We start from the raw sequence: 72,089 nt of genomic DNA on the forward strand, positions 1-72,089 counted from the left end.
TTACATCCCCCAGATCAATGTACATATAACAACAACATCATTCATACTATATCTACATTGGATATAATGTAATATACTGATCCCTTCCCAAAGGTCAATGTACATATAATAGCATAATCGTTATTACTATATCTGCATTAGGTATAATGTAATGTATTAACTACATCCTACAGATCATTGTACATTTAATAACATCATTCATGCTATAGCTAAATTGGATATAATGTAATATACTGATCCTTTCCCACAGATCAAGGTAGCTACATTTAATAACATTATCATTAATACTATATCTACATGAGATATAATGTTATATACTAATCCCTGCCCACAGATCAATGTACCTATACTTAATAACAATATCATTAGTACTATATCCACATCATATATAATGTAATATACCGATTCCTTCCCACAGATCAACGTAGATTTAATAACAACATCATTCATACTATATCAACACTAGGTATAATGTAATATAGTGATTACATCCCACAGATCAAGGTACATTTAATAACAACATCATTCATACTATATCTACATTGGATATAATGTATTATACTGATCCCTTCCCACAGATCGAGGTGCCTACATTTAGTAACAATATCATTATTACTATATCTTCATTAGATATAATGTAATATACTAATCCCTGCCCACAGATCAATGTATATTTAGTAGCGATATCATTATTACTATATCCACATTGGATATAATGTAATATACTGAACCCTCCCCACAGATCAATGTACCTACATTTAACAACAATATCATTAGTACTACGTCCACATTGCATATAATGTAATATACTGATTCCTTGCCACAGATCAGTGTACATTTAATAACAACATCATTCATTACATATCTATTTTGGGTACAATGTAATATAGTGATTACATCCCACAGATCAATGTACATGTAATATCGATATCATTATTACTATATCTACATTAGATATAATGTAATATACTGATCCCTGCCCATAGTTCAATGTACCTATATTTAATAACAATATCCTTAGTACTGTATCCACATTACACATAATGTAATATACTGATTCCTTCCCACAGATCAATGTACATTTAATAACAACATTATTCATACTATATCTACACTAGGGATAATGTAACATAGTGATTACATCCCGCAAATCAATGTACACTTAATAACAACATCATTCATACTATAACTACATTGGATATAATGTAATATACTGATCCCTTCCCACAGATTAAGGTATCTACATTTAATAACAATATCATTATTACTATATCTACACAATATATGATGCAATATACGGATTCCTTCCCACAGATCAATGTACATTTAATAACAACATCATTCATACTATATCTGCATTGGATATAATGTAATATACTGATCCCTTCCCACAGGTCAATGTACATACAATAGCAAAATCGTTATTACTATATCTACATTAGGTATAATGTAATGTATTTACTACATCCTACAGATCATTGTACATTTAATAACATCATTCATGCTATAGCTAAATTGGATATAATGTAATATACTCACCCCTTCCCACAGATCAAGGTACCTACATTTAATAACAATATCATTATTACTACATCTACATTAGATATAAAGTAATATACTGATCCCTGCCCACAGTTCAATGTACCTATATTTAATAATAATATCATTAGTACTATATCCACATCATATATAATGTAATATACTGATTCCTTCCCACAGATCAATGTACATTAACAACAACATCATTCATGCTATAGCTAAATTGGATATAATGTAATATACTGATCCCTGCCTACAGATCAATGTACCTACATTTAATAACAATATCATTAGTACTATATCTACATTAGATATAATGTAATATACTGATCCCTGCCCACAGGTCAATGTACCTACATTTAGTAACAATATCATTATTACTATATCTACATTAGATATAATGTAATATACTGATCCCTGCCCACCGGTCAATGTACATTTAATAACAACATCGTTCATACTATATCCACATTAGGTATAATGTAATATAGTGATTACGTCCCACAGATCAATGTACCTACATTTAATAACAATATCCTTAGTACTATATCCACATTACACATAATGTAATATACTGATTCCTTCCCACAGATCAATGTACATTTAACAACAACATCATTCGTACTATATCTACATTGGATATAACGTAATATACTGATCCCTTCCCACAGATCAATGTACCTACATTTAATAACAATATCCTTAGTACTATATCCACATTACACATAATGTAATATACTGATTCCTTCCCACAGAACAATGTACATTTAATAACCCCATCATTCATACTATATCTACACGAGGTATAATGTAATATAGTGATTACATCCCCCAGATCAATGTACATATAACAACAACATCATTCATACTATATCTACATTGGATATAATGTAATATACTGATCCCTTCCCAAAGGTCAATGTACATATAATAGCATAATCGTTATTACTATATCTACATTAGGTATAATGTAATGTATTAACTACATCCTACAGATCATTGTACATTTAATATCATCATTCATGCTATAGCTAAATTGGATATAATGTAATATACTGATTCCTTCCCACAGATCAATGTACATTTAATAACAACACTATTCATACTATATCTACACTAGGTATAATGTAACGTGGTGATTACATCCCACAGATCAATGTACATTTAATAATATCATTCATACTATAACTACATTGGATATAATGTAATATACTGATCCCTTCCCACAGATCAAGGTATCTACATTTAATAACAATATCATTATTACTATATCTGCACTAGATATAATGCAATATACGGATTCCTTCCCACAGATCAATGTACATTTAATAACAACATCATTCATACTATAACTACATTGGATATAATGTAATATACTGATCCCTTCCCACAGATCAATGTACCTACATTTAATAACAATATCATTAGTACTACGTCCACATTACATATAATGTAGTATACTGATTCCTTCTCTCAGATCAGTGTAGATTTAATAACAACATCCTTCATACTATATCAACACTAGGTATAATGTAATATACTGATCCCTTCCCACAGACCAAGGTGCCTACATTTAATAACAATATCCTTAGTACTATATCCACATTACACATAATGTAATATACTGATTCCTTCCCACAGATCAATGTACATTTAACAACAACATCATTCGTACTATATCTACATTGGATATAATGTAATATACTGATCCCTTCCCACAGATCAATGTACCTACATTTAATAACAATATCCTTAGTACTATATCCACATTACACATAATGTAATATACTGATTCCTTCCCACAGAACAATGTACATTTAATAACCCCATCATTCATACTATATCTACACGAGGTATAATGTAATATAGTGATTACATCCCCCAGATCAATGTACATATAACAACAACATCATTCATACTATATCTACATTGGATATAATGTAATATACTGATCCCTTCCCAAAGGTCAATGTACATATAATAGCATAATCGTTATTACTATATCTACATTAGGTATAATGTAATGTATTAACTACATCCTACAGATCATTGTACATTTAATATCATCATTCATGCTATAGCTAAATTGGATATAATGTAATATACTGATTCCTTCCCACAGATCAATGTACATTTAATAACAACACTATTCATACTATATCTATACTAGGTATAATGTAACGTGGTGATTACATCCCACAGATCAATGTACATTTAATAATATCATTCATACTATAACTACATTGGATATAATGTAATATACTGATCCCTTCCCACAGATCAAGGTATCTACATTTAATAACAATATCATTATTACTATATCTGCACTAGATATAATGCAATATACGGATTCCTTCCCACAGATCAATGTACATTTAATAACAACATCATTCATACTATAACTACATTGGATATAATGTAATATACTGATCCCTTCCCACAGATCAATGTACCTACATTTAATAACAATATCATTAGTACTACGTCCACATTACATATAATGTAGTATACTGATTCCTTCTCTCAGATCAGTGTAGATTTAATAACAACATCCTTCATACTATATCAACACTAGGTATAATGTAATATACTGATCCCTTCCCACAGACCAAGGTGCCTACATTTAGTAACAATACCATTATTACTATATCTACATTAGATATAATGTAATATACTGATCCCTGCCCACCGGTCAATGTACATTTAATAACAACATCGTTCATACTATATCCACATTAGGTATAATGTAATATAGTGATTACGTCCCACAGATCAATGTACCTACATTTAATAACAATATCCTTAGTACTATATCCACATTACACATAATGTAATATACTGATTCCTTCCCACAGATCAATGTACATTTAACAACAACATCATTCGTACTATATCTACATTGGATATAATGTAATATACTGATCCCTTCCCACAGATCAATGTACCTACATTTAATAACAATATCCTTAGTACTATATCCACATTACACATAATGTAATATACTGATTCCTTCCCACAGAACAATGTACATTTAATAACCCCATCATTCATACTATATCTACACGAGGTATAATGTAATATAGTGATTACATCCCCCAGATCAATGTACATATAACAACAACATCATTCATACTATATCTACATTGGATATAATGTAATATACTGATCCCTTCCCAAAGGTCAATGTACATATAATAGCATAATCGTTATTACTATATCTACATTAGGTATAATGTAATGTATTAACTACATCCTACAGATCATTGTACATTTAATATCATCATTCATGCTATAGCTAAATTGGATATAATGTAATATACTGAATCCTTCCCACAGATCAATGTACATTTAATAACAACACTATTCATACTATATCTACACTAGGTATAATGTAACGTGGTGATTACATCCCACAGATCAATGTACATTTAATAATATCATTCATACTATAACTACATTGGATATAATGTAATATACTGATCCCTTCCCACAGATCAAGGTATCTACATTTAATAACAATATCATTATTACTATATCTGCACTAGATATAATGCAATATACGGATTCCTTCCCACAGATCAATGTACATTTAATAACAACATCATTCATACTATATCTGCATTGGATATAACGTAATATACTGATCCCTTCCCACAGGTCAATGTACATACAATAGCAAAATCGTTATTACTATATCCACATTAGGTATAATGTAATGTATTTACTACATCCAACAGATCATTGTACATTTAATAACATCATTCATGCTATAGCTAAATTGGATATAATGTAATATACTCACCCCTTCCCACAGATCAAGGTACCTACATTTAATAACAATATCATTATTACTACTTCTACATTAGATATAAAGTAATATACTGATCCCTGCCCACAGTTCAATGTACCCATATTTAATAATAATATCATTAGTACTATATCCACATCATATATAATGTAATATACTGATTCCTTCCCACAGATCAATGTACATTAACAACAACATCATTCATGCTATAGCTAAATTGGATATAATGTAATATACTGATCCCTGCCCACAGATCAATGTACCTACATTTAATAACAATATCATTAGTACTATATCTACATTATATATAATGTAATATACTGATCCCTGCCCACAGATCAATGTACATTTAATAACAACATCGTTCATACTATATCCACATTAGGTATAATGTAATATAGTGATTACATCCCCCAGATCAATGTACATATAACAACAACATCATTCATACTATATCTACATTGGATATAATGTAATATACTGATCCCTTCCCACAGATTAAGGTATCTACATTTAATAACAATATCATTATTACTATATCTACACTAGATATGATGCAATATACGGATTCCTTCCCACAGATCAATGTACATTTAATAACAACATCATTCATACTATATCTGCATTGGATATGATGTAATATACTGATCCCTTCCCACAGGTCAATGTACATACAATAGCAAAATCGTTATTACTATATCTACATTAGGTATAATGTAATGTATTTACTACATCCTACAGATCATTGTACATTTAATAAGATCATTCATGCTATAGCTAAATTGGATATAATGTAATATACTCACCCCTTCCCACAGATCAAGGTACCTACATTTAATAACAATATCATTATTACTACATCTACATTAGATATAAAGTAATATACTGATCCCTGCCCACAGTTCAATGTACCTATATTTAATAATAATATCATTAGTACTATATCCACATCATATATAATGTAATATACTGATTCCTTCCCACAGATCAATGTACATTAACAACAACATCATTCATGCTATAGCTAAATTGGATATAATGTAATATACTGATCCCTGCCCACAGATCAATGTACCTACATTTAATAACAATATCATTAGTACTATATCTACATTAGATATAATGTAATATACTGATCCCTGCCCACAGTTCAATGTAACTATATTTAATAACAATATCATTAGTACTATATCCACATCATATATAATGTAATATACTGATTCCTTCCCACAGATCAATGTACATTTAACAACCGCATCATTCATACTATGTCTACATTGGATATAATGTAATATACTGTTCCCTTCCCACAGATCAATGTACATATAATAACAATATCATTATTACTATAACTACACTAGATATAATGTAATATACTGATTCCTTCCCTCAGATCAATGTACATTTAATATCGATATCATTATTACTATTTCTACATTAGATATAATGTAATAAACTGATCCCTTCGCACAGATCAATGTACCTACATTTAATAACAATACCATTAGTACTACGTCCACATTACATATAATGTAGTATACTGATTCCTTCTCTCAGATCAGTGTAGATTTAATAACAACATCCTTCATACTATATCAACACTAGGTATAATGTAATATACTGATCCCTTCCCACAGACCAAGGTGCCTACATTTAGTAACAATATCATTATTACTATATCTACATTAGATATAATGTAATATACTGATCCCTGCCCACCGGTCAATGTACATTTAATAACAACATCGTTCATACTATATCCACATTAGGTATAATGTAATATAGTGATTACGTCCCACAGATCAATGTACCTACATTTAATAACAATATCCTTAGTACTATATCCACATTACACATAATGTAATATACTGATTCCTTCCCACAGATCAATGTACATTTAACAACGACATCATTCGTACTATATCTACATTGGATATAATGTAATATACTGATCCCTTCCCACAGATCAATGTACCTACATTTAATAACAATATCCTTAGTACTATATCCACATCACACATAATGTAATATACTGATTCCTTCTCACAGAACAATGTACATTTAATAACCCCATCATTCATACTATATCTACACGAGGTATAATGTAATATAGTGATTACATCCCACAGATCAATGTACACTTAAAAACAACATCATTCATACTATAACTACATTGGATATAATGTAATATACTGATCCCTTCCCACAGGTCAATGTACATATAATAGTATAATTGTTATTACTATATCTACATTAGGTATAATGTAATGTATTTACTACATCCTACAGATCATTGTACATTTAATAACATCATTCATGCTATAGCTAAATTGGCTATAATGTAATATACTCACCCCTTCCCACAGATCAAGGTACGTACATTTAATAACAATATCATTATTACTACATCTACATTAGATATAAAGTAATATACTGATCCCTGCCCACAGTCAATGTACCTATATTTAATAATAATATCATTAGTACTATATCCACATCATATATAATGTAATATACTGATTCCTTCCCACAGATCAATGTACATTAACAACAACATCATTCATGCTATAGCTAAATTGGATATAATGTAATATACTGATCCCTGCCCACCGGTCAATGTACATTTAATAACAACATCGTTCATACTATATCCACATTAGGTATAATGTAATATAGTGATTACGTCCCACAGATCAATGTACCTACATTTAATAACAATATCCTTAGTACTATACCCACATTACACATAATGTAATATACTGATTCCTTCCCACAGATCAATGTACATTTAACAACAACATCATTCATACTATATCTACATTGGATATAATGTAATATACTGATCCCTTCCCACAGGTCAATGTACATACAATAGCAAAATCGTTATTACTATATCTACATTAGGTATAATGTAATGTATTTACTACATCCTACAGATCATTGTACATTTAATAAGATCATTCATGCTATAGCTAAATTGGATATAATGTAATATACTCACCCCTTCCCACAGATCAAGGTACCTACATTTAATAACAATATCATTATTACTACATCTACATTAGATATAAAGTAATATACTGATCCCTGCCCACAGTTCAATGTACCTATATTTAATAATAATATCATTAGTACTATATCCACATCATATATAATGTAATATACTGATTCCTTCCCACAGATCAATGTACATTAACAACAACATCATTCATGCTATAGCTAAATTGGATATAATGTAATATACTGATCCCTGCCCACAGATCAATGTACCTACATTTAATAACAATATCATTAGTACTATATCTACATTAGATATAATGTAATATACTGATCCCTGCCCACAGTTCAATGTAACTATATTTAATAACAATATCATTAGTACTATATCCACATCATATATAATGTAATATACTGATTCCTTCCCACAGATCAATGTACATTTAACAACCGCATCATTCATACTATGTCTACATTGGATATAATGTAATATACTGTTCCCTTCCCACAGATCAATGTACATATAATAACAATATCATTATTACTATAACTACACTAGATATAATGTAATATACTGATTCCTTCCCTCAGATCAATGTACATTTAATATCGATATCATTATTACTATTTCTACATTAGATATAATGTAATATACTGATCCCTTCCCACAGATCAATGTACCTACATTTAATAACAATATCATTAGTACTACGTCCACATTACATATAATGTAGTATACTGATTCCTTCTCTCAGATCAGTGTACATTTAATAACAACATCCTTCATACTATATCAACACTAGGTATAATGTAATATACTGATCCCTTCCCACAGACCAAGGTGCCTACATTTAGTAACAATACCATTATTACTATATCTACATTAGATATAATGTAATATACTGATCCCTGCCCACCGGTCAATGTACCCATATTTAATAATAATATCATTAGTACTATATCCACATCATATATAATGTAATATACTGATTCCTTCCCACAGATCAATGTACATTAACAACAACATCATTCATGCTATAGCTAAATTGGATATAATGTAATATACTGATCCCTGCCCACAGATCAATGTACCTACATTTAATAACAATATCATTAGTACTATATCTACATTAGATATAATGTAATATACTGATCCCTGCCCACAGATCAATGTACATTTAATAACAACATCGTTCATACTATATCCACATTAGGTATAATGTAATATAGTGATTACATCCCCCAGATCAATGTACATATAACAACAACATCATTCATACTATATCTACATTGGATATAATGTAATATACTGATCCCTTCCCACAGATTAAGGTATCTACATTTAATAACAATATCATTATTACTATATCTACACTAGATATGATGCAATATACGGATTCCTTCCCACAGATCAATGTACATTTAATAACAACATCATTCATACTATATCTGCATTGGATATGATGTAATATACTGATCCCTTCCCACAGGTCAATGTACATACAATAGCAAAATCGTTATTACTATATCTACATTAGGTATAATGTAATGTATTTACTACATCCTACAGATCATTGTACATTTAATAAGATCATTCATGCTATAGCTAAATTGGATATAATGTAATATACTCACCCCTTCCCACAGATCAAGGTACCTACATTTAATAACAATATCATTATTACTACATCTACATTAGATATAAAGTAATATACTGATCCCTGCCCACAGTTCAATGTACCTATATTTAATAATAATATCATTAGTACTATATCCACATCATATATAATGTAATATACTGATTCCTTCCCACAGATCAATGTACATTAACAACAACATCATTCATGCTATAGCTAAATTGGATATAATGTAATATACTGATCCCTGCCCACAGATCAATGTACCTACATTTAATAACAATATCATTAGTACTATATCTACATTAGATATAATGTAATATACTGATCCCTGCCCACAGTTCAATGTAACTATATTTAATAACAATATCATTAGTACTATATCCACATCATATATAATGTAATATACTGATTCCTTCCCACAGATCAATGTACATTTAACAACCGCATCATTCATACTATGTCTACATTGGATATAATGTAATATACTGTTCCCTTCCCACAGATCAATGTACATATAATAACAATATCATTATTACTATAACTACACTAGATATAATGTAATATACTGATTCCTTCCCTCAGATCAATGTACATTTAATATCGATATCATTATTACTATTTCTACATTAGATATAATGTAATATACTGATCCCTTCGCACAGATCAATGTACCTACATTTAATAACAATACCATTAGTACTACGTCCACATTACATATAATGTAGTATACTGATTCCTTCTCTCAGATCAGTGTAGATTTAATAACAACATCCTTCATACTATATCAACACTAGGTATAATGTAATATACTGATCCCTTCCCACAGACCAAGGTGCCTACATTTAGTAACAATATCATTATTACTATATCTACATTAGATATAATGTAATATACTGATCCCTGCCCACCGGTCAATGTACATTTAATAACAACATCGTTCATACTATATCCACATTAGGTATAATGTAATATAGTGATTACGTCCCACAGATCAATGTACCTACATTTAATAACAATATCCTTAGTACTATATCCACATTACACATAATGTAATATACTGATTCCTTCCCACAGATCAATGTACATTTAACAACGACATCATTCGTACTATATCTACATTGGATATAATGTAATATACTGATCCCTTCCCACAGATCAATGTACCTACATTTAATAACAATATCCTTAGTACTATATCCACATCACACATAATGTAATATACTGATTCCTTCTCACAGAACAATGTACATTTAATAACCCCATCATTCATACTATATCTACACGAGGTATAATGTAATATAGTGATTACATCCCACAGATCAATGTACACTTAAAAACAACATCATTCATACTATAACTACATTGGATATAATGTAATATACTGATCCCTTCCCACAGGTCAATGTACATATAATAGTATAATTGTTATTACTATATCTACATTAGGTATAATGTAATGTATTTACTACATCCTACAGATCATTGTACATTTAATAACATCATTCATGCTATAGCTAAATTGGCTATAATGTAATATACTCACCCCTTCCCACAGATCAAGGTACGTACATTTAATAACAATATCATTATTACTACATCTACATTAGATATAAAGTAATATACTGATTTCTGCCCACAGTCAATGTACCTATATTTAATAATAATATCATTAGTACTATATCCACATCATATATAATGTAATATACTGATTCCTTCCCACAGATCAATGTACATTAACAACAACATCATTCATGCTATAGCTAAATTGGATATAATGTAATATACTGATCCCTGCCCACCGGTCAATGTACATTTAATAACAACATCGTTCATACTATATCCACATTAGGTATAATGTAATATAGTGATTACGTCCCACAGATCAATGTACCTACATTTAATAACAATATCCTTAGTACTATACCCACATTACACATAATGTAATATACTGATTCCTTCCCACAGATCAATGTACATTTAACAACAACATCATTCATACTATATCTACATTGGATATAATGTAATATACTGATCCCTTCCCACAGGTCAATGTACATACAATAGCAAAATCGTTATTACTATATCTACATTAGGTATAATGTAATGTATTTACTACATCCTACAGATCATTGTACATTTAATAAGATCATTCATGCTATAGCTAAATTGGATATAATGTAATATACTCACCCCTTCCCACAGATCAAGGTACCTACATTTAATAACAATATCATTATTACTACATCTACATTAGATATAAAGTAATATACTGATCCCTGCCCACAGTTCAATGTACCTATATTTAATAATAATATCATTAGTACTATATCCACATCATATATAATGTAATATACTGATTCCTTCCCACAGATCAATGTACATTAACAACAACATCATTCATGCTATAGCTAAATTGGATATAATGTAATATACTGATCCCTGCCCACAGATCAATGTACCTACATTTAATAACAATATCATTAGTACTATATCTACATTAGATATAATGTAATATACTGATCCCTGCCCACAGTTCAATGTAACTATATTTAATAACAATATCATTAGTACTATATCCACATCATATATAATGTAATATACTGATTCCTTCCCACAGATCAATGTACATTTAACAACCGCATCATTCATACTATGTCTACATTGGATATAATGTAATATACTGTTCCCTTCCCACAGATCAATGTACATATAATAACAATATCATTATTACTATAACTACACTAGATATAATGTAATATACTGATTCCTTCCCTCAGATCAATGTACATTTAATATCGATATCATTATTACTATTTCTACATTAGATATAATGTAATATACTGATCCCTTCGCACAGATCAATGTACCTACATTTAATAACAATACCATTAGTACTACGTCCACATTACATATAATGTAGTATACTGATTCCTTCTCTCAGATCAGTGTAGATTTAATAACAACATCCTTCATACTATATCAACACTAGGTATAATGTAATATACTGATCCCTTCCCACAGACCAAGGTGCCTACATTTAGTAACAATATCATTATTACTATATCTACATTAGATATAATGTAATATACTGATCCCTGCCCACCGGTCAATGTACATTTAATAACAACATCGTTCATACTATATCCACATTAGGTATAATGTAATATAGTGATTACGTCCCACAGATCAATGTACCTACATTTAATAACAATATCCTTAGTACTATATCCACATTACACATAATGTAATATACTGATTCCTTCCCACAGATCAATGTACATTTAACAACGACATCATTCGTACTATATCTACATTGGATATAATGTAATATACTGATCCCTTCCCACAGATCAATGTACCTACATTTAATAACAATATCCTTAGTACTATATCCACATCACACATAATGTAATATACTGATTCCTTCTCACAGAACAATGTACATTTAATAACCCCATCATTCATACTATATCTACACGAGGTATAATGTCATATAGTGATTACATCCCACAGATCAATGTACACTTAAAAACAACATCATTCATACTATAACTACATTGGATATAATGTAATATACTGATCCCTTCCCACAGGTCAATGTACATATAATAGTATAATTGTTATTACTATATCTACATTAGGTATAATGTAATGTATTTACTACATCCTACAGATCATTGTACATTTAATAACATCATTCATGCTATAGCTAAATTGGCTATAATGTAATATACTCACCCCTTCCCACAGATCAAGGTACGTACATTTAATAACAATATCATTATTACTACATCTACATTAGATATAAAGTAATATACTGATTTCTGCCCACAGTCAATGTACCTATATTTAATAATAATATCATTAGTACTATATCCACATCATATATAATGTAATATACTGATTCCTTCCCACAGATCAATGTACATTAACAACAACATCATTCATGCTATAGCTAAATTGGATATAATGTAATATACTGATCCCTGCCCACCGGTCAATGTACATTTAATAACAACATCGTTCATACTATATCCACATTAGGTATAATGTAATATAGTGATTACGTCCCACAGATCAATGTACCTACATTTAATAACAATATCCTTAGTACTATACCCACATTACACATAATGTAATATACTGATTCCTTCCCACAGATCAATGTACATTTAACAACAACATCATTCATACTATATCTACATTCGATATAATGTAATATACTGATCCCTTCCCACAGGTCAATGTACATAAAATAGCAAAATCGTTATTACTATATCTACATTAGGTATAATGTAATGTATTTACTACATCCTACAGATCATTGTACATTTAATAAGATCATTCATGCTATAGCTAAATTGGATATAATGTAATATACTCACCCCTTCCCACAGATCAAGGTACCTACATTTAATAACAATATCATTATTACTACATCTACATTAGATATAAAGTAATATACTGATCCCTGCCCACAGTTCAATGTACCTATATTTAATAATAATATCATTAGTACTATATCCACATCATATATAATGTAATATACTGATTCCTTCCCACAGATCAATGTACATTAACAACAACATCATTCATGCTATAGCTAAATTGGATATAATGTAATATACTGATCCCTGCCCACAGATCAATGTACCTACATTTAATAACAATATCATTAGTACTATATCTACATTAGATATAATGTAATATACTGATCCCTGCCCACAGTTCAATGTAACTATATTTAATAACAATATCATTAGTACTATATCCACATCATATATAATGTAATATACTGATTCCTTCCCACAGATCAATGTACATTTAACAACCGCATCATTCATACTATGTCTACATTGGATATAATGTAATATACTGTTCCCTTCCCACAGATCAATGTACATATAATAACAATATCATTATTACTATAACTACACTAGATATAATGTAATATACTGATTCCTTCCCTCAGATCAATGTACATTTAATATCGATATCATTATTACTATTTCTACATTAGATATAATGTAATATACTGATCCCTTCGCACAGATCAATGTACCTACATTTAATAACAATACCATTAGTACTACGTCCACATTACATATAATGTAGTATACTGATTCCTTCTCTCAGATCAGTGTAGATTTAATAACAACATCCTTCATACTATATCAACACTAGGTATAATGTAATATACTGATCCCTTCCCACAGACCAAGGTGCCTACATTTAGTAACAATATCATTATTACTATATCTACATTAGATATAATGTAATATACTGATCCCTGCCCACCGGTCAATGTACATTTAATAACAACATCGTTCATACTATATCCACATTAAGTATAATGTAATATAGTGATTACGTCCCACAGATCAATGTACCTACATTTAATAACAATATCCTTAGTACTATACCCACATTACACATAATGTAATATACTGATTCCTTCCCACAGATCAATGTACATTTAACAACAACATCATTCATACTATATCTACAATGGATATAATGTAATATACTGATCCCTGCCCATAGTTCAATGTACCTATATTTAATAACAATATCATTAGTACTATATCCACATCACATATAATGTAATATACTGATTCCTTCCCACAGATCAATGTACATTTAATAACAACATTATTCATACTATATCTACACTAGGTATAATGTAACATAGTGATTACATCCCACAGATCAATGTACACTTAAAAACAACATCATTCATACTATAACTACATTGGATATAATGTAATATACTGATCCCTTCCCACAGATCAAGGTATCTACATTTAATAACAACATCATTATTACTATATCTACACTAGATATAATGCAATATACGGATTCCTTCCCACAGATCAATGTACATTTAATAACAACATCATTCATACTATGTCTGCATTGGATATGATGTAATATACTGATCCCTTCCCACAGGTCAATGTACATACAATAGCAAAATCGTTATTACTATATCTACATTAGGTATAATGTAATGTATTTACTACATCCTACAGATCATTGTACATTTAATAAGATCATTCATGCTATAGCTAAATTGGATATAATGTAATATACTCACCCCTTCCCACAGATCAAGGTAGCTACATTTAATAACATTATCATTAATACTATATCTACATGAGATATAATGTTATATACTAATCCCTGCCCACAGATCAATGTATATTTAATAGCGATATCATTATTACTATATCTACATTAGATATAATGTTATATACTGATCCCTGCCCACAGTTCAATGTACCTATACTTAATAACAATATCATTAGTACTATATCCACATCATATATAATGTAATATACCGATTCCTTCCCACAGATCAACGTAGATTTAATAACATCATTCATACTATATCAACACTAGGTATAATGTAATATAGTGATTACATCCCACAGATCAAGGTACATTTAATAACAACATCATTCATACTATATCTACATTGGATATAATGTATTATACTGGTCCCTTCCCACAGATCAAGGTGCCTACATTTAATAACAACATCATTCATACTATATCTTCATTGGATATAATGTAATATACTGATCCCTTCCCACAGGTCAATGTACATACAATAGCAAAATCGTTATTACTATATCTACATTAGGTATAATGTAATGTATTTACTACATCCTACAGATCATTGTACATTTAATAAGATCATTCATGCTATAGCTAAATTGGATATAATGTAATATACTCACCCCTTCCCACAGATCAAGGTACCTACATTTAATAACAATATCATTATTACTACATCTACATTAGATATAATGCAATATACGGATTCCTTCCCACAGATCAATGTACATTTAATAACAACATCATTCATACTATAACTACATTGGATATAATGTAATATACTGATCCCTCCCCACAGATCAATGTACATTTTATAACAACATCATTCATACTATATCTACATTGGATATAATGTAATATACTGATCCCTTCCCATACGTCAATGTACATTTAATAACAATATCATTATTACTATATCTACAGTAGATATAATGAAATATACTGATCCCTGCCCACAGATCAATGTACCTACATTTAATAACAATATCATTAGTACTACGTCCACATTACATATAATGTAGTATACTGATTCCTTCTCACAGATCAGTGTAGATTTAATAACAACATCCTTCATACTATATCAACACTAGGTATAATGTAATATACTGATCCCTTCCCACAGACCAAGGTGCCTACATTTAGTAACAATATCATTATTACTATATCTACATTAGATATAATGTAATATCCTGATCCCTGCCCACCGGTCAATGTACATTTAATAACAACATCGTTCATACTATATCCACATTAGGTATAATGTAATATAGTGATTACGTCCCACAGATCAATGTACCTACATTTAGTAACAATATCATTCATACTATATCAACACTAGGTATAATGTAATATAGTGATTACATCCCACAGATCAAGGTACATTTTATAACAACATCGTTCATACTATATCTACATTGGATATAATGTAATATAATGATCCCTTCCCACAGACCAAGGTGCCTACATTTAGTAACAATATCATTATTACTATAACTCCATTAGATATAATGTTATATACTGATCCCTGCCCACAGTTCATTGTACCTATACTTAATAACAATATCATTAGTAGTATATCCACATCATATATAATGTACTATACTGATTCCTTCCCACAGATCAACGTAGATTTAATAACAACATCATTCATACTATATCAACACTAGGTATAATGTAATATAGTGATTACATCCCACAGATCAAGGTACATTTTATAACAACATCGTTCATACTATATCTACATTGGATATAATATAATATACTGATCCCTTCCGACAGATCAATGTACATTTAGTAACACCATCATTCATACTATATCTACACTGGATATAATACAATATACGGATTCCTCCCCACAGATCAATGTACATTTTATAACAACATCATTCATACTATATCTACATTGGATATAATGTAATATACTGATCCCTTCCCATACGTCAATGTACATATAATAGCAAAATCGTTAATACTATATCTACATTACGTATAATGTAATATACTGATCCCTGCTCACAGATCATTGTACCTATATTTAATAACAATATCCTTAGTACTATATCCACATTACACATAATGTAATATACTGATTCCTTCCCACAGATCAACGTACATTTAATAACAACAGCATTCATACTATATCAACACTAGGTATAACGTAATATAGTGATTACATCCCACAGATCAAGGTACATTCAATATCGATATCATTATTACTATATCTACATTAGATAAAATGTAATATACTGATCCCTTCCCACAGATGAAGGTGCCTACATTTTGTAACAATATCATTATTACTATATCTTCATTAGATATAATGTAATATACTAATCCCTGCCCACAGATCAATGTATATTTAGTAGCGATATCATTATTACTATATCTACATTGGATATAATGTAATATACTGAACCCTCCCCACAGATCAATGTACCTACATTTAACAACAATATCATTAGTACTACGTCCACATTGCATATAATGTAATATACTGATTCCTTGCAACAGATCAGTGTACATTTAATAACAACATCATTCATTACATATCTATATTGGGTACAATGTAATATAGTGATTACATCCCACAGATTGATGTACATGTAATATCGATATCATTATTACTATATCTACATTAGATATAATGTAATATACTGATCCCGGCCCATAGTTCAATGTACCTATATTTAATAACAATATCATTAGTACTATATCCACATCACATATAATGTAATATACTGATCCCTTCCCACAGATCAATGTACATTTAGTAACACCATCATTCATACTATATCTACACCAGGTATAATGTAACATAGTGATTACATCCCACAGATCAATGTACATTTAATAACAACATCATTCATAATATAACTACATTGGATATAATGTAATATACTGATCCCTTCCCACAGATCAATGTACATATAACAGCAATATCGTTAGTACTATATCTGCATTAGGTATAATGTAATCTAGTGACTACATCCCACAGATCATTGTACGTTTAATAACACCATCATTCATGCTATAGCTAAATTGGATATAATGTAATATACTCACCCCTTCCCACAGATCAAGGTACCTACATTTAATAACAATATCATTATTACTACATCTACATTAGATATAAAGTAATATACTGATCCCTGCCCACAGTTCAATGTACCTATATTTAATAATAATATCATTAGTACTATATCCACATCATATATAATGTAATATACTGATTCCTTCCCACAGATCAATGTGCATTAACAACAACATCATTCATGCTATAGCTAAATTGGATATAATGTAATATACTGATCCCTGCCCACAGTTCAATGTAACTATATTTAATAACAATACCATTAGTACTATATCCACATCATATATAATGTAATATACTGATTCCTTCCCACAGATCAATGTACATTTAACAACCGCATCATTCATACTATGTCTACATTGGATATAATGTAACATAGTGATTACATCCCACAGATCAATGTACACTTAAAAACAACATCATTCATACTATAACTACATTGGATATAATGTAATATACTGATCCCCTCCCACAGATCAATGTACCTACATTTAATAACAATATCATTAGTACTACGTCCACATTACATATAATGTAGTATACTGATTCCTTCTCACAGGTCAGTGTAGATTTAATAACAACATCCTTCATACTATATCAACACTAGGTATAATGTAATATACTGATCCCTGCCCACCGGTCAATGTACATTTAATAACAACATCGTTCATACTATATCCACATTAGGTATAATGTAACATAGTGATTACGTCCCACAGATCAATGTACCTACATTTAATAACAATATCCGTAGTACTATATCCACATTACACATAATGTAATATACTGATTCCTTCCCACAGATCAATGTACATTGAACAACAACATCATTCATACTATATCTACAATGGATATAGTGTAATATACTGATCCCTTCCCACAGATCAATGTACCTACATTTAATAACAATATCCTTAGTACTGTATCCACATTACACATAATGTAATATACTGATTCCTTCCCACAGATCAATGTACATTTAATAGCAACATTATTCATACTATATCTACACTAGGGATAATGTAACATAGTGATTACATCCCGCAAATCAATGTACACTTAATAACAACATCATTCATACTATAACTACATTGGATATAATGTAATATACTGATCCCTTCCCACAGATTAAGGTATCTACATTTAATAACAATATCATTATTACTATATCTACACTAGATATGATGCAATATACGGATTCCTTCCCACAGATCAATGTACATTTAATAACAACATCATTCATACTATATCTGCATTGGATATAATGTAATATACTGATCCCTTCCCACAGGTCAATGTACATACAATAGCAAAATCGTTATTACTATATCTACATTAGGTATAATGTAATGTATTTACTACATCCTACAGATCATTGTACATTTAATAACATCATTCATGCTATAGCTAAATTGGATATAATGTAATATACTCACCCCTTCCCACAGATCAAGGTACCTACATTTAATAACAATATCATTATTACTACATCTACATTAGATATAAAGTAATATACTGATCCCTGCCCACAGTTCAATGTACCTATATTTAATAATAATATCATTAGTACTATATCCACATCATATATAATGTAATATACTGATTCCTTCCCACAGATCAATGTACATTAACAACAACATCATTCATGCTATAGCTAAATTGGATATAATGTAATATACTGATCCCTTCCCACAGATCAATGTACCTACATTTAATAACAATATCCTTAGTACTATATCCACATTACACATAATGTAATATACTGATTCCTTCCCACAGATCAATGTACATATAACAACAACATCATTCATACTATATCTACACGAGGTATAATGTAATATAGTGATTACATCCCACAGATCAATGTACATATAACAACAACATCATTCATACTATATCTACATTGGATATAATGTAATATACTGATCCCTTCCCACAGGTCAATGTACATATAATAGTATAATTGTTATTACTATATCTACATTAGGTATAATGTAATGTATTTACTACATCCTACAGATCATTGTACATTTAATAACATCATTCATGCTATAGCTAAATTGGCTATAATGTAATATACTCACCCCTTCCCACAGATGAAGGTACCTACATTTAATAACAATATCATTATTACTACATCTACATTAGATATAAAGTAATATACTGATCCCTGCCCACAGTTCAATGTACCTATATTTAATAATAATATCATTAGTACTATATCCACATCATATATAATGTAATATACTGATTCCTTCAGACAGATCAATGTACATTAACAACAACATCATTCATGCTATAGCTAAATTGGATATAATGTAATATACTGATCCCTGCCCACCGGTCAATGTACATTTAATAACAACATCGTTCATACTATATCCACATTAGGTATAATGTAACATAGTGATTACGTCCCACAGATCAATGTACCTACATTTAATAACAATATCCGTAGTACTATATCCACATTACACATAATGTAATATACTGATTCCTTCCCACAGATCAATGTACATTGAACAACAACATCATTCATACTATATCTACAATGGATATAATGTAATATACTGATCCGTTCCCACAGATCAATGTACCTATATTTAATAACAATATCCTTAGTACTGTATCCACATTACACATAATGTAATATACTGATTCCTTCCCACAGATCAATGTACATTTAATAACAACATTATTCATACTATATCTACACTAGGGATAATGTAACATAGTGATTACATCCCGCAGATCAATGTACACTTAATAACAACATCATTCATTCTATATCTACATTGGATATAATGTAATATACTGATCCCTTCCCACAGGTCAATGTACATTAACAACAACATCATTCATGCTGTAGCTAAATTGGATATAATGTAATATACTGATCCCTGCCCACAGATCAATGTACCTACATTTAATAACAATATCATTAGTACTATATCTACATTAGATATAATGTAATATACTGATCCCTGCCCACAGTTCAATGTAACTATATTTAAAAACAATATCATTAGTACTTCATCCACATCATATATAATGTAATGTACTGATTCCTTCCCACAGATCAATGTACATATAATAGCAATATCGTTATTACCATATCAACATCAGGTATGTAATATATATTTAAAAACAAATCATTATTACTATATCTACGTCGGTTATAACGAAATGTACTGATTCCTTCCCAAGGATCAATGTACATATAATCGCAATATCATTATTAGTTACTATATCTACATCGGTTGTAACGCAATATACTGATTCCTTCCCACAGATTAAGGTATCTACATTTAATAACAATATCATTATTACTATATCTACACTAGATATGATGCAATATACGGATTCCTTCCCACAGATCAATGTACATTTAATAACAACATCATTCATACTATGTCTGCATTGGATATGATGTAATATACTGATCCCTTCCCACAGGTCAATGTACATACAATAGCAAAATCGTTATTACTATATCTACATTAGGTATAATGTAATGTATTTACTACATCCTACAGATCATTGTACATTTAATAAGATCATTCATGCTATAGCTAAATTGGATATAATGTAATATACTCACCCCTTCCCACAGATCAAGGTAGCTACATTTAATAACATTATCATTAATACTATATCTACATGAGATATAATGTTATATACTAATCCCTGCCCACAGATCAATGTATATTTAATAGCGATATCATTATTACTATATCTACATTAGATATAATGTTATATACTGATCCCTGCCCACAGTTCAATGTACCTATACTTAATAACAATATCATTAGTACTATATCCACATCATATATAATGTAATATACCGATTCCTTCCCACAGATCAACGTAGATTTAATAACATCATTCATACTATATCAACACTAGGTATAATGTAATATAGTGATTACATCCCACAGATCAAGGTACATTTAATAACAACATCATTCATACTATATCTACATTGGATATAATGTATTATACTGGTCCCTTCCCACAGATCAAGGTGCCTACATTCAATAACAACATCATTCATACTATATCTTCATTGGATATAATGTAATATGCTGATCCCTTCCCACAGGTCAATGTACATACAATAGCAAAATCGTTATTACTATATCTACATTAGGTATAATGTAATGTATTTACTACATCCTACAGATCATTGTACATTTAATAAGATCATTCATGCTATAGCTAAATTGGATATAATGTAATATACTCACCCCTTCCCACAGATCAAGGTACCTACATTTAATAACAATATCATTATTACTACATCTACATTAGATATAATGCAATATACGGATTCCTTCCCACAGATCAATGTACATTTAATAACAACATCATTCATACTATAACTACATTGGATATAATGTAATATACTGATCCCTCCCCACAGATCAATGTACATTTTATAACAACATCATTCATACTATATCTACATTGGATATAATGTAATATACTGATCCCTTCCCATACGTCAATGTACATATAATAGCAAAATCGTTATTACTATATCTACATTAGGTATAATGTAATATAGTGATTACGTCTCACAGATCAATGTACCTACATTTAATAACAATATCCTTAGTACTATATCCACATTACACATAATGTCATATACTGATTCCTTCCCACAGATCAATGTACATTTAACAACAACATCATTCATACTATATCTACAATGGATATAATGTAATATACTGATCCCTGCCCATAGTTCAATGTACCTATATTTAATAACAATATCATTAGTACTATATCCACATCACATATAATGTAATATACTGATTCCTTCTCACAGATCAATGTACATTTAATAACAACATTATTCATACTATATCTACACTAGGTAGAATGTAACATAGTGATTACATCCCACAGATCAATGTACACTTAAAAACAACATCATTCATACTATAACTACATTGGATATAATGTAATATACTGATCCCTTCCCACAGATCAAGGTACCTACATTTAATAACAATATCATTATTACTACTTCTACATTAGATATAAAGTAATATACTGATCCCTGCCCACAGTTCAATGTACCCATATTTAATAATAATATCATTAGTACTATATCCACATCATATATAATGTAATATACTGATTCCTTCCCACAGATCAATGTACATTAACAACAACATCATTCATGCTATAGCTAAATTGGATATAATGTAATATACTGATCCCTGCCCACAGATCAATGTACCTACATTTAATAACAATATCATTAGTACTATATCTACATTAGATATAATGTAATATACTGATCCCTGCCCACCGGTCAATGTACATTTAATAACAACATCGTTCATACTATATCCACATTAGGTATAATGTAATATAGTGATTACGTCCCACAGATCAATGTACCTACATTTAATAACAATATCCTTAGTACTATATCCACATTACACATAATGTAATATACTGATTCCTTCCCACAGATCAATGTACATTTAAGAACAACATCATTCGTACTATATCTACATTGGATATAATGTAATATACTGATCCCTTCCCACAGATCAATGTACCTACATTTAATAACAATATCCTTAGTACTATATCCACATTACACATAATGTAATATACTGATTCCTTCCCACAGATCAATGTACATATAACAACAACATCATTCATACTATATCTACACGAGGTATAATGTAATATAGTGATTACATCCCACAGATCAATGTACATATAACAACAACATCATTCATACTATATCTACATTGGATATAATGTAATATACTGATCCCTTCCCACAGGTCAATGTACATATAATAGTATAATTGTTATTACTATATCTACATTAGGTATAATGTAATGTATTTACTACATCCTACAGATCATTGTACATTTAATAACATCATTCATGCTATAGCTAAATTGGCTATAATGTAATATACTCACCCCTTCCCACAGATGAAGGTACCTACATTTAATAACAATATCATTATTACTACATCTACATTAGATATAAAGTAATATACTGATCCCTGCCCACAGTTCAATGTACCTATATTTAATAATAATATCATTAGTACTATATCCACATCATATATAATGTAATATACTGATTCCTTCCCACAGATCAATGTACATTAACAACAACATCATTCATGCTATAGCTAAATTGGATATAATGTAATATACTGATCCCTGCCCACCGGTCAATGTACATTTAACAACAACATCATTCATACTATATCTACACGAGGTATAATGTAATATACTGATCCCTGCCCATAGTTCAATGTACCTATATTTAATAACAATATCATTAGTACTATATCCACATCACATATAATGTAATATACTGATTCCTTCCCACAGATCAATGTACATTTAATAACAACATTATTCATACTATATCTACACTAGGTATAATGTAACATAGTGATTACATCCCACAGATCAATGTACACTTAAAAACAACATCATTCATACTATAACTACATTGGATATAATGTAATATACTGATCCCTTCCCACAGATCAAGGTATCTACATTTAATAACAACATCATTATTACTATATCTACACTAGATATAATGCAATATACGGATTCCTTCCCACAGATCAATGTAGATTTAATAACAACATCATTCATACTATATCTGCATTGGATATAATGTAATATACTGATCCCTGCCCTCCGGTCAATGTACATTTAATAACAACATCGTTCATACTATATCCACATTAGGTATAATGTAACATAGTGATTACGTCCCACAGATCAATGTACCTACATTTAATAACAATATCCGTAGTACTATATCCACATTACACATAATGTAATATACTGATTCCTTCCCACAGATCAATGTACATTGAACAACAACATCATTCATACTATATCTACAATGGATATAATGTATTATACTGATCCGTTCCCACAGATCAATGTACCTATATTTAATAACAATATCCTTAGTACTGTATCCACATTACACATAATGTAATATACTGATTCCTTCCCACAGATCAATGTACATTTAATAACAACATTATTCATACTATATCTACACTAGGGATAATGTAACATAGTGATTACATCCCGCAGATCAATGTACACTTAATAACAACATCATTGATACTATATCTACATTGGATATAATGTAATATACTGATCCCTTCCCACAGGTCAATGTACATTAACAACAACATCATTCATGCTGTAGCTAAATTGGATATAATGTAATATACTGATCCCTGCCCACAGATCAATGTACCTACATTTAATAACAATATCATTATTACTACTTCTACATTAGATATAAAGTAATATACTGATCCCTGCCCACAGTTCAATGTACCCATATTTAATAATAATATCATTAGTACTATATCCACATCATATATAATGTAATATACTGATTCCTTCCCACAGATCAATGTACATTAACAACAACATCATTCATGCTATAGCTAAATTGGATATAATGTAATATACTGATCCCTGCCCACAGATCAATGTACCTACATTTAATAACAATATCATTAGTACTATATCTACATTAGATATAATGTAATATACTGATCCCTGCCCACCGGTCAATGTACATTTAATAACAACATCGTTCATACTATATCCACATTAGGTATAATGTAATATAGTGATTACGTCCCACAGATCAATGTACCTACATTTAATAACAATATCCTTAGTACTATATCCACATTACACATAATGTAATATACTGATTCCTTCCCACAGATCAATGTACATTTAATAACAACATTATTCATACTATATCTACACTAGGGATAATGTAACATAGTGATTACATCCCGCAGATCAATGTACACTTAATAAGAACATCATTGATACTATATCTACATTGGATATAATGTAATATACTGATCCCTTCCCACAGGTCAATGTACATTAACAACAACATCATTCATGCTGTAGCTAAATTGGATATAATGTAATATACTGATCCCTGCCCACAGATCAATGTACCTACATTTAACAACAATATCATTAGTACTATATCTACATTAGATATAATGTAATATACTGATCCCTGCCCACAGTTCAATGTAACTATATTTAAAAACAATATCATTAGTACTTCATCCACATCATATATAATGTAATGTACTGATTCCTTCCCACAGATCAATGTACATATAATAGCAATATCGTTATTACCATATCAACATCAGGTATGTAATATACATTTAAAAACAAATCATTATTACTATATCTACGTCGGTTATAACGAAATGTACTGATTCCTGCCCAAGGATCAATGTACATATAATCGCAATATCATTATTAGTTACTATATCTACATCGGTTGTAACGCAATATACTGATTCCTTCCCACAGATTAAGGTATCTACATTTAATAACAATATCATTATTACTATATCTACACTAGATATGATGCAATATACGGATTCCTTCCCACAGATCAATGTACATTTAATAACAACATCATTCATACTATGTCTGCATTGGATATGATGTAATATACTGATCCCTTCCCACAGGTCAATGTACATACAATAGCAAAATCGTTATTACTATATCTACATTAGGTATAATGTAATGTATTTACTACATCCTACAGATCATTGTACATTTAATAAGATCATTCATGCTATAGCTAAATTGGATATAATGTAATATACTCACCCCTTCCCACAGACAAGGTAGCTACATTTAATAACATTATCATTAATACTATATCTACATGAGATATAATGTTATATACTAATCCCTGCCCACAGATCAATGTATATTTAATAGCGATATCATTATTACTATATCTACATTAGATATAATGTTATATACTGATCCCTGCCCACAGTTCAATGTACCTATACTTAATAACAATATCATTAGTACTATATCCACATCATATATAATGTAATATACCGATTCCTTCCCACAGATCAACGTAGATTTAATAACATCATTCATACTATATCAACACTAGGTATAATGTAATATAGTGATTACATCCCACAGATCAAGGTACATTTAATAACAACATCATTCATACTATATCTACATTGGATATAATGTATTATACTGGTCCCTTCCCACAGATCAAGGTGCCTACATTTAATAACAACATCATTCATACTATATCTTCATTGGATATAATGTAATATACTGATCCCTTCCCACAGGTCAATGTACATACAATAGCAAAATCGTTATTACTATATCTACATTAGGTATAATGTAATGTATTTACTACATCCTACAGATCATTGTACATTTAATAAGATCATTCATGCTATAGCTAAATTGGATATAATGTAATATACTCACCCCTTCCCACAGATCAAGGTACCTACATTTAATAACAATATCATTATTACTACATCTACATTAGATATAATGCAATATACGGATCCCTCCCCACAGATCAATGTACATTTTATAACAACATCATTCATACTATATCTACATTGGATATAATGTAATATACTGATCCCTTCCCATACGTCAATGTACATATAATAGCAAAATCGTTATTACTATATCTACATTAGGTATAATGTAATATAGTGATTACGTCTCACAGATCAATGTACCTACATTTAATAACAATATCCTTAGTACTATATCCACATTACACATAATGTCATATACTGATTCCTTCCCACAGATCAATGTACATTTAACAACAACATCATTCATACTATATCTACAATGGATATAATGTAATATACTGATCCCTGCCCGTAGTTCAATGTACCTATATTTAATAACAATATCATTAGTACTATATCCACATCACATATAATGTAATATACTGATTCCTTCTCACAGATCAATGTACATTTAATAACAACATTATTCATACTATATCTACACTAGGTAGAATGTAACATAGTGATTACATCCCACAGATCAATGTACACTTAAAAACAACATCATTCATACTATAACTACATTGGATATAATGTAATATACTGATCCCTTCCCACAGATCAAGGTACCTACATTTAATAACAATATCATTATTACTACTTCTACATTAGATATAAAGTAATATACTGATCCCTGCCCACAGTTCTATGTACCCATATTTAATAATAATATCATTAGTACTATATCCACATCATATATAATGTAATATACTGATTCCTTCCCACAGATCAATGTACATTAACAACAACATCATTCATGCTATAGCTAAATTGGATATAATGTAATATACTGATCCCTGCCCACAGATCAATGTACCTACATTTAATAACAATATCATTAGTACTATATCTACATTAGATATAATGTAATATACTGATCCCTGCCCACCGGTCAATGTACATTTAATAACAACATCGTTCATACTATATCCACATTAGGTATAATGTAATATAGTGATTACGTCCCACAGATCAATGTACCTACATTTAATAACAATATCCTTAGTACTATATCCACATTACACATAATGTAATATACTGATTCCTTCCCACAGATCAATGTACATTTAAGAACAACATCATTCGTACTATATCTACATTGGATATAATGTAATATACTGATCCCTTCCCACAGATCAATGTACCTACATTTAATAACAATATCCTTAGTACTATATCCACATTACACATAATGTAATATACTGATTCCTTCCCACAGATCAATGTACATATAACAACAACATCATTCATACTATATCTACACGAGGTATAATGTAATATAGTGATTACATCCCACAGATCAATGTACATATAACAACAACATCATTCATACTATATCTACATTGGATATAATGTAATATACTGATCCCTTCCCACAGGTCAATGTACATATAATAGTATAATTGTTATTACTATATCTACATTAGGTATAATGTAATGTATTTACTACATCCTACAGATCATTGTACATTTAATAACATCATTCATGCTATAGCTAAATTGGCTATAATGTAATATACTCACCCCTTCCCACAGATGAAGGTACCTACATTTAATAACAATATCATTATTACTACATCTACATTAGATATAAAGTAATATACTGATCCCTGCCCACAGTTCAATGTACCTATATTTAATAATAATATCATTAGTACTATATCCACATCATATATAATGTAATATACTGATTCCTTCCCACAGATCAATGTACATTAACAACAACATCATTCATGCTATAGCTAAATTGGATATAATGTAATATACTGATCCCTGCCCACCGGTCAATGTACATTTAATAACAACATCGTTCATACTATATCCACATTAGGTATAATGTAATATAGTGATTACGTCCCACAGATCAATGTACCTACATTTAATAACAATATCCTTAGTACTATACCCACATTACACATAATGTAATATACTGATTCCTTCCCACAGATCAATGTACATTTAACAACAACATCATTCATACTATATCTACACGAGGTATAATGTAATATACTGATCCCTGCCCATAGTTCAATGTACCTATATTTAATAACAATATCATTAGTACTATATCCACATCACATATAATGTAATATACTGATTCCTTCCCACAGATCAATGTACATTTAATAACAACATTATTCATACTATATCTACACTAGGTATAATGTAACATAGTGATTACATCCCACAGATCAATGTACACTTAAAAACAACATCATTCATACTATAACTACATTGGATATAATGTAATATACTGATCCCTTCCCACAGATCAAGGTATCTACATTTAATAACAACATCATTATTACTATATCTACACTAGATATAATGCAATATACGGATTCCTTCCCACAGATCAATGTAGATTTAATAACAACATCATTCATACTATATCTGCATTGGATATAATGTAATATACTGATCCCTGCCCTCCGGTCAATGTACATTTAATAACAACATCGTTCATACTATATCCACATTAGGTATAATGTAACATAGTGATTACGTCCCACAGATCAATGTACCTACATTTAATAACAATATCCGTAGTACTATATCCACATTACACATAATGTAATATACTGATTCCTTCCCACAGATCAATGTACATTGAACAACAACATCATTCATACTATATCTACAATGGATATAATGTAATATACTGATCCGCTCCCACAGATCAATGTACCTATATTTAATAACAATATCCTTAGTACTGTATCCACATTACACATAATGTAATATACTGATTCCTTCCCACAGATCAATGTACATTTAATAACAACATTATTCATACTATATCTACACTAGGGATAATGTAACATAGTGATTACATCCCGCAGATCAATGTACACTTAATAACAACATCATTGATACTATATCTACATTGGATATAATGTAATATACTGATCCCTTCCCACAGGTCAATGTACATTAACAACAACATCATTCATGCTGTAGCTAAATTGGATATAATGTAATATACTGATCCCTGCCCACAGATCAATGTACCTACATTTAATAACAATATCATTAGTACTATATCTACATTAGATATAATGTAATATACTGATCCCTGCCCACAGTTCAATGTAACTATATTTAAAAACAATATCATTAGTACTTCATCCACATCATATATAATGTAATGTACTGATTCCTTCCCACAGATCAATGTACATATAATAGCAATATCGTTATTACCATATCAACATCAGGTATGTAATATACATTTAAAAACAAATCATTATTACTATATCTACGTCGGTTATAACGAAATGTACTGATTCCTGCCCAAGGATCAATGTACATATAATCGCAATATCATTATTAGTTACTATATCTACATCGGTTGTAACGCAATATACTGATTCCTTCCCACAGATTAAGGTATCTACATTTAATAACAATATCATTATTACTATATCTACACTAGATATGATGCAATATACGGATTCCTTCCCACAGATCAATGTACATTTAATAACAACATCATTCATACTATGTCTGCATTGGATATGATGTAATATACTGATCCCTTCCCACAGGTCAATGTACATACAATAGCAAAATCGTTATTACTATATCTACATTAGGTATAATGTAATGTATTTACTACATCCTACAGATCATTGTACATTTAATAAGATCATTCATGCTATAGCTAAATTGGATATAATGTAATATACTCACCCCTTCCCACAGATCAAGGTAGCTACATTTAATAACATTATCATTAATACTATATCTACATGAGATATAATGTTATATACTAATCCCTGCCCACAGATCAATGTATATTTAATAGCGATATCATTATTACTATATCTACATTAGATATAATGTTATATACTGATCCCTGCCCACAGTTCAATGTACCTATACTTAATAACAATATCATTAGTACTATATCCACATCATATATAATGTAATATACCGATTCCTTCCCACAGATCAACGTAGATTTAATAACATCATTCATACTATATCAACACTAGGTATAATGTAATATAGTGATTACATCCCACAGATCAAGGTACATTTAATAACAACATCATTCATACTATATCTACATTGGATATAATGTATTATACTGGTCCCTTCCCACAGATCAAGGTGCCTACATTTAATAACAACATCATTCATACTATATCTTCATTGGATATAATGTAATATACTGATCCCTTCCCACAGGTCAATGTACATACAATAGCAAAATCGTTATTACTATATCTACATTAGGTATAATGTAATGTATTTACTACATCCTACAGATCATTGTACATTTAATAAGATCATTCATGCTATAGCTAAATTGGATATAATGTAATATACTCACCCCTTCCCACAGATCAAGGTACCTACATTTAATAACAATATCATTATTACTACATCTACATTAGATATAATGCAATATACGGATTCCTTCCCACAGATCAATGTACATTTAATAACAACATCATTCATACTATAACTACATTGGATATAATGTAATATACTGATCCCTCCCCACAGATCAATGTACATTTTATAACAACATCATTCATACTATATCTACATTGGATATAATGTAATATACTGATCCCTTCCCATACGTCAATGTACATATAATAGCAAAATCGTTATTACTATATCTACATTAGGTATAATGTAATATAGTGATTACGTCTCACAGATCAATGTACCTACATTTAATAACAATATCCTTAGTACTATATCCACATTACACATAATGTAATATACTGATTCCTTCCCACAGATCAATGTACATTTAACAACAACATCATTCATACTATATCTACAATGGATATAATGTAATATACTGATCCCTGCCCATAGTTCAATGTACCTATATTTAATAACAATATCATTAGTACTATATCCACATCACATATAATGTAATATACTGATTCCTTCTCACAGATCAATGTACATTTAATAACAACATTATTCATACTATATCTACACTAGGTAGAATGTAACATAGTGATTACATCCCACAGATCAATGTACACTTAAAAACAACATCATTCATACTATAACTACATTGGATATAATGTAATATACTGATCCCTTCCCACAGATCAAGGTACCTACATTTAATAACAATATCATTATTACTACTTCTACATTAGATATAAAGTAATATACTGATCCCTGCCCACAGTTCAATGTACCCATATTTAATAATAATATCATTAGTACTATATCCACATCATATATAATGTAATATACTGATTCCTTCCCACAGATCAATGTACATTAACAACAACATCATTCATGCTATAGCTAAATTGGATATAATGTAATATACTGATCCCTGCCCACAGATCAATGTACCTACATTTAATAACAATATCATTAGTACTATATCTACATTAGATATAATGTAATATACTGATCCCTGCCCACCGGTCAATGTACATTTAATAACAACATCGTTCATACTATATCCACATTAGGTATAATGTAATATAGTGATTACGTCCCACAGATCAATGTACCTACATTTAATAACAATATCCTTAGTACTATATCCACATTACACATAATGTAATATACTGATTCCTTCCCACAGATCAATGTACATTTAATAACAACATTATTCATACTATATCTACACTAGGTAGAATGTAACATAGTGATTACATCCCGCAGATCAATGTACACTTAATAACAACATCATTGATACTATATCTACATTGGATATAATGTAATATACTGATCCCTTCCCACAGGTCAATGTACATTAACAACAACATCATTCATGCTGTAGCTAAATTGGATATAATGTAATATACTGATCCCTGCCCACAGATCAATGTACCTACATTTAATAACAATATCATTAGTACTATATCTACATTAGATATAATGTAATATACTGATCCCTGCCCACAGTTCAATGTAACTATATTTAAAAACAATATCATTAGTACTTCATCCACATCATATATAATGTAATGTACTGATTCCTTCCCACAGATCAATGTACATATAATAGCAATATCGTTATTACCATATCAACATCAGGTATGTAATATACATTTAAAAACAAATCATTATTACTATATCTACGTCGGTTATAACGAAATGTACTGATTCCTGCCCAAGGATCAATGTACATATAATCGCAATATCATTATTAGTTACTATATCTACATCGGTTGTAACGCAATATACTGATTCCTTCCCACAGATTAAGGTATCTACATTTAATAACAATATCATTATTACTATATCTACACTAGATATGATGCAATATACGGATTCCTTCCCACAGATCAATGTACATTTAATAACAACATCATTCATACTATGTCTGCATTGGATATGATGTAATATACTGATCCCTTCCCACAGGTCAATGTACATACAATAGCAAAATCGTTATTACTATATCTACATTAGGTATAATGTAATGTATTTACTACATCCTACAGATCATTGTACATTTAATAAGATCATTCATGCTATAGCTAAATTGGATATAATGTAATATACTCACCCCTTCCCACAGATCAAGGTAGCTACATTTAATAACATTATCATTAATACTATATCTACATGAGATATAATGTTATATACTAATCCCTGCCCACAGATCAATGTATATTTAATAGCGATATCATTATTACTATATCTACATTAGATATAATGTTATATACTGATCCCTGCCCACAGTTCAATGTACCTATACTTAATAACAATATCATTAGTACTATATCCACATCATATATAATGTAATATACCGATTCCTTCCCACAGATCAACGTAGATTTAATAACATCATTCATACTATATCAACACTAGGTATAATGTAATATAGTGATTACATCCCACAGATCAAGGTACATTTAATAACAACATCATTCATACTATATCTACATTGGATATAATGTATTATACTGGTCCCTTCCCACAGATCAAGGTGCCTACATTTAATAACAACATCATTCATACTATATCTTCATTGGATATAATGTAATATACTGATCCCTTCCCACAGGTCAATGTACATACAATAGCAAAATCGTTATTACTATATCTACATTAGGTATAATGTAATGTATTTACTACATCCTACAGATCATTGTACATTTAATAAGATCATTCATGCTATAGCTAAATTGGATATAATGTAATATACTCACCCCTTCCCACAGATCAAGGTACCTACATTTAATAACAATATCATTATTACTACATCTACATTAGATATAATGCAATATACGGATTCCTTCCCACAGATCAATGTACATTTAATAACAACATCATTCATACTATAACTACATTGGATATAATGTAATATACTGATCCCTCCCCACAGATCAATGTACATTTTATAACAACATCATTCATACTATATCTACATTGGATATAATGTAATATACTGATCCCTTCCCATACGTCAATGTACATATAATAGCAAAATCGTTATTACTATATCTACATTAGGTATAATGTAATATAGTGATTACGTCTCACAGATCAATGTACCTACATTTAATAACAATATCCTTAGTACTATATCCACATTACACATAATGTAATATACTGATTCCTTCCCACAGATCAATGTACATTTAACAACAACATCATTCATACTATATCTACAATGGATATAATGTAATATACTGATCCCTGCCCATAGTTCAATGTACCTATATTTAATAACAATATCATTAGTACTATATCCACATCACATATAATGTAATATACTGATTCCTTCTCACAGATCAATGTACATTTAATAACAACATTATTCATACTATATCTACACTAGGTAGAATGTAACATAGTGATTACATCCCACAGATCAATGTACACTTAAAAACAACATCATTCATACTATAACTACATTGGATATAATGTAATATACCGATCCCTTCCCACAGATCAAGGTACCTACATTTAATAACAATATCATTATTACTACTTCTACATTAGATATAAAGTAATATACTGATCCCTGCCCACAGTTCAATGTACCCATATTTAATAATAATATCATTAGTACTATATCCACATCATATATAATGTAATATACTGATTCCTTCCCACAGATCAATGTACATTAACAACAACATCATTCATGCTATAGCTAAATTGGATATAATGTAATATACTGATCCCTGCCCACAGATCAATGTACCTACATTTAATAACAATATCATTAGTACTATATCTACATTAGATATAATGTAATATACTGATCCCTGCCCACCGGTCAATGTACATTTAATAACAACATCGTTCATACTATATCCACATTAGGTATAATGTAATATAGTGATTACGTCCCACAGATCAATGTACCTACATTTAATAACAATATCCTTAGTACTATATCCACATTACACATAATGTAATATACTGATTCCTTCCCACAGATCAATGTACATTTAAGAACAACATCATTCGTACTATATCTACATTGGATATAATGTAATATACTGATCCCTTCCCATAGATCAATGTACCTACATTTAATAACAATATCCTTAGTACTATATCCACATTACACATAATGTAATATACTGATTCCTTCCCACAGATCAATGTACATATAACAACAACATCATTCATACTATATCTACACGAGGTATAATGTAATATAGTGATTACATCCCACAGATCAATGTACATATAACAACAACATCATTCATACTATATCTACATTGGATATAATGTAATATACTGATCCCCTCCCACAGGTCAATGTACATATAATAGTAAAATTGTTATTACTATATCTACATTAGGTATAATGTAATGTATTTACTACATCCTACAGATCATTGTACATGTAATAACATCATTCATGCTATAGCTAAATTGGCTATAATGTAATATACTCACCCCTTCCCACAGATGAAGGTACCTACATTTAATAACAATATCATTATTACTACATCTACATTAGATATAAAGTAATATACTGATCCCTGCCCACAGTTCAATGTACCTATATTTAATAATAATATCATTAGTACTATATCCACATCATATATAATGTAATATACTGATTCCTTCCCACAGATCAATGTACATTAACAACAACATCATTCATGCTATAGCTAAATTGGATATAATGTAATATACTGATCCCTGCCCACCGGTCAATGTACATTTAATAACAACATCGTTCATACTATATCCACATTAGGTATAATGTAATATAGTGATTACGTCCCACAGATCAATGTACCTACATTTAATAACAATATCCTTAGTACTATACCCACATTACACATAATGTAATATACTGATTCCTTCCCACAGATCAATGTACATTTAACAACAACATCATTCATACTATATCTACAATGGATATAATGTAATATACTGATCCCTGCCCATAGTTCAATGTACCTATATTTAATAACAATATCATTAGTACTATATCCACATCACATATAATGTAATATACTGATTCCTTCCCACAGATCAATGTACATTTAATAACAACATTATTCATACTATATCTACACTAGGTATAATGTAACATAGTGATTACATCCCACAGATCAATGTACACTTAAAAACAACATCATTCATACTATAACTACATTGGATATAATGTAATATACTGATCCCTTCCCACAGATCAAGGTATCTACATTTAATAACAACATCATTATTACTATATCTACACTAGATATAATGCAATATACGGATTCCTTCCCACAGATCAATGTACATTTAATAACAACATCATTCATACTATATCTGCATTGGATATAATGTAATATACTGATCCCTGCCCACCGGTCAATGTACATTTAATAACAACATCGTTCATACTATATCCACATTAGGTATAATGTAACATAGTGATTACGTCCCACAGATCAATGTACCTACATTTAATAACAATAACCGTAGTACTATATCCACATTACACATAATGTAATATACAGATTCCTTCCCACAGATCAATGTACATTGAACAACAACATCATTCATACTATATCTACAATGGATATAATGTAATATACTGATCCCTTCCCACAGATCAATGTACCTACATTTAATAACAATATCCTTAGTACTGTATCCACATTACACATAATGTAATATACTGATTCCTTCCCACAGATCAATGTACATTTAATAACAACATTATTCATACTATATCTACACTAGGGATAATGTAACATAGTGATTACATCCCGCAGATCAATGTACACTTAATAACAACATCATTCATACTATAACTACATTGGATATAATGTAATATACTGATCCCTTCCCACAGATTAAGGTATCTACATTTAATAACAATATCATTATTACTATATCTACACTAGATATGATGCAATATACGGATTCCTTCCCACAGATCAATGTACATTTAATAACAACATCATTCATACTATATCTGCATTGGATATAATGTAATATACTGATCCCTTCCCACAGGTCAATGTACATACAATAGCAAAATCGTTATTACTATATCTACATTAGGTATAATGTAATGTATTTACTACAGCCTACAGATCATTGTACATTTAATAACATCATTCATGCTATAGCTAAATTGGATATAATGTAATATACTCACCCCTTCCCACAGATCAAGGTACCTACATTTAATAACAATATCATTAGTACTATATCTACATTAGATATAATGTAATATACTGATCCCTGCCCACAGTTCAATGTAACTATATTTAATAACAATATCATTAGTACTATATCCACATCATATATAATGTAATATACTGATTCCTTCCCACAGATCAATGTACATTTAACAACCGCATCATTCATACTATGTCTACATTGGATATAATGTAATATACTGTTCCCTTCCCACAGATCAATGTACATATAATAACAATATCATTATTACTATAACTACACTAGATATAATGTAATATACTGATTCCTTCCCTCAGATCAATGTACATTTAATATCGATATCATTATTACTATTTCTACATTAGATATAATGTAATATACTGATCCCTTCCCACAGATCAATGTACCTACATTTAATAACAATACCATTAGTACTACGTCCACATTACATATAATGTAGTATACTGATTCCTTCTCTCAGATCAGTGTAGATTTAATAACAACATCCTTCATACTATATCAACACTAGGTATAATGTAATATACTGATCCCTTCCCACAGACCAAGGTGCCTACATTTAGTAACAATATCATTATTACTATATCTACATTAGATATAATGTAATATACTGATCCCTGCCCACCGGTCAATGTACATTTAATAACAACATCGTTCATACTATATCCACATCACATATAATGTAATATACTGATCCCTTCCCACAGATCAATGTACATTTAGTAACACCATCATTGATACTATATCTACACTAGGTATAATGTAACATAGTGATTACATCCCACAGATCAATGTACATTTAATAACAACATCATTCATAATATAACTACATTGGATATAATGTAATATACTGATCCCTTCCCACAGATCAATGTACATATAACAGCAACATCGTTAGTACTATATCTGCATTAGGTATAATGTAATCTAGTGACTACATCCCACAGATCATTGTACGTTTAATAACACCATCATTCATGCTATAGCTAAATTGGATATAATGTAATATACTCACCCCTTCCCACAGATCAAGGTACCTACATTTAATAACAATATCATTAGTCCTATATCTACATTAGATATAATGTAATATACTGATCCCTGCCCACAGTTCAATGTAACTATATTTAATAACAATATCATTAGTACTATATCCACATCATATATAATGTAATATACTGATTCCTTCCCACAGATCAATGTACATTTAACAACCGCATCATTCATACTATGTCTACATTGGATATAATGTAATATACTGTTCCCTTCCCACAGATCAATGTACATATAATAACAATATCATTATTACTATAACTACACTAGATATAATGTAATATACTGATTCCTTCCCTCAGATCAATGTACATTTAATATCGATATCATTATTACTATTTCTACATTAGATATAATGTAATATACTGATCCCTTCCCACAGATCAATGTACCTACATTTAATAACAATACCATTAGTACTACGTCCACATTACATATAATGTAGTATACTGATTCCTTCTCTCAGATCAGTGTAGATTTAATAACAACATCCTTCATACTATATCAACACTAGGTATAATGTAATATACTGATCCCTTCCCACAGACCAAGGTGCCTACATTTAGTAACAATATCATTATTACTATATCTACATTAGATATAATGTAATATACTGATCCCTGCCCACCGGTCAATGTACATTTAATAACAACATCGTTCATACTATATCCACATTAGGTATAATGTAATATAGTGATTACGTCCCACAGATCAATGTACCTACATTTAATAACAATATCCTTAGTACTATATCCACATTACACATAATGTAATATACTGATTCCTTCCCACAGATCAATGTACATTTAACAACGACATCATTCGTACTATATCTACATTGGATATAATGTAATATACTGATCCCTTCCCACAGATCAATGTACCTACATTTAATAACAATATCCTTAGTACTATATCCACATCACACATAATGTAATATACTGATTCCTTCCCACAGAACAATGTACATTTAATAACCCCATCATTCATACTATATCTACACGAGGTATAATGTAATATAGTGATTACATCCCACAGATCAATGTACACTTAAAAACAACATCATTCATACTATAACTACATTGGATATAATGTAATATACTGATCCCTTCCCACAGGTCAATGTACATATAATAGTATAATTGTTATTACTATATCTACATTAGGTATAATGTAATGTATTTACTACATCCTACAGATCATTGTACATTTAATAACATCATTCATGCTATAGCTAAATTGGCTATAATGTAATATACTCACCCCTTCCCACAGATCAAGGTACGTACATTTAATAACAATATCATTATTACTACATCTACATTAGATATAAAGTAATATACTGATCCCTGCCCACAGTCAATGTACCTATATTTAATAATAATATCATTAGTACTATATCCACATCATATATAATGTAATATACTGATTCCTTCCCACAGATCAATGTACATTAACAACAACATCATTCATGCTATAGCTAAATTGGATATAATGTAATATACTGATCCCTGCCCACCGGTCAATGTACATTTAATAACAACATCGTTCATACTATATCCACATTAGGTATAATGTAATATAGTGATTACGTCCCACAGATCAATGTACCTACATTTAATAACAATATCCTTAGTACTATACCCACATTACACATAATGTAATATACTGATTCCTTCCCACAGATCAATGTACATTTAACAACAACATCATTCATACTATATCTACAATGGATATAATGTAATATACTGATCCCTGCCCATAGTTCAATGTACCTATATTTAATAACAATATCATTAGTACTATATCCACATCACATATAATGTAATATACTGATTCCTTCCCACAGATCAATGTACATTTAATAACAACATTATTCATACTATATCTACACTAGGTATAATGTAACATAGTGATTACATCCCACAGATCAATGTACACTTAAAAACAACATCATTCATACTATAACTACATTGGATATAATGTAATATACTGATCCCTTCCCACAGATCAAGGTATCTACATTTAATAACAACATCATTATTACTATATCTACACTAGATATAATGCAATATACGGATTCCTTCCCACAGATCAATGTACATTTAATAACAACATCATTCATACTATATCTGCATTGGATATAATGTAATATACTGATCCCTTCCCACAGGTCAATGTACATACAATAGCAAAATCGTTATTACTATATCTACATTAGGTATAATGTAATGTATTTACTACATCCTACAGATCATTGTACATTTAATAAGATCATTCATGCTATAGCTAAATTGGATATAATGTAATATACTCACCCCTTCCCACAGATCAAGGTAGCTACATTTAATAACATTATCATTAATACTATATCTACATGAGATATAATGTTATATACTAATCCCTGCCCACAGTTCAATGTACCTATATTTAATAATAATATCATTAGTACTATATCCACATCATATATAATGTAATATACTGATTCCTTCCCACAGATCAACGTACATTTAATAACAACAGCATTCATACTATATCAACACTAGGTATAACGTAATATAGTGATTACATCCCACAGATCAAGGTACATTCAATATCGATATCATTATTACTATATCTACATTAGATAAAATGTAATATACTGATCCCTTCCCACAGATGAAGGTGCCTACATTTTGTAACAATATCATTATTACTATATCTTCATTAGATATAATGTAATATACTAATCCCTGCCCACAGATCAATGTATATTTAGTAGCGATATCATTATTACTATATCTACATTGGATATAATGTAATATACTGAACCCTCCCCACAGATCAATGTACCTACATTTAACAACAATATCATTAGTACTACGTCCACATTGCATATAATGTAATATACTGATTCCTTGCCACAGATCAGTGTACATTTAATAACAACATCATTCATTACATATCTATATTGGGTACAATGTAATATAGTGATTACATCCCACAGATTGATGTACATGTAATATCGATATCATTATTACTATATCTACATTAGATATAATGTAATATACTGATCCCGGCCCATAGTTCAATGTACCTATATTTAATAACAATATCATTAGTACTATATCCACATCACATATAATGTAATATACTGATCCCTTCCCACAGATCAATGTACATTTAGTAACACCATCATTCATACTATATCTACACCAGGTATAATGTAACATAGTGATTACATCCCACAGATCAATGTACATTTAATAACAACATCATTCATAATATAACTACATTGGATATAATGTAATATACTGATCCCTTCCCACAGATCAATGTACATATAACAGCAACATCGTTAGTACTATATCTGCATTAGGTATAATGTAATCTAGTGACTACATCCCACAGATCATTGTACGTTTAATAACACCATCATTCATGCTATAGCTAAATTGGATATAATGTAATATACTCACCCCTTCCCACAGATCAAGGTACCTACATTTAATAACAATATCATTATTACTACATCTACATTAGATATAAAGTAATATACTGATCCCTGCCCACGGTTCAATGTACCCATATTTAATAATAATATCATTAGTACTATATCCACATCATATATAATGTAATATACTGATTCCTTCCCACAGATCAATGTACATTAACAACAACATCATTCATGCTATAGCTAAATTGGATATAATGTAATATACTGATCCCTGCCCACAGATCAATGTACCTACATTTAATAACAATATCATTAGTACTATATCTACATTAGATATAATGTAATATACTGATCCCTGCCCACAGATCAATGTACCTACATTTAGTAACAATATCATTATTACTATATCTACATTAGATATAATGTAATATACTGATCCCTGCCCACCGGTTAATGTACATTTAATAACAACATCGTTCATACTATATCCACATTAGGTATAATGTAATATAGTGATTACGTCCCACAGATCAATGTACCTACATTTAGTAACAATATCCTTAGTACTATATCCACATTACACATAATGTAATATACTGATTCCTTCCCACAGATCAATATACATTTAACAACAACATCATTCGTACTATATCTACATTGGATATAATGTAATATACTGATCCCTTCCCACTGATCAATGTACCTACATTTAATAACAATATCCTTAGTACTATATCCACATTACACATAATGTAATATACTGATTCCTTCCCACAGAACAATGTACATTTAATAACCCCATCATTCATACTATATCTACACGAGGTATAATGTAATATAGTGATTACATCCCCCAGATCAATGTACATATAACAACAACATCATTCATACTATATCTACATTGGATATAATGTAATATACTGATCCCTTCCCAAAGGTCAATGTACATATAATAGCATAATCGTTATTACTATATCTACATTAGGTATAATGTAATGTATTAACTACATCCTACAGATCATTGTACATTTAATAACATCATTCATGCTATAGCTAAATTGGATATAATGTAATATACTGATCCTTTCCCACAGATCAAGGTAGCTACATTTAATAACATTATCATTAATACTATATCTACATGAGATATAATGTTATATACTAATCCCTGCCCACAGATCAATGTATATTTAATAGCGATATCATTATTACTATATCTACATTAGATATAATGTTATATACTGATCCCTGCCCATAGTTCAATGTACCTATATTTAATAACAATATCATTAGTACTATATCCACATCACATATAATGTAATATACTGATCCCTTCCCACAGATCAATGTACATTTAGTAACACCATCATTCATACTATATCTACACTAGGTATAATGTAACATAGTGATTACATCCCACAGATCAATGTACATTTAATAACAACATCATTCATACTATAACTACATTGGATATAATGTAATATACTGATCCCTCCCCACAGATCAATGTACATTTTATAACAACATCATTCATACTATATCTACATTGGATATAATGTAATATACTGATCCCTTCCCATACGTCAATGTACATATAATAGCAAAATCGTTATTACTATATCTACATTAGGTATAATGTAATATACTGATCCCTTCCCACAGGTCAATGTACATATAATAGTATAATTGTTATTACTATATCTACATTAGGTATAATGTAATGTATTTACTACATCCTACAGATCAAGGTACCTACATTTAATAACAATATCATTATTACTACATCTACATTAGATATAAAGTAATATACTGATCCCTGCCCACAGTTCAATGTACCTATATTTAATAATAATATCATTAGTACTATATCCACATCACATATAATGTAATATACTGATTCCTTCCCACAGATCAATGTACATTTAATAACAACATTATTCATACTATATCTACACTAGGTATAATGTAACAAAGTGATTACATCCCACAGATCAATGTACACTTAAAAACAACATCATTCATACTATAACTACATTGGATATAATGTAATATACTGATCCCTTCCCACAGATCAATGTACCTACATTTAATAACAATATCATTAGTACTACGTCCACATTACATATAATGTAGTATACTGATTCCTTCTCACAGGTCAGTGTAGATTTAATAACAACATCCTTCATACTATATCAACACTAGGTATAATGTAATATACTGATCCCTGCCCACCGGTCAATGTACATTTAATAACAACATCGTTCATACTATATCCACATTAGGTATAATGTAACATAGTGATTACGTCCCACAGATCAATGTACCTACATTTAATAACAATATCCGTAGTACTATATCCACATTACACATAATGTAATATACTGATTCCTTCCCACAGATCAATGTACATTGAACAACAACATCATTCATACTATATCTACAATGGATATAGTGTAATATACTGATCCCTTCCCACAGATCAATGTACCTACATTTAATAACAATATCCTTAGTACTGTATCCACATTACACATAATGTAATATACTGATTCCTTCCCACAGATCAATGTACATTTAATAGCAACATTATTCATACTATATCTACACTAGGGATAATGTAACATAGTGATTACATCCCGCAAATCAATGTACACTTAATAACAACATCATTCATACTATAACTACATTGGATATAATGTAATATACTGATCCCTTCCCACAGATTAAGGTATCTACATTTAATAACAATATCATTATTACTATATCTACACTAGATATGATGCAATATACGGATTCCTTCCCACAGATCAATGTACATTTAATAACAACATCATTCATACTATATCTGCATTGGATATAATGTAATATACTGATCCCTTCCCACAGGTCAATGTACATACAATAGCAAAATCGTTATTACTATATCTACATTAGGTATAATGTAATGTATTTACTACAGCCTACAGATCATTGTACATTTAATAACATCATTCATGCTATAGCTAAATTGGATATAATGTAATATACTCACCCCTTCCCACAGATCAAGGTACCTACATTTAATAACAATATCATTAGTACTATATCTACATTAGATATAATGTAATATACTGATCCCTGCCCACAGTTCAATGTAACTATATTTAATAACAATATCATTAGTACTATATCCACATCATATATAATGTAATATACTGATTCCTTCCCACAGATCAATGTACATTTAACAACCGCATCATTCATACTATGTCTACATTGGATATAATGTAATATACTGTTCCCTTCCCACAGATCAATGTACATATAATAACAATATCATTATTACTATAACTACACTAGATATAATGTAATATACTGATTCCTTCCCTCAGATCAATGTACATTTAATATCGATATCATTATTACTATTTCTACATTAGATATAATGTAATATACTGATCCCTTCCCACAGATCAATGTACCTACATTTAATAACAATACCATTAGTACTACGTCCACATTACATATAATGTAGTATACTGATTCCTTCTCTCAGATCAGTGTAGATTTAATAACAACATCCTTCATACTATATCAACACTAGGTATAATGTAATATACTGATCCCTTCCCACAGACCAAGGTGCCTACATTTAGTAACAATATCATTATTACTATATCTACATTAGATATAATGTAATATACTGATCCCTGCCCACCGGTCAATGTACATTTAATAACAACATCGTTCATACTATATCCACATCACATATAATGTAATATACTGATCCCTTCCCACAGGTCAATGTACATACAATAGCAAAATCGTTATTACTATATCTACATTAGGTATAATGTAATGTATTTACTACATCCTACAGATCATTGTACATTTAATAAGATCATTCATGCTATAGCTAAATTGGATATAATGTAATATACTCACCCCTTCCCACAGATCAAGGTAGCTACATTTAATAACATTATCATTAATACTATATCTACATGAGATATAATGTTATATACTAATCCCTGCCCACAGATCAATGTATATTTAATAGCGATATCATTATTACTATATCTACATTAGATATAATGTTATATACTGATCCCTGCCCACAGTTCAATGTACCTATACTTAATAACAATATCATTAGTACTATATCCACATCATATATAATGTAATATACCGATTCCTTCCCACAGATCAACGTAGATTTAATAACATCATTCATACTATATCAACACTAGGTATAATGTAATATAGTGATTACATCCCACAGATCAAGGTACATTTAATAACAACATCATTCATACTATATCTACATTGGATATAATGTATTATACTGGTCCCTTCCCACAGATCAAGGTGCCTACATTTAATAACAACATCATTCATACTATATCTTCATTGGATATAATGTAATATACTGATCCCTTCCCACAGGTCAATGTACATACAATAGCAAAATCGTTATTACTATATCTACATTAGGTATAATGTAATGTATTTACTACATCCTACAGATCATTGTACATTTAATAAGATCATTCATGCTATAGCTAAATTGGATATAATGTAATATACTCACCCCTTCCCACAGATCAAGGTACCTACATTTAATAACAATATCATTATTACTACATCTACATTAGATATAATGCAATATACGGATTCCTTCCCACAGATCAATGTACATTTAATAACAACATCATTCATACTATAACTACATTGGATATAATGTAATATACTGATCCCTCCCCACAGATCAATGTACATTTTATAACAACATCATTCATACTATATCTACATTGGATATAATGTAATATACTGATCCCTTCCCATACGTCAATGTACATATAATAGCAAAATCGTTATTACTATATCTACATTAGGTATAATGTAATATAGTGATTACGTCTCACAGATCAATGTACCTACATTTAATAACAATATCCTTAGTACTATATCCACATTACACATAATGTAATATACTGATTCCTTCCCACAGATCAATGTACATTTAACAACAACATCATTCATACTATATCTACAATGGATATAATGTAATATACTGATCCCTGCCCATAGTTCAATGTACCTATATTTAATAACAATATCATTAGTACTATATCCACATCACATATAATGTAATATACTGATTCCTTCTCACAGATCAATGTACATTTAATAACAACATTATTCATACTATATCTACACTAGGTAGAATGTAACATAGTGATTACATCCCACAGATCAATGTACACTTAAAAACAACATCATTCATACTATAACTACATTGGATATAATGTAATATACTGATCCCTTCCCACAGATCAAGGTACCTACATTTAATAACAATATCATTATTACTACTTCTACATTAGATATAAAGTAATATACTGATCCCTGCCCACAGTTCAATGTACCCATATTTAATAATAATATCATTAGTACTATATCCACATCATATATAATGTAATATACTGATTCCTTCCCACAGATCAATGTACATTAACAACAACATCATTCATGCTATAGCTAAATTGGATATAATGTAATATACTGATCCCTGCCCACAGATCAATGTACCTACATTTAATAACAATATCATTAGTACTATATCTACATTAGATATAATGTAATATACTGATCCCTGCCCACCGGTCAATGTACATTTAATAACAACATCGTTCATACTATATCCACATTAGGTATAATGTAATATAGTGATTACGTCCCACAGATCAATGTACCTACATTTAATAACAATATCCTTAGTACTATATCCACATTACACATAATGTAATATACTGATTCCTTCCCACAGATCAATGTACATTTAATAACAACATTATTCATACTATATCTACACTAGGTAGAATGTAACATAGTGATTACATCCCGCAGATCAATGTACACTTAATAACAACATCATTGATACTATATCTACATTGGATATAATGTAATATACTGATCCCTTCCCACAGGTCAATGTACATTAACAACAACATCATTCATGCTGTAGCTAAATTGGATATAATGTAATATACTGATCCCTGCCCACAGATCAATGTACCTACATTTAATAACAATATCATTAGTACTATATCTACATTAGATATAATGTAATATACTGATCCCTGCCCACAGTTCAATGTAACTATATTTAAAAACAATATCATTAGTACTTCATCCACATCATATATAATGTAATGTACTGATTCCTTCCCACAGATCAATGTACATATAATAGCAATATCGTTATTACCATATCAACATCAGGTATGTAATATACATTTAAAAACAAATCATTATTACTATATCTACGTCGGTTATAACGAAATGTACTGATTCCTGCCCAAGGATCAATGTACATATAATCGCAATATCATTATTAGTTACTATATCTACATCGGTTGTAACGCAATATACTGATTCCTTCCCACAGATTAAGGTATCTACATTTAATAACAATATCATTATTACTATATCTACACTAGATATGATGCAATATACGGATTCCTTCCCACAGATCAATGTACATTTAATAACAACATCATTCATACTATGTCTGCATTGGATATGATGTAATATACTGATCCCTTCCCACAGGTCAATGTACATACAATAGCAAAATCGTTATTACTATATCTACATTAGGTATAATGTAATGTATTTACTACATCCTACAGATCATTGTACATTTAATAAGATCATTCATGCTATAGCTAAATTGGATATAATGTAATATACTCACCCCTTCCCACAGATCAAGGTAGCTACATTTAATAACATTATCATTAATACTATATCTACATGAGATATAATGTTATATACTAATCCCTGCCCACAGATCAATGTATATTTAATAGCGATATCATTATTACTATATCTACATTAGATATAATGTTATATACTGATCCCTGCCCACAGTTCAATGTACCTATACTTAATAACAATATCATTAGTACTATATCCACATCATATATAATGTAATATACCGATTCCTTCCCACAGATCAACGTAGATTTAATAACATCATTCATACTATATCAACACTAGGTATAATGTAATATAGTGATTACATCCCACAGATCAAGGTACATTTAATAACAACATCATTCATACTATATCTACATTGGATATAATGTATTATACTGGTCCCTTCCCACAGATCAAGGTGCCTACATTTAATAACAACATCATTCATACTATATCTTCATTGGATATAATGTAATATACTGATCCCTTCCCACAGGTCAATGTACATACAATAGCAAAATCGTTATTACTATATCTACATTAGGTATAATGTAATGTATTTACTACATCCTACAGATCATTGTACATTTAATAAGATCATTCATGCTATAGCTAAATTGGATATAATGTAATATACTCACCCCTTCCCACAGATCAAGGTACCTACATTTAATAACAATATCATTATTACTACATCTACATTAGATATAATGCAATATACGGATTCCTTCCCACAGATCAATGTACATTTAATAACAACATCATTCATACTATAACTACATTGGATATAATGTAATATACTGATCCCTCCCCACAGATCAATGTACATTTTATAACAACATCATTCATACTATATCTACATTGGATATAATGTAATATACTGATCCCTTCCCATACGTCAATGTACATATAATAGCAAAATCGTTATTACTATATCTACATTAGGTATAATGTAATATAGTGATTACGTCTCACAGATCAATGTACCTACATTTAATAACAATATCCTTAGTACTATATCCACATTACACATAATGTAATATACTGATTCCTTCCCACAGATCAATGTACATTTAACAACAACATCATTCATACTATATCTACAATGGATATAATGTAATATACTGATCCCTGCCCATAGTTCAATGTACCTATATTTAATAACAATATCATTAGTACTATATCCACATCACATATAATGTAATATACTGATTCCTTCTCACAGATCAATGTACATTTAATAACAACATTATTCATACTATATCTACACTAGGTAGAATGTAACATAGTGATTACATCCCACAGATCAATGTACACTTAAAAACAACATCATTCATACTATAACTACATTGGATATAATGTAATATACCGATCCCTTCCCACAGATCAAGGTACCTACATTTAATAACAATATCATTATTACTACTTCTACATTAGATATAAAGTAATATACTGATCCCTGCCCACAGTTCAATGTCCCCATATTTAATAATAATATCATTAGTACTATATCCACATCATATATAATGTAATATACTGATTCCTTCCCACAGATCAATGTACATTAACAACAACATCATTCATGCTATAGCTAAATTGGATATAATGTAATATACTGATCCCTGCCCACAGATCAATGTACCTACATTTAATAACAATATCATTAGTACTATATCTACATTAGATATAATGTAATATACTGATCCCTGCCCACCGGTCAATGTACATTTAATAACAACATCGTTCATACTATATCCACATTAGGTATAATGTAATATAGTGATTACGTCCCACAGATCAATGTACCTACATTTAATAACAATATCCTTAGTACTATATCCACATTACACATAATGTAATATACTGATTCCTTCCCACAGATCAATGTACATTTAAGAACAACATCATTCGTACTATATCTACATTGGATATAATGTAATATACTGATCCCTTCCCATAGATCAATGTACCTACATTTAATAACAATATCCTTAGTACTATATCCACATTACACATAATGTAATATACTGATTCCTTCCCACAGATCAATGTACATATAACAACAACATCATTCATACTATATCTACACGAGGTATAATGTAATATAGTGATTACATCCCACAGATCAATGTACATATAACAACAACATCATTCATACTATATCTACATTGGATATAATGTAATATACTGATCCCCTCCCACAGGTCAATGTACATATAATAGTAAAATTGTTATTACTATATCTACATTAGGTATAATGTAATGTATTTACTACATCCTACAGATCATTGTACATGTAATAACATCATTCATGCTATAGCTAAATTGGCTATAATGTAATATACTCACCCCTTCCCACAGATGAAGGTACCTACATTTAATAACAATATCATTATTACTACATCTACATTAGATATAAAGTAATATACTGATCCCTGCCCACAGTTCAATGTACCTATATTTAATAATAATATCATTAGTACTATATCCACATCATATATAATGTAATATACTGATTCCTTCCCACAGATCAATGTACATTAACAACAACATCATTCATGCTATAGCTAAATTGGATATAATGTAATATACTGATCCCTGCCCACCGGTCAATGTACATTTAATAACAACATCGTTCATACTATATCCACATTAGGTATAATGTAATATAGTGATTACGTCCCACAGATCAATGTACCTACATTTAATAACAATATCCTTAGTACTATACCCACATTACACATAATGTAATATACTGATTCCTTCCCACAGATCAATGTACATTTAACAACAACATCATTCATACTATATCTACAATGGATATAATGTAATATACTGATCCCTGCCCATAGTTCAATGTACCTATATTTAATAACAATATCATTAGTACTATATCCACATCACATATAATGTAATATACTGATTCCTTCCCACAGATCAATGTACATTTAATAACAACATTATTCATACTATATCTACACTAGGTATAATGTAACATAGTGATTACATCCCACAGATCAATGTACACTTAAAAACAACATCATTCATACTATAACTACATTGGATATAATGTAATATACTGATCCCTTCCCACAGATCAAGGTATCTACATTTAATAACAACATCATTATTACTATATCTACACTAGATATAATGCAATATACGGATTCCTTCCCACAGATCAATGTACATTTAATAACAACATCATTCATACTATATCTGCATTGGATATAATGTAATATACTGATCCCTGCCCACCGGTCAATGTACATTTAATAACAACATCGTTCATACTATATCCACATTAGGTATAATGTAACATAGTGATTACGTCCCACAGATCAATGTACCTACATTTAATAACAATAACCGTAGTACTATATCCACATTACACATAATGTAATATACAGATTCCTTCCCACAGATCAATGTACATTGAACAACAACATCATTCATACTATATCTACAATGGATATAATGTAATATACTGATCCCTTCCCACAGATCAATGTACCTACATTTAATAACAATATCCTTAGTACTGTATCCACATTACACATAATGTAATATACTGATTCCTTCCCACAGATCAATGTACATTTAATAACAACATTATTCATACTATATCTACACTAGGGATAATGTAACATAGTGATTACATCCCGCAGATCAATGTACACTTAATAACAACATCATTCATACTATAACTACATTGGATATAATGTAATATACTGATCCCTTCCCACAGATTAAGGTATCTACATTTAATAACAATATCATTATTACTATATCTACACTAGATATGATGCAATATACGGATTCCTTCCCACAGATCAATGTACATTTAATAACAACATCATTCATACTATATCTGCATTGGATATAATGTAATATACTGATCCCTTCCCACAGGTCAATGTACATACAATAGCAAAATCGTTATTACTATATCTACATTAGGTATAATGTAATGTATTTACTACAGCCTACAGATCATTGTACATTTAATAACATCATTCATGCTATAGCTAAATTGGATATAATGTAATATACTCACCCCTTCCCACAGATCAAGGTACCTACATTTAATAACAATATCATTAGTACTATATCTACATTAGATATAATGTAATATACTGATCCCTGCCCACAGTTCAATGTAACTATATTTAATAACAATATCATTAGTACTATATCCACATCATATATAATGTAATATACTGATTCCTTCCCACAGATCAATGTACATTTAACAACCGCATCATTCATACTATGTCTACATTGGATATAATGTAATATACTGTTCCCTTCCCACAGATCAATGTACATATAATAACAATATCATTATTACTATAACTACACTAGATATAATGTAATATACTGATTCCTTCCCTCAGATCAATGTACATTTAATATCGATATCATTATTACTATTTCTACATTAGATATAATGTAATATACTGATCCCTTCCCACAGATCAATGTACCTACATTTAATAACAATACCATTAGTACTACGTCCACATTACATATAATGTAGTATACTGATTCCTTCTCTCAGATCAGTGTAGATTTAATAACAACATCCTTCATACTATATCAACACTAGGTATAATGTAATATACTGATCCCTTCCCACAGACCAAGGTGCCTACATTTAGTAACAATATCATTATTACTATATCTACATTAGATATAATGTAATATACTGATCCCTGCCCACCGGTCAATGTACATTTAATAACAACATCGTTCATACTATATCCACATCACATATAATGTAATATACTGATCCCTTCCCACAGATCAATGTACATTTAGTAACACCATCATTGATACTATATCTACACTAGGTATAATGTAACATAGTGATTACATCCCACAGATCAATGTACATTTAATAACAACATCATTCATAATATAACTACATTGGATATAATGTAATATACTGATCCCTTCCCACAGATCAATGTACATATAACAGCAACATCGTTAGTACTATATCTGCATTAGGTATAATGTAATCTAGTGACTACATCCCACAGATCATTGTACGTTTAATAACACCATCATTCATGCTATAGCTAAATTGGATATAATGTAATATACTCACCCCTTCCCACAGATCAAGGTACCTACATTTAATAACAATATCATTAGTCCTATATCTACATTAGATATAATGTAATATACTGATCCCTGCCCACAGTTCAATGTAACTATATTTAATAACAATATCATTAGTACTATATCCACATCATATATAATGTAATATACTGATTCCTTCCCACAGATCAATGTACATTTAACAACCGCATCATTCATACTATGTCTACATTGGATATAATGTAATATACTGTTCCCTTCCCACAGATCAATGTACATATAATAACAATATCATTATTACTATAACTACACTAGATATAATGTAATATACTGATTCCTTCCCTCAGATCAATGTACATTTAATATCGATATCATTATTACTATTTCTACATTAGATATAATGTAATATACTGATCCCTTCCCACAGATCAATGTACCTACATTTAATAACAATACCATTAGTACTACGTCCACATTACATATAATGTAGTATACTGATTCCTTCTCTCAGATCAGTGTAGATTTAATAACAACATCCTTCATACTATATCAACACTAGGTATAATGTAATATACTGATCCCTTCCCACAGACCAAGGTGCCTACATTTAGTAACAATATCATTATTACTATATCTACATTAGATATAATGTAATATACTGATCCCTGCCCACCGGTCAATGTACATTTAATAACAACATCGTTCATACTATATCCACATTAGGTATAATGTAATATAGTGATTACGTCCCACAGATCAATGTACCTACATTTAATAACAATATCCTTAGTACTATATCCACATTACACATAATGTAATATACTGATTCCTTCCCACAGATCAATGTACATTTAACAACGACATCATTCGTACTATATCTACATTGGATATAATGTAATATACTGATCCCTTCCCACAGATCAATGTACCTACATTTAATAACAATATCCTTAGTACTATATCCACATCACACATAATGTAATATACTGATTCCTTCCCACAGAACAATGTACATTTAATAACCCCATCATTCATACTATATCTACACGAGGTATAATGTAATATAGTGATTACATCCCACAGATCAATGTACACTTAAAAACAACATCATTCATACTATAACTACATTGGATATAATGTAATATACTGATCCCTTCCCACAGGTCAATGTACATATAATAGTATAATTGTTATTACTATATCTACATTAGGTATAATGTAATGTATTTACTACATCCTACAGATCATTGTACATTTAATAACATCATTCATGCTATAGCTAAATTGGCTATAATGTAATATACTCACCCCTTCCCACAGATCAAGGTACGTACATTTAATAACAATATCATTATTACTACATCTACATTAGATATAAAGTAATATACTGATCCCTGCCCACAGTCAATGTACCTATATTTAATAATAATATCATTAGTACTATATCCACATCATATATAATGTAATATACTGATTCCTTCCCACAGATCAATGTACATTAACAACAACATCATTCATGCTATAGCTAAATTGGATATAATGTAATATACTGATCCCTGCCCACCGGTCAATGTACATTTAATAACAACATCGTTCATACTATATCCACATTAGGTATAATGTAATATAGTGATTACGTCCCACAGATCAATGTACCTACATTTAATAACAATATCCTTAGTACTATACCCACATTACACATAATGTAATATACTGATTCCTTCCCACAGATCAATGTACATTTAACAACAACATCATTCATACTATATCTACAATGGATATAATGTAATATACTGATCCCTGCCCATAGTTCAATGTACCTATATTTAATAACAATATCATTAGTACTATATCCACATCACATATAATGTAATATACTGATTCCTTCCCACAGATCAATGTACATTTAATAACAACATTATTCATACTATATCTACACTAGGTATAATGTAACATAGTGATTACATCCCACAGATCAATGTACACTTAAAAACAACATCATTCATACTATAACTACATTGGATATAATGTAATATACTGATCCCTTCCCACAGATCAAGGTATCTACATTTAATAACAACATCATTATTACTATATCTACACTAGATATAATGCAATATACGGATTCCTTCCCACAGATCAATGTACATTTAATAACAACATCATTCATACTATATCTGCATTGGATATAATGTAATATACTGATCCCTTCCCACAGGTCAATGTACATACAATAGCAAAATCGTTATTACTATATCTACATTAGGTATAATGTAATGTATTTACTACATCCTACAGATCATTGTACATTTAATAAGATCATTCATGCTATAGCTAAATTGGATATAATGTAATATACTCACCCCTTCCCACAGATCAAGGTAGCTACATTTAATAACATTATCATTAATACTATATCTACATGAGATATAATGTTATATACTAATCCCTGCCCACAGTTCAATGTACCTATATTTAATAATAATATCATTAGTACTATATCCACATCATATATAATGTAATATACTGATTCCTTCCCACAGATCAACGTACATTTAATAACAACAGCATTCATACTATATCAACACTAGGTATAACGTAATATAGTGATTACATCCCACAGATCAAGGTACATTCAATATCGATATCATTATTACTATATCTACATTAGATAAAATGTAATATACTGATCCCTTCCCACAGATGAAGGTGCCTACATTTTGTAACAATATCATTATTACTATATCTTCATTAGATATAATGTAATATACTAATCCCTGCCCACAGATCAATGTATATTTAGTAGCGACATCATTATTACTATATCTACATTGGATATAATGTAATATACTGAACCCTCCCCACAGATCAATGTACCTACATTTAACAACAATATCATTAGTACTACGTCCACATTGCATATAATGTAATATACTGATTCCTTGCCACAGATCAGTGTACATTTAATAACAACATCATTCATTACATATCTATATTGGGTACAATGTAATATAGTGATTACATCCCACAGATTGATGTACATGTAATATCGATATCATTATTACTATATCTACATTAGATATAATGTAATATACTGATCCCGGCCCATAGTTCAATGTACCTATATTTAATAACAATATCATTAGTACTATATCCACATCACATATAATGTAATATACTGATCCCTTCCCACAGATCAATGTACATTTAGTAACACCATCATTCATACTATATCTACACCAGGTATAATGTAACATAGTGATTACATCCCACAGATCAATGTACATTTAATAACAACATCATTCATAATATAACTACATTGGATATAATGTAATATACTGATCCCTTCCCACAGATCAATGTACATATAACAGCAACATCGTTAGTACTATATCTGCATTAGGTATAATGTAATCTAGTGACTACATCCCACAGATCATTGTACGTTTAATAACACCATCATTCATGCTATAGCTAAATTGGATATAATGTAATATACTCACCCCTTCCCACAGATCAAGGTACCTACATTTAATAACAATATCATTATTACTACATCTACATTAGATATAAAGTAATATACTGATCCCTGCCCACGGTTCAATGTACCCATATTTAATAATAATATCATTAGTACTATATCCACATCATATATAATGTAATATACTGATTCCTTCCCACAGATCAATGTACATTAACAACAACATCATTCATGCTATAGCTAAATTGGATATAATGTAATATACTGATCCCTGCCCACAGATCAATGTACCTACATTTAATAACAATATCATTAGTACTATATCTACATTAGATATAATGTAATATACTGATCCCTGCCCACAGATCAATGTACCTACATTTAGTAACAATATCATTATTACTATATCTACATTAGATATAATGTAATATACTGATCCCTGCCCACCGGTTAATGTACATTTAATAACAACATCGTTCATACTATATCCACATTAGGTATAATGTAATATAGTGATTACGTCCCACAGATCAATGTACCTACATTTAGTAACAATATCCTTAGTACTATATCCACATTACACATAATGTAATATACTGATTCCTTCCCACAGATCAATATACATTTAACAACAACATCATTCGTACTATATCTACATTGGATATAATGTAATATACTGATCCCTTCCCACTGATCAATGTACCTACATTTAATAACAATATCCTTAGTACTATATCCACATTACACATAATGTAATATACTGATTCCTTCCCACAGAACAATGTACATTTAATAACCCCATCATTCATACTATATCTACACGAGGTATAATGTAATATAGTGATTACATCCCCCAGATCAATGTACATATAACAACAACATCATTCATACTATATCTACATTGGATATAATGTAATATACTGATCCCTTCCCAAAGGTCAATGTACATATAATAGCATAATCGTTATTACTATATCTACATTAGGTATAATGTAATGTATTAACTACATCCTACAGATCATTGTACATTTAATAACATCATTCATGCTATAGCTAAATTGGATATAATGTAATATACTGATCCTTTCCCACAGATCAAGGTAGCTACATTTAATAACATTATCATTAATACTATATCTACATGAGATATAATGTTATATACTAATCCCTGCCCACAGATCAATGTATATTTAATAGCGATATCATTATTACTATATCTACATTAGATATAATGTTATATACTGATCCCTGCCCATAGTTCAATGTACCTATATTTAATAACAATATCATTAGTACTATATCCACATCACATATAATGTAATATACTGATCCCTTCCCACAGATTAATGTACATTTAGTAACACCATCATTCATACTATATCTACACTAGGTATAATGTAACATAGTGATTACATCCCACAGATCAATGTACATTTAATAACAACATCATTCATACTATAACTACATTGGATATAATGTAATATACTGATCCCTCCCCACAGATCAATGTACATTTTATAACAACATCATTCATACTATATCTACATTGGATATAATGTAATATACTGATCCCTTCCCATACGTCAATGTACATATAATAGCAAAATCGTTATTACTATATCTACATTAGGTATAATGTAATATACTGATCCCTTCCCACAGGTCAATGTACATATAATAGTATAATTGTTATTACTATATCTACATTAGGTATAATGTAATGTATTTACTACATCCTACAGATCAAGGTACCTACATTTAATAACAATATCATTATTACTACATCTACATTAGATATAAAGTAATATACTGATCCCTGCCCACAGTTCAATGTACCTATATTTAATAATAATATCATTAGTACTATATCCACATCACATATAATGTAATATACTGATTCCTTCCCACAGATCAATGTACATTTAATAACAACATTATTCATACTATATCTACACTAGGTATAATGTAACAAAGTGATTACATCCCACAGATCAATGTACACTTAAAAACAACATCATTCATACTATAACTACATTGGATATAATGTAATATACTGATCCCTTCCCACAGATCAATGTACCTACATTTAATAACAATATCATTAGTACTACGTCCACATTACATATAATGTAGTATACTGATTCCTTCTCACAGGTCAGTGTAGATTTAATAACAACATCCTTCATACTATATCAACACTAGGTATAATGTAATATACTGATCCCTGCCCACCGGTCAATGTACATTTAATAACAACATCGTTCATACTATATCCACATTAGGTATAATGTAACATAGTGATTACGTCCCACAGATCAATGTACCTACATTTAATAACAATATCCGTAGTACTATATCCACATTACACATAATGTAATATACTGATTCCTTCCCACAGATCAATGTACATTGAACAACAACATCATTCATACTATATCTACAATGGATATAGTGTAATATACTGATCCCTTCCCACAGATCAATGTACCTACATTTAATAACAATATCCTTAGTACTGTATCCACATTACACATAATGTAATATACTGATTCCTTCCCACAGATCAATGTACATTTAATAGCAACATTATTCATACTATATCTACACTAGGGATAATGTAACATAGTGATTACATCCCGCAAATCAATGTACACTTAATAACAACATCATTCATACTATAACTACATTGGATATAATGTAATATACTGATCCCTTCCCACAGATTAAGGTATCTACATTTAATAACAATATCATTATTACTATATCTACACTAGATATGATGCAATATACGGATTCCTTCCCACAGATCAATGTACATTTAATAACAACATCATTCATACTATATCTGCATTGGATATAATGTAATATACTGATCCCTTACCACAGGTCAATGTACATACAATAGCAAAATCGTTATTACTATATCTACATTAGGTATAATGTAATGTATTTACTACATCCTACAGATCATTGTACATTTAATAACATCATTCATGCTATAGCTAAATTGGATATAATGTAATATACTCACCCCTTCCCACAGATCAAGGTACCTACATTTAATAACAATATCATTATTACTACATCTACATTAGATATAAAGTAATATACTGATCCCTGCCCACAGTTCAATGTACCTATATTTAATAATAATATCATTAGTACTATATCCACATCATATATAATGTAATATACTGATTCCTTCCCACAGATCAATGTACATTAACAACAACATCATTCATGCTATAGCTAAATTGGATATAATGTAATATACTGATCCCTGCCCACAGATCAATGTACCTACATTTAATAACAATATCATTAGTACTATATCTACATTAGATATAATGTAATATACTGATCCCTGCCCACAGGTCAATGTACCTACATTTAGTAACAATATCATTATTACTATATCTACATTAGATATAATGTAATATACTGATCCCTGCCCACCGGTCAATGTACATTTAATAACAACATCGTTCATACTATATCCACATTAGGTATAATGTAATATAGTGATTACGTCCCACAGATCAATGTACCTACATTTAATAACAATATCCTTAGTACTATATCCACATTACACATAATGTAATATACTGATTCCTTCCCACAGAACAATGTACATTTAATAACCCCATCATTCATACTATATCTACACGAGGTATAATGTAATATAGTGATTACATCCCCCAGATCAATGTACATATAACAACAACATCATTCATACTATATCTACATTGGATATAATGTAATATACTGATCCCTTCCCAAAGGTCAATGTACATATAATAGCATAATCGTTATTACTATATCTACATTAGGTATAATGTAATGTATTAACTACATCCTACAGATCATTGTACATTTAATATCATCATTCATGCTATAGCTAAATTGGATATAATGTAATATACTGATTCCTTCCCACAGATCAATGTACATTTAATAACAACACTATTCATACTATATCTACACTAGGTATAATGTAATGTGGTGATTACATCCCACAGATCAATGTACATTTAATAATATCATTCATACTATAACTACATTGGATATAATGTAATATACTGATCCCTTCCCACAGATCAAGGTATCTACATTTAATAACAATATCATTATTACTATATCTGCACTAGATATAATGCAATATACGGATTCCTTCCCACAGATCAATGTACATTTAATAACAACATCATTCATACTATAACTACATTGGATATAATGTAATATACTGATCCCTTCCCACAGATCAATGTACCTACATTTAATAACAATATCATTAGTACTACGTCCACATTACATATAATGTAGTATACTGATTCCTTCTCTCAGATCAGTGTAGATTTAATAACAACATCCTTCATACTATATCAACACTAGGTATAATGTAATATACTGATCCCTTCCCACAGACCAAGGTGCGTACATTTAGTAACAATACCATTATTACTATATCTACATTAGATATAATGTAATATACTGATCCCTGCCCACCGGTCAATGTACATTTAATAACAACATCGTTCATACTATATCCACATCACATATAATGTAATATACTGATCCCTTCCCACAGGTCAATGTACATACAATAGCAAAATCGTTATTACTATATCTACATTAGGTATAATGTAATGTATTTACTACATCCTACAGATCATTGTACATTTAATAAGATCTTTCATGCTATAGCTAAATTGGATATAATGTAATATACTCACCCCTTCCCACAGATCAAGGTAGCTACATTTAATAACATTATCATTAATACTATATCTACATGAGATATAATGTTATATACTAATCCCTGCCCACAGATCAATGTATATTTAATAGCGATATCATTATTACTATATCTACATTAGATATAATGTTATATACTGATCCCTGCCCACAGTTCAATGTACCTATACTTAATAACAATATCATTAGTACTATATCCACATCATATATAATGTAATATACCGATTCCTTCCCACAGATCAACGTAGATTTAATAACATCATTCATACTATATCAACACTAGGTATAATGTAATATAGTGATTACATCCCACAGATCAAGGTACATTTAATAACAACATCATTCATACTATATCTACATTGGATATAATGTATTATACTGGTCCCTTCCCACAGATCAAGGTGCCTACATTTAATAACAACATCATTCATACTATATCTTCATTGGATATAATGTAATATACTGATCCCTTCCCACAGGTCAATGTACATACAATAGCAAAATCGTTATTACTATATCTACATTAGGTATAATGTAATGTATTTACTACATCCTACAGATCATTGTACATTTAATAAGATCATTCATGCTATAGCTAAATTGGATATAATGTAATATACTCACCCCTTCCCACAGATCAAGGTACCTACATTTAATAACAATATCATTATTACTACATCTACATTAGATATAATGCAATATACGGATTCCTTCCCACAGATCAATGTACATTTAATAACAACATCATTCATACTATAACTACATTGGATATAATGTAATATACTGATCCCTCCCCACAGATCAATGTACATTTTATAACAACATCATTCATACTATATCTACATTGGATATAATGTAATATACTGATCCCTTCCCATACGTCAATGTACATATAATAGCAAAATCGTTATTACTATATCTACATTAGGTATAATGTAATATAGTGATTACGTCTCACAGATCAATGTACCTACATTTAATAACAATATCCTTAGTACTATATCCACATTACACATAATGTAATATACTGATTCCTTCCCACAGATCAATGTACATTTAACAACAACATCATTCATACTATATCTACAATGGATATAATGTAATATACTGATCCCTGCCCATAGTTCAATGTACCTATATTTAATAACAATATCATTAGTACTATATCCACATCACATATAATGTAATATACTGATTCCTTCTCACAGATCAATGTACATTTAATAACAACATTATTCATACTATATCTACACTAGGTAGAATGTAACATAGTGATTACATCCCACAGATCAATGTACACTTAAAAACAACATCATTCATACTATAACTACATTGGATATAATGTAATATACTGATCCCTTCCCACAGATCAAGGTACCTACATTTAATAACAATATCATTATTACTACTTCTACATTAGATATAAAGTAATATACTGATCCCTGCCCACAGTTCAATGTACCCATATTTAATAATAATATCATTAGTACTATATCCACATCATATATAATGTAATATACTGATTCCTTCCCACAGATCAATGTACATTAACAACAACATCATTCATGCTATAGCTAAATTGGATATAATGTAATATACTGATCCCTGCCCACAGATCAATGTACCTACATTTAATAACAATATCATTAGTACTATATCTACATTAGATATAATGTAATATACTGATCCCTGCCCACCGGTCAATGTACATTTAATAACAACATCGTTCATACTATATCCACATTAGGTATAATGTAATATAGTGATTACGTCCCACAGATCAATGTACCTACATTTAATAACAATATCCTTAGTACTATATCCACATTACACATAATGTAATATACTGATTCCTTCCCACAGATCAATGTACATTTAATAACAACATTATTCATACTATATCTACACTAGGTAGAATGTAACATAGTGATTACATCCCGCAGATCAATGTACACTTAATAACAACATCATTGATACTATATCTACATTGGATATAATGTAATATACTGATCCCTTCCCACAGGTCAATGTACATTAACAACAACATCATTCATGCTGTAGCTAAATTGGATATAATGTAATATACTGATCCCTGCCCACAGATCAATGTACCTACATTTAATAACAATATCATTAGTACTATATCTACATTAGATATAATGTAATATACTGATCCCTGCCCACAGTTCAATGTAACTATATTTAAAAACAATATCATTAGTACTTCATCCACATCATATATAATGTAATGTACTGATTCCTTCCCACAGATCAATGTACATATAATAGCAATATCGTTATTACCATATCAACATCAGGTATGTAATATACATTTAAAAACAAATCATTATTACTATATCTACGTCGGTTATAACGAAATGTACTGATTCCTGCCCAAGGATCAATGTACATATAATCGCAATATCATTATTAGTTACTATATCTACATCGGTTGTAACGCAATATACTGATTCCTTCCCACAGATTAAGGTATCTACATTTAATAACAATATCATTATTACTATATCTACACTAGATATGATGCAATATACGGATTCCTTCCCACAGATCAATGTACATTTAATAACAACATCATTCATACTATGTCTGCATTGGATATGATGTAATATACTGATCCCTTCCCACAGGTCAATGTACATACAATAGCAAAATCGTTATTACTATATCTACATTAGGTATAATGTAATGTATTTACTACATCCTACAGATCATTGTACATTTAATAAGATCATTCATGCTATAGCTAAATTGGATATAATGTAATATACTCACCCCTTCCCACAGATCAAGGTAGCTACATTTAATAACATTATCATTAATACTATATCTACATGAGATATAATGTTATATACTAATCCCTGCCCACAGATCAATGTATATTTAATAGCGATATCATTATTACTATATCTACATTAGATATAATGTTATATACTGATCCCTGCCCGCAGTTCAATGTACCTATACTTAATAACAATATCATTAGTACTATATCCACATCATATATAATGTAATATACCGATTCCTTCCCACAGATCAACGTAGATTTAATAACATCATTCATACTATATCAACACTAGGTATAATGTAATATAGTGATTACATCCCACAGATCAAGGTACATTTAATAACAACATCATTCATACTATATCTACATTGGATATAATGTATTATACTGGTCCCTTCCCACAGATCAAGGTGCCTACATTTAATAACAACATCATTCATACTATATCTTCATTGGATATAATGTAATATACTGATCCCTTCCCACAGGTCAATGTACATACAATAGCAAAATCGTTATTACTATATCTACATTAGGTATAATGTAATGTATTTACTACATCCTACAGATCATTGTACATTTAATAAGATCATTCATGCTATAGCTAAATTGGATATAATGTAATATACTCACCCCTTCCCACAGATCAAGGTACCTACATTTAATAACAATATCATTATTACTACATCTACATTAGATATAATGCAATATACGGATTCCTTCCCACAGATCAATGTACATTTAATAACAACATCATTCATACTATAACTACATTGGATATAATGTAATATACTGATCCCTCCCCACAGATCAATGTACATTTTATAACAACATCATTCATACTATATCTACATTGGATATAATGTAATATACTGATCCCTTCCCATACGTCAATGTACATATAATAGCAAAATCGTTATTACTATATCTACATTAGGTATAATGTAATATAGTGATTACGTCTCACAGATCAATGTACCTACATTTAATAACAATATCCTTAGTACTATATCCACATTACACATAATGTAATATACTGATTCCTTCCCACAGATCAATGTACATTTAACAACAACATCATTCATACTATATCTACAATGGATATAATGTAATATACTGATCCCTGCCCATAGTTCAATGTACCTATATTTAATAACAATATCATTAGTACTATATCCACATCACATATAATGTAATATACTGATTCCTTCTCACAGATCAATGTACATTTAATAACAACATTATTCATACTATATCTACACTAGGTAGAATGTAACATAGTGATTACATCCCACAGATCAATGTACACTTAAAAACAACATCATTCATACTATAACTACATTGGATATAATGTAATATACCGATCCCTTCCCACAGATCAAGGTACCTACATTTAATAACAATATCATTATTACTACTTCTACATTAGATATAAAGTAATATACTGATCCCTGCCCACAGTTCAATGTACCCATATTTAATAATAATATCATTAGTACTATATCCACATCATATATAATGTAATATACTGATTCCTTCCCACAGATCAATGTACATTAACAACAACATCATTCATGCTATAGCTAAATTGGATATAATGTAATATACTGATCCCTGCCCACAGATCAATGTACCTACATTTAATAACAATATCATTAGTACTATATCTACATTAGATATAATGTAATATACTGATCCCTGCCCACCGGTCAATGTACATTTAATAACAACATCGTTCATACTATATCCACATTAGGTATAATGTAATATAGTGATTACGTCCCACAGATCAATGTACCTACATTTAATAACAATATCCTTAGTACTATATCCACATTACACATAATGTAATATACTGATTCCTTCCCACAGATCAATGTACATTTAAGAACAACATCATTCGTACTATATCTACATTGGATATAATGTAATATACTGATCCCTTCCCATAGATCAATGTACCTACATTTAATAACAATATCCTTAGTACTATATCCACATTACACATAATGTAATATACTGATTCCTTCCCACAGATCAATGTACATATAACAACAACATCATTCATACTATATCTACACGAGGTATAATGTAATATAGTGATTACATCCCACAGATCAATGTACATATAACAACAACATCATTCATACTATATCTACATTGGATATAATGTAATATACTGATCCCCTCCCACAGGTCAATGTACATATAATAGTAAAATTGTTATTACTATATCTACATTAGGTATAATGTAATGTATTTACTACATCCTACAGATCATTGTACATGTAATAACATCATTCATGCTATAGCTAAATTGGCTATAATGTAATATACTCACCCCTTCCCACAGATGAAGGTACCTACATTTAATAACAATATCATTATTACTACATCTACATTAGATATAAAGTAATATACTGATCCCTGCCCACAGTTCAATGTACCTATATTTAATAATAATATCATTAGTACTATATCCACATCATATATAATGTAATATACTGATTCCTTCCCACAGATCAATGTACATTAACAACAACATCATTCATGCTATAGCTAAATTGGATATAATGTAATATACTGATCCCTGCCCACCGGTCAATGTACATTTAATAACAACATCGTTCATACTATATCCACATTAGGTATAATGTAATATAGTGATTACGTCCCACAGATCAATGTACCTACATTTAATAACAATATCCTTAGTACTATACCCACATTACACATAATGTAATATACTGATTCCTTCCCACAGATCAATGTACATTTAACAACAACATCATTCATACTATATCTACAATGGATATAATGTAATATACTGATCCCTGCCCATAGTTCAATGTACCTATATTTAATAACAATATCATTAGTACTATATCCACATCACATATAATGTAATATACTGATTCCTTCCCACAGATCAATGTACATTTAATAACAACATTATTCATACTATATCTACACTAGGTATAATGTAACATAGTGATTACATCCCACAGATCAATGTACACTTAAAAACAACATCATTCATACTATAACTACATTGGATATAATGTAATATACTGATCCCTTCCCACAGATCAAGGTATCTACATTTAATAACAACATCATTATTACTATATCTACACTAGATATAATGCAATATACGGATTCCTTCCCACAGATCAATGTACATTTAATAACAACATCATTCATACTATATCTGCATTGGATATAATGTAATATACTGATCCCTGCCCACCGGTCAATGTACATTTAATAACAACATCGTTCATACTATATCCACATTAGGTATAATGTAACATAGTGATTACGTCCCACAGATCAATGTACCTACATTTAATAACAATAACCGTAGTACTATATCCACATTACACATAATGTAATATACAGATTCCTTCCCACAGATCAATGTACATTGAACAAGAACATCATTCATACTATATCTACAATGGATATAATGTAATATACTGATCCCTTCCCACAGATCAATGTACCTACATTTAATAACAATATCCTTAGTACTGTATCCACATTACACATAATGTAATATACTGATTCCTTCCCACAGATCAATGTACATTTAATAACAACATTATTCATACTATATCTACACTAGGGATAATGTAACATAGTGATTACATCCCGCAGATCAATGTACACTTAATAACAACATCATTCATACTATAACTACATTGGATATAATGTAATATACTGATCCCTTCCCACAGATTAAGGTATCTACATTTAATAACAATATCATTATTACTATATCTACACTAGATATGATGCAATATACGGATTCCTTCCCACAGATCAATGTACATTTAATAACAACATCATTCATACTATATCTGCATTGGATATAATGTAATATACTGATCCCTTCCCACAGGTCAATGTACATACAATAGCAAAATCGTTATTACTATATCTACATTAGGTATAATGTAATGTATTTACTACAGCCTACAGATCATTGTACATTTAATAACATCATTCATGCTATAGCTAAATTGGATATAATGTAATATACTCACCCCTTCCCACAGATCAAGGTACCTACATTTAATAACAATATCATTAGTACTATATCTACATTAGATATAATGTAATATACTGATCCCTGCCCACAGTTCAATGTAACTATATTTAATAACAATATCATTAGTACTATATCCACATCATATATAATGTAATATACTGATTCCTTCCCACAGATCAATGTACATTTAACAACCGCATCATTCATACTATGTCTACATTGGATATAATGTAATATACTGTTCCCTTCCCACAGATCAATGTACATATAATAACAATATCATTATTACTATAACTACACTAGATATAATGTAATATACTGATTCCTTCCCTCAGATCAATGTACATTTAATATCGATATCATTATTACTATTTCTACATTAGATATAATGTAATATACTGATCCCTTCCCACAGATCAATGTACCTACATTTAATAACAATACCATTAGTACTACGTCCACATTACATATAATGTAGTATACTGATTCCTTCTCTCAGATCAGTGTAGATTTAATAACAACATCCTTCATACTATATCAACACTAGGTATAATGTAATATACTGATCCCTTCCCACAGACCAAGGTGCCTACATTTAGTAACAATATCATTATTACTATATCTACATTAGATATAATGTAATATACTGATCCCTGCCCACCGGTCAATGTACATTTAATAACAACATCGTTCATACTATATCCACATCACATATAATGTAATATACTGATCCCTTCCCACAGATCAATGTACATTTAGTAACACCATCATTGATACTATATCTACACTAGGTATAATGTAACATAGTGATTACATCCCACAGATCAATGTACATTTAATAACAACATCATTCATAATATAACTACATTGGATATAATGTAATATACTGATCCCTTCCCACAGATCAATGTACATATAACAGCAACATCGTTAGTACTATATCTGCATTAGGTATAATGTAATCTAGTGACTACATCCCACAGATCATTGTACGTTTAATAACACCATCATTCATGCTATAGCTAAATTGGATATAATGTAATATACTCACCCCTTCCCACAGATCAAGGTACCTACATTTAATAACAATATCATTAGTCCTATATCTACATTAGATATAATGTAATATACTGATCCCTGCCCACAGTTCAATGTAACTATATTTAATAACAATATCATTAGTACTATATCCACATCATATATAATGTAATATACTGATTCCTTCCCACAGATCAATGTACATTTAACAACCGCATCATTCATACTATGTCTACATTGGATATAATGTAATATACTGTTCCCTTCCCACAGATCAATGTACATATAATAACAATATCATTATTACTATAACTACACTAGATATAATGTAATATACTGATTCCTTCCCTCAGATCAATGTACATTT

Source organism: Osmia lignaria, chromosome 3 (assembly GCF_051020975.1).
Source record: "Osmia lignaria lignaria isolate PbOS001 chromosome 3, iyOsmLign1, whole genome shotgun sequence".
Lineage (NCBI taxonomy): Eukaryota > Metazoa > Arthropoda > Insecta > Hymenoptera > Megachilidae > Osmia > Osmia lignaria.